The sequence below is a fragment of the Clavelina lepadiformis genome, chromosome 1 (genome assembly GCF_947623445.1).
Source record: "Clavelina lepadiformis chromosome 1, kaClaLepa1.1, whole genome shotgun sequence".
Taxonomy (NCBI): domain Eukaryota; kingdom Metazoa; phylum Chordata; class Ascidiacea; order Aplousobranchia; family Clavelinidae; genus Clavelina; species Clavelina lepadiformis.
In genome coordinates this window covers 2,391,861-2,463,949 of record NC_135240.1, presented here as the reverse complement: position 1 = coordinate 2,463,949, position 72,089 = coordinate 2,391,861, and the positions used below count along the sequence as shown (strand labels likewise).

General features: G+C 37.0%; 4 protein-coding genes, 1 long non-coding RNA gene and 1 pseudogene across 6 annotated transcripts; 3 read left to right on the top strand and 3 right to left on the bottom strand.

Annotated features, from left to right (window-relative positions):
- Positions 1-16,333: 16,333 nt before the first annotated feature.
- On the bottom strand, positions 16,334-25,166 carry LOC143460974 (ATP-dependent RNA helicase DDX4-like; annotated as a pseudogene).
- Positions 25,167-31,579: 6,413 nt separating this feature from the next.
- On the top strand, positions 31,580-35,230 carry LOC143463499 (protocadherin alpha-C2-like). Of its 2 annotated transcripts, none has more exons than XM_076961997.1 (4): positions 31,580-31,824; positions 32,081-32,138; positions 32,294-32,415; positions 34,954-35,230. In XM_076961997.1, the coding sequence occupies exons 2-4, from the start codon at positions 32,114-32,116 to the stop codon at positions 35,146-35,148; spliced, it is 342 nt and encodes a 113-aa protein (XP_076818112.1). In that variant the 5' UTR covers positions 31,580-31,824; positions 32,081-32,113; the 3' UTR covers positions 35,149-35,230. The 2 variants fall into 2 exon arrangements, with proteins under 2 accessions (XP_076818112.1, XP_076818103.1); XM_076961988.1 differs by lacking the exon at positions 34,954-35,230 and adding an exon at positions 34,255-34,821.
- A 2,090-nt stretch (positions 35,231-37,320) lies between these two features.
- Positions 37,321-40,662, top strand: LOC143460890 (uncharacterized). Its single transcript, XM_076958601.1, has 12 exons — positions 37,321-37,384; positions 37,527-37,555; positions 37,703-37,932; positions 38,122-38,288; positions 38,367-38,582; positions 38,696-38,817; positions 39,027-39,062; positions 39,354-39,437; positions 39,502-39,567; positions 39,661-39,749; positions 40,051-40,177; positions 40,557-40,662. The coding sequence occupies exons 1-12, from the start codon at positions 37,321-37,323 to the stop codon at positions 40,563-40,565; spliced, it is 1,239 nt and encodes a 412-aa protein (XP_076814716.1). The 3' UTR covers positions 40,566-40,662.
- Positions 40,663-46,311: 5,649 nt separating this feature from the next.
- LOC143460806 (uncharacterized) lies at positions 46,312-47,969 on the bottom strand. The gene is made up of 4 exons (XR_013117966.1): positions 47,958-47,969; positions 47,764-47,881; positions 47,328-47,409; positions 46,312-46,363 (listed from the first exon to the last, which is right to left on the bottom strand). It is a non-coding gene; the product is annotated as an uncharacterized LOC143460806 (long non-coding RNA).
- Positions 47,970-52,529: 4,560 nt separating this feature from the next.
- On the bottom strand, positions 52,530-53,805 carry LOC143460721 (transcription factor HES-1-B-like). The gene is made up of 4 exons (XM_076958362.1): positions 53,770-53,805; positions 53,471-53,566; positions 53,062-53,288; positions 52,530-52,953 (listed from the first exon to the last, which is right to left on the bottom strand). The coding sequence occupies exons 1-4, from the start codon at positions 53,803-53,805 to the stop codon at positions 52,530-52,532; spliced, it is 783 nt and encodes a 260-aa protein (XP_076814477.1).
- Positions 53,806-56,680: 2,875 nt separating this feature from the next.
- LOC143460636 (semaphorin-6B-like) lies at positions 56,681-64,087 on the top strand. The gene is made up of 18 exons (XM_076958265.1): positions 56,681-56,792; positions 57,476-57,599; positions 58,354-58,420; positions 58,841-59,020; positions 59,130-59,229; positions 59,420-59,560; positions 60,771-60,862; positions 60,922-61,145; positions 61,252-61,404; positions 61,510-61,662; positions 61,773-61,952; positions 62,026-62,133; positions 62,199-62,371; positions 62,451-62,707; positions 62,845-62,939; positions 63,030-63,189; positions 63,261-63,726; positions 63,900-64,087. Exons 1-18 carry the CDS (start codon positions 56,681-56,683, stop codon positions 64,085-64,087), a joined length of 2,973 nt encoding a protein of 990 aa, XP_076814380.1.
- The last annotated feature ends 8,002 nt before the right edge of the window (positions 64,088-72,089 follow it).

Sequence of the window (72,089 nt, the reverse complement as noted above, 5' to 3'; positions counted from 1 at the left end):
ATAGACCAGCCGGATCAAAACAAACCACATTGGAATCTTCTGAAGTAAGACGGCTTCAGAGATAAGTATTTATTTTGATATTATTCAGGTTGTTACCACTAATTCTTACGAGTATTTCCGCGCAAACTGATTCCATAGGTTTAGACTTGCAACTTGACCTGAAGTAATTTGTTGTATAGATCTCAGCGGGTAAAATAACATACCTCAATTTCAATCAAACAAAACGGCAGCAATTGTTTCTGCTGGATACGAACACGTCATTGTGATTAACGTAACCAAACAACTACACTTTGTACTGGTTTTCACGTCTTTACCTTTAAAAATAATTATGATTTCGTGAAAAGTTTAACTCTCCGGGTTAATTGCCAATGGTAATGTATGTCCGGAGTGATTTAGTCTTTCAAGTCATGATATGATGTTGTGATGTTCATCATTGATCAAATGTATTGCTGAATATAACGGAGACCCAGGTTCACTAATTACGTAATAATGCCGAGTTCGAAAAGACCGATAATTAATTTATCGAAATCCGTAAAAACGAAATACGTTGACAGATTCTAATTCGCGCAATTAACTGGCCGATAACGTCGCTTATCGCCGATAACGTCAGTTCGACTCATAAAACGTATGGCGCGCGCAGTGACGGCAACAACAAACAGTTGCTGTACCTGAGGGTTGTCACATAAGAGCCAATGCTGGCGGGCCCGGTGAAAAATAAAACATTTCCAGGGTGAATAACGAAGGAATGAGTTAAGGGTGACCTAAATTATACATCACATTAAGGCGTGTTGTGTAACGTAGCTGTTAAAATTTTTGATTCTTTTTAGATTGTTAGGCTTTTTTTAGTGTATGAAGGGGGTGTACTACGATTTTCAGTAGTTTTAAAACGGCAACCCGGCGATTGTTACGAAGGTCTTATCCAAGACGTCACTATAGAAAAAGTATCAATGGTTCCGGTCCAGTGCGGTTTTAGATAGGGCTTCAAATGGACCTACAGACCCTTTAAGCAAAATTATAGCAATTGCAAGGCGAAATGTTAAACTTGTTCAAACTTTAATTTTGCTTTTAGCCTACCTTGCTGTAATGCTGCCTAGCAAAAAAAACCTGGAAAAAAGAAGTGTTCGGTGTCTAGAAATGTTTAATTTCTTGTTTTTTTATTATATTACTTTTGGTTTGGTAAGACAAAGCCCTGTTGTTGCATTGAGTGTTTTTACAGCACTTTTGGGCAAGTTTTGGAGCGTACAGCTTTAAATCGGAATAACCAGACACTTTAGAACAAGTAACTCTTTATTTTAATGCACAATGCAGGTGATTGGAAACGCAATTGAAAATTTAACATTTAAGAAAGTTCGGCTCGCTCCAAACGCTTGTTGCCTTAGCTGGGTTGGGGCAAAAACCAGTTATGGCTAGGATGCATGAATTTTGGCGGTAAGCGATATGGCGCACACCGGCTTGCTTATATGCTACTGGTGGATCAGTCGCCCATACCGCTTACCGGCAAACTTCACGTAAGTCACGCGTGCCATGACCGTCTTTGTGTCAATCCGCACCATTTAAGTTTGGAGCCAGCCGAAATTAACAACGCAAGAAAACGCTGCTTGCAAAACCACTTTTGCTTTGGCCATGACAACTTTAAAACGTGCATGTTTTGGCCTTAAACGCTACTTCACACGATAATTACGTGAGTCATTTTTATAAGTCTCCGTTACTGCACGCTTCTCGTGTTGTCTAAATCTCCTACTTTTGCAGAACTTTCGTCGCCTTCGAGCTGCCGGAGTGTCTTTCTCCAATCCAGCCTGGACTTGTTCCGCCTGAAGACCAGCTAAGCGTTTCGTTGCTGGAGAACCCACTTCCAAACCAACGCCTTAAGCTGCGCAAGCCCTTGCTATCCCACTGCCAAGGCCATTATTACGGCATATCACAGCCAGGTGAGCACGCCCAGCCATAGTTACTTGAAAATGTCGACCTTTTGTAAAGTCTTTGCCAGTGTAGCGTTAACACTTTCAACCTTATTTGTGTTTCTGTCAAGACGTATTCTTGACAGAATTGTTTTGTTGAAATATTTTGCTATTGCCCGCTTGCAAGTTAGTTTCGCGTGCTCGTCAAGCACAAGTCGCACCCTGCGGCTGTCCCAAGTTACTGGCTTTTCTCTACCGCGACAGACAAAGGACAACCGCTTGCAGTCGCTATGGTCACCTTGCAGGCAGCCTAACATGGCGTCAGCTGCGCCGATAAGTTTTGCGGCCATTTCATCAATGTTATTTCCGTATTTTAATATGCAGACTTTATATTCAGCGAAAAGTCTGCTTTGGCACTCCAATGCAAACTTTTTTTGGGATCGCGCCGCTACGGTTCTGTTCGTGTCTCTTGCCGGAAAAAGCGTGCCCAGTTTTAGTTGTTTCATGCGCCGACCAAGTGAACGAAATGTGTGCAAACCTGCTGTTTTTGGCTATTTTCCATTTGCTTTGAAAAACCTTCGAAGAACTTGGAATCGTTGTCGGTCGTTAAAACGTCGACATCGATCGCGTCCCGCTGCAGGTCCTTTGCCAGTTGTTCACCCAAGGTACGTCCCATATTTCCTGTAACACGTATACGACATTCGTATAAGTAAAGGTACAGTAGCTGTTGATGAAAGCTTGCTGACCGGAAAATGTTGCAGTTATTTGCGATTGAGAAGTAAGTAACTCACATTAAACTTAAATTAAATTGCTAACCTGGCGGAACCCCTATTGGGAATTGGTCATTTGACCTCACATCAGTCGATGCCAATTGCAATAATGCTCTTTTTTGGTGTTACATTTTCCGCCATAACACTTACAACCTGTGTTGCGGGTTGGGTTAGTTGCTTAGAAGCTGCCGCAAGACCCACGTTAAGTCTATATTAAGATGACGTAAAACTGATGTACCATATACAAAGTAGGTTTTACTTACTAAAACGGTACCGTGTGATGGTTAGTTCAATTTCAATAGGAAGAAAAGCACCAGCTCACAGGATGCTAATAAAATGTTTGATAGATTTTAGTGTCATAACAGTTTGTTTTTCTTACCGTGAATCAGCTTCCACCGACACTTTTGCCTTTGAAGGAAGTCCAACGCGCAAGTTCCGCTCCTTCAGACTAATTCGCCTGTCTCTCATGTCGTCTTCGTTGCACTTCGAGACCAAGTCTGAAGTTTTCTTGCAGTACCGTGACAGCCGCTTCAAATTTGGTGAAGGAAGATCAAGGCAGCTTAAAAAAGCTTGCGCGGATCGCCGGCGTAGACCGCTAAGCATGATTCCACAGGCCAACTGAAGGTTTACTTTGCTATTGCTTTGCCACATACTACGATTTTCCTGCCCAGAGACTTTATCAAAAGTGGCGAAACTCTAACTAACAAAGTCACAACAAAAGCATTTAAATTCAACAATCGAACCCTTTCCTCCTTGACTAGAGGTCGTAGAAGATGGTGACCCAAAATGTCACCCGTGTTAGGATGTTTCAGCGAGATCATCTCTGAATCTAGCATTTTGGATATTTCTTTAGTTTAAACGCACTTAAACGTTATAAAAAAAACAGGTTTTGCTACTTTTTGGATTCAAATTTGGTAGGGTCAAAGCTCATTTGGTATACCAAACTGCTTTAATTAATACAACTACAGCAGCAGCAATATTCATAATACCATTTTATTACAGACTTTCTTACCTGATGGCCTTTTCCATTTTAGTTTCGACTCAGCTGAGCTACGTGGAACTGACTCCTTTCTTTCATAAAAGCGGTGACCATTGGAGAACCTATGTCGCTTAGGATGTTTCCGAAATGGCATTTTGACCCTCACTTGTAAGTGTTCACATTGACAGAGGTGTGAAATTCAAATTGTTTTAACTTTCAATTTTTTTTCAATTTATTTTCAATTGTTCAATTCAAATTGAGTCCCTGTATAACGTGATAAAATAAGTCGATTTTTGCGCCATCTAGCGGCAAACGATTTTTTTGCGTTTCGATTGGAGATTCTGATCTTTGGGACAACTATGGCGGCAATCGCACGCATAATGCCTATTTACTGTCTTTAAAGCGAAAAAGAGTTGTACGTGATAGCCAAGTCAACTTGACAATTTGCCTTTGAAGGGGGTGTAGTACGATTTTCAGTAGTTTTAAAACGGCAACCCGGCGATTGTTACGAAGGTCGCATCCAAGACGTCACTATAGAAAAAGTATCAATGGTTCCGGTCCAGTGCGCATGTCACCTTAATCTGTGGAGGTTTGCTGTTGTTATGGCGTGAGCGGAGTGTAGGTTCAGGCTAAAGTTAACGTTTTGTGTTGGTTCAAAGTTAAGGCTTTTTGGCTGATTTTTTGGAGAAATGTAAGGAAAACAGTTGTTAAAAAGTTGAAGCATTTGGTGCGAGAATTCCAGATACGAGAATTTTCTCAAAATACCGCATTAAGTCCTTTTGACCTACATCTCGGCGGATACAAAAACTCAGCAAGATGACCGGGCTTGTTTAGAAGCAAATTCAAATTGAAAAATTGTACTTTGCATTGTTTTAGATAGGGCTTCAGATGGACCTACAGACCCTTAAAGCCCTTAAACGTGGGTCTCCGATATTTTGCCTATTACAGCACCTTTATTTGTGCACTTTTTGTCATCATTACGATGCCACAGGTATATAGACACTTAAACCATCTAAATTTAAATGAATTTGAACAACAGCAAGTTTTCTTTTTATAACAGCAGGGAGATGATAAAAGTGACCCAGCAACAGAACAAAATGACCGGTTCATGAATAAGGATTATGGACAAGCGCAGTCGGAAATCACAAAATCTGGATCTTCTAATACTGGATTAAATAAGAAGAAAAAGTGTCTGTAAGTTCTATTATAATTTCGAACAGCTTTCAAGTATGAATGGAAGATAATTTAAAATACCTTCAGCTTGTCAATGCTGTTTTTGATTTCTATGTGTAAAAGAAAACGAAAGCCAAACATGTCCGAGAATAATGACATAATGGTGTTAGTAATTGTTCTAGATACTGTGGTGTCATGAATGCGAACATATCGCGTCACTGCAAAGTCGTGAACGATAAAAAAATTAATGGGAAATGTGATTTCAAGTGCGAACTTTGCAAAAAGTTCCTGACTTCTTGGAATGGCCTCGTGAGACACCTACGCGGCAAGCTTCACGCTGATCAACCCAAGGCAATGGAGATGGCTGATTCTATGGACCGCCGCCGAAAAAACTTCCCAATCGTAAGTTTTGGTAAATACACACAGTATAAACTGACTGTGCAGTAGAAAAAACTCATGCAATGTTAGAGATCGCAGCGTTAGAAAATAAGAAAACAGTTTAGAAACATATTGGATGAATAATTATGTTAACTGCTGTTTAATATTCTAAAATCTAAAAGATTATATATTCTTTAGTTGCGTTAAAATGTTTATGTATTAGTGTAAAAAAAGCAATGAAGTGTATTCCTTTATATGCATAGGCTTTGTGGTGCAGTATTGTTTGAGATATGGAAACGAACTATGTGTATTTTATAGCGATTACATGACATTGTTTATCGAGGCAGTATGTGTAAATAGGATGTAATCATAACAGCGTGTATTTAATTCGATCACGCTGTTTCGCATTTTCAGGAAGTCCAACTCGAACGTAACGACCTTTCAGTTACTGGCGCAAGTCTTTCAATTGGCCTTTGTTGTACCTGGTCACCGAGTAAGAAACTTTTTGGCATAACCTAGATCATCAGAATATAAATAAATATAAATAAATAGAAATAAATATAAATAAATATAAATAAATATAAATAAATATAAATAAATATAAATAAATATAAATAAATATAAATAAATATAAATAAATATAAATAAATATAAATAAATATAAATAAATATAAATAAATATAAATAAATATAAATAAATATAAATAAATATAAATAAATATAAATAAATATAAATAAATATAAATAAATATAAATAAATATAAATAAATATAAATAAATATAAATAAATATAAATAAATATAAATAAATATAAATAAATATAAATAAATATAAATAAATATAAATAAATATAAATAAATATAAATAAATATAAATAAATATAAATAAATATAAATAAATATAAATAAATATAAATAAATATAAATAAATATAAATAAATATAAATAAATATAAATAAATATAAATAAATATAAATAAATATAAATAAATATAAATAAATATAAATAAATATAAATAAATATAAATAAATATAAATAAATAGAAATAAATAGAAATAAATAGAAATAAATATAAATAAATATAAATAAATATAAATAAATATAAATAAATATAAATAAATATAAATAAATATAAATAAATATAAATAAATATAAATAAATATAAATAAATATAAATAAATATAAATAAATATAAATAAATATAAATAAATATAAATAAATATAAATAAATATAAATAAATATAAATAAATATAAATAAATATAAATAAATATAAATAAATATAAATAAATATAAATAAATATAAATAAATATAAATAAATATAAATAAATATAAATAAATATAAATAAATATAAATAAATATAAATAAATATAAATAAATATAAATAGCGGAAATATTTCGTCGGAGCTAGGTTGGCGTTATTTCATAAACCAGATGCAAATGCAACGCGTGCGAAGTCAGATTAGATAAGCGATGAGATCCGGCTTTGTTAAAAGGCTAAGCTAGGCTACTAACTACAATTTGATGGCACATTTTCCAGAAATATTTTTGCTGGCTTTCTTGTATTTAACGATGTTCAAATATTTGCTTATTTATTTTATTTGCAAAACTGGTAGGACAGTGAATGTTTTCGTGCAATAATGAAGTGTACGTATTTTTCTGATAGAATGGAAGAATGGATGGACAATGAAGGAATTGAAGGCAAGCGACTAGGTGCACCTTCAGGTTTTGCAGCCTTACTTTTATAGCTAACTTATCTGCATGTAGGTTAATGGTAGTTTTGTTAAACTTTTGTATAATATGTTTGTTGTATAATGTTTTTCACATTAATTAATGAAATTGAAGCAGTTAACGTGAAATAATCCATTCTTCGAATGTAAAAAATTAGCATGTCATTTTTCAGAAAACCAATTTTTAAGCCGTAAAATGTTGGCTAAATGTTGTCATTTCTTTACTACATAATACTGTAGATACCGCAATTCATTTTCCATCTTAATATACAGTGTCTAGAATAGACTAAGGTTAAGCAGCATATTATAATATATATTATTATACAATATAATTAAATTATTTTCTCGATTATTTAGAAGAGTTTGACTTCTGGAAAGTAACTTTTTTCATTACAGAAGTTGTTTGAGATTAGGGGTTTTTGTGATATCACTGATTAAGAATATTACGTATGATTTTGGCTGTTTATTGTACCTACCATATTTTCATCGCCTAAAAAAAGGCCAATTTCGCCAGCTAGTACAATGCAAGTAGAGTTTTACGTTTAACGAATTTATCACATGTTTTTGGATAACTATACGCATATGCACAAGTAATGCATTCAGCTTCAAAATCATTACTTCGTTTTCTGAAACAAGGATACTTTTGCCACAGTTCATCAGATAACACAACATATTTCTTTGGCGTTATTGCTTAGCTTTATTTTGGTTTTATGGTTGTCTAAATTAAAAACAATGATAATAAAAATGGTTAGACCTCAATCTGTCGCCGAAATGTCACTTGACTTAGGCCTCATGCCAAAAAGTCTTTGAAACTTTTTGAATTTCGTTTTTATATGTGACAGTCACTGCTTTTTTTACTTTGTAATTAATTTTGCAAACAATTATTGATATTGATTATTTTTATTAAAACATTTACCCATTATATGAGTTTACTCCTATCAATAAAACCTTCAAATATTTAAGTTCTTTTCAGAAAATAGGTTATAAGTTTGTATAATATTAAGTGTTAACGCAATTGATCGTCAAGTAGTTGGAATGCCAGTTGACGTTTTGTTAAAATCAATCAGTGATGGGATTTCACAAGACGTTTTTAATAAAGAAGGACAAGAAAAGAAATTTTCCTGCAAATTTTGTGATAAATCATTCAAATGCAAAAGCAACTTGAAACAACATTTAAGAACTCACACAGGTGAGCGACCTTATCAATGCGATGTGTGCGACAAGTCATTTGGCCAAAGCAGCAGTTTGAAAGATCATGTAAGAACTCATACTGGAGAGCGTAATTATCACTGCAAGTTTTGTAAAAAGTTATTTACTCAAAGCCAACATTTAAAAGCTCATATGAGAATGCACACAGGTGAACGACCATATCAATGCCAGGTGTGCCTCAAGACATTTACCACAAGTGGAAGTTTGCAAGCTCATATGAGAATGCACACTGGTGAGAAACCTTATCAGTGCCAACTTTGTTTCAAGTCATTTACCACAAGCAGTAATTTAAAAGTTCATATGAGAATGCACACTGGTGAGCGACCTTATCAATGCCAGGTGTGCTACAAGTCATTTTCAGATAGCAGTAATTTAATAGCTCATATGAGAATGCACACAGGTGAACGACCATATCAATGCCAGGTGTGCCTCAAGACATTTACCGCAAGTGGAAGTTTGCAAGCTCATATGAGAATGCACACTGGTGAGAAACCTTATCAGTGCCAACTTTGTTTCAAGGCATTTACCACAAGCAGTAATTTAAAACTTCATATGAGAATGCACACTGGTGAGCGAATTTATCAATGCCAGGTGTGCTACAAGTCATTTTCAGATAGCAGTAATTTGAAAACTCATATGAGAATCCACACTGGTGAGCGACCTTATCAGTGCCAAGTTTTCTTGCAAAATGAGGCAGTTAGCAAGATCTGTTATGAAACCTCGTCGATTTGAACCTTGTCCACTCTGATAATCAGGATATACTTGTCTGAATATGGTATATGCATTTAGAGCTGCGATGTCGAGCAGATTGTAAAAGAGAACTAGAGGCTATCGGCGGGTTTGTCGTTTGCAAGTATATGTTTGATTTGAACCATTTGGTCAACCAAGGCATAACCAATCTTTGTCTCGTTATAAAACCTGATGATCTCAGGCCTCTTTTTGGGGTCTTCTTCGTCAATGCTTATATCGTGATGCATGTTGCGGCTCTTCATAGTAGTGACACTTATACGACATATACAACTTATACGAGTGAAAACTTGCACGAAGTAACTATTACCAAATGTATCTCGCAACGTTGCAGGTATCAAATTGCACGAAATAAAAATTACCAAATGTAACTCGCAATGTATACGGCTATCAAATTGCCAAAAAGTATGGTATCTGGAAAATGGTTATGCATTTTGTAGACATTTCCAGATTACCTTGCAAATCACTACTTCAAGTTAGAAATTTAACTGGGCAACTCGCAAAAGGTTATTGTATTGCACAGCGTTTAACTTTTGAAATTTTAATTTTGTGTATAGTAAAGAAACGTATTGCAATAATGTTGATTATGACAGACAAGACACACAGGTTTACCTCCACTATCTGTGAATACAAACTCTTCCTCCCATTCCGTTTTAAAATTTCTATTCTCCTCTTCATACTTTCTCTTTTGGCAATAATTCCTCAACAACATTTCTTGGATAAAATCCTTTTGCAATTATTGATATAACCGTAACCCACACTGGAAACTAGGTCAGCCCTTTGACCTTAATTCTCTCCCTTTGACAAGAAAAATGCAATGACGAAGAAGACCCAAAAAATAGGCCTGAGATCATCAGGTTTTATAACAAGACAAAGATTGGTTTTGACTTGGTTGACCAAATGGTTCAAACATATACTTGCAAACGACAAACCCGCCGATAGCCTCTAGTTCTCTTTTACAATCTGCTCGAATGTCTGCTTCCAGCAAAAGAAGAAAATGTTGTAATGATCCGGATATATTTTGTTACATTTGTGGATGCTTCATGTTGAAGTCTCAACAATGCAATATTACCACGTTTGTAAAAAGGCCATATCTTGCTTACTTTAAAGTCAAGTTAGGGGACCAGGACAAAAGCTGGGCTCCTCATAAAGCGTGCAAAACCTGCGTTGAATGTCTGAGAAGTTGGTCGCAAAGAAAAGGTTCACAAATGAAATTTGGAATACCCATGATTTGGCGAGAGCAACGAAACATGTTGACGATTGTTATTTTTGTCTTGTTAGTGTGAAAGGGTATAACAAAAAGAGTAAACATCGTTTGAAATATCCAAATCTGGATTCGGCATTGCGGCCAGTTCCTCACAGTGATGAAAAGCCACAGCCAGTATTTATATCACTTGCAGAACTATAACTATACTTATATCCTTCCATTTTATGGGAAACAGAAAACTATAACGATCTCTTAAGGGAGCTACTGCTTAGTTTTGAAGATTTGGGATGCAGGATGAGCATCAAAGTTCACTACTTGAAGAGCCATGCAGATGAGTTTCCAGAAAACCTTGGGAAAGTTAGTGAAGAACATGGTGAACGTTTCGACCAGGATATTAAAATTATGGAGGAACGTTATCAAGGTCGGTGGGATTGTCATATGATGGCCGACTATTGCTGGAGTTTGAAAAGAGAAATTCCAGATGCTGCTCATAAAAGAAATTCCCTCAAAAGAGCATTTTTAAGCTTATAAGTGAAGAGTTCATATTTTATGAAAGCTCTTTTGTTGACTGTTTCTGAACTCGCCCTGCCCAAGTCCCTTTGAGTCAATCTTTATTTTGGCACTTTGCTATTTCTGTGTGTGTCTTCAGAATTTCTGCACTCCGTTGTCTATGTGCATATAGTGTGAACTGTAGGCTATAATTCAGATAATACCTTGTCACTGTCCTATCGACAGGTTCGTCAGCATAATGTAGCGTTTGATGTTATTATGGTTCTCTTTTGTATGCCTATTTTTTATTCCAAAACATGAAATTTTAATAAAGACAACGCAAATTTGTGTGAATATAATATAGAATGCTTGTTTGCTAATTAAAGCTAGATTATTGCAGATAAAACAGTGTTTATTGCATCAGAATTCCTTGTTTTGACAACAGAGGGGGGGCAAAAATTAATTTTTTTCAAAAATTAAGGATATTTCATATCTCAAAAACGTGATGTGATAGAAAAAATCTGAGTTCATTTTCGGATTCAGCGCCCCAAAATTAGCTAAAATGAGTTGTCAAAACCCAAACCTGAAATTTTGTGTAGACCAGTGTTATCTATATAATATGCTGCTTACGATGCTTCCCCGCCCCAAGTGGCAGCTATTCATCCAATTACCCATCACAGTGAGTGAATTGACCCAATTAAAATCTCATAACTTATATAAGCAATTATGTACGCACCGAACTGAAGTACAATGTCAGCAAGAGTTGACAAGAGTTGATTTTGTTGAAACTGGCATCAACCTGCTCCAGTTGCGGCATCTAAGCAATGTCGTCCAGTCTGTTCAGCTCGTTAAAACTGACAATCAAGCGTTTCAACTGCGACAACGTGTTGATTCCCTTCAACTTGCCTAGACCATTCCCGTGCAAGTTGAGCACCTGGAAGTGAGAGAGAGATTGTATTTGGTTCCGACCGATTCAACATTCTTGCTACAACTTGACAAGCCATGAAAACTTTCTCCGCTCACTGTAATTTGAGAGATGGATATTGCACGGCCCAATTTCAAGAGGAGGTCTTCAGACAGTGAGACGAGTCGAGACCGCGGACGAACCTGTAGCGGAACTTCCGTTGCTTTTTATCTTCTTATCTTCTTTTTATCCTCCTCATTGACATACAGCACACTCGGATCACTTGACGTTACCAAAGTGATGACTGCATTTGAGCCTGGCACCTTGGCGTTTAGCCGTCACACTGCCCGACGCGCAGCTGAAGCGGAGACGTTGACTTCTGCAAATGACAGTGACGTAACGCAATTTCTACCAATATGACGTCATCAGCTTACCTTTGCCAAGTATTCTAAATTAATGATGTATTCTGGGAGCACAAGGTCACGGTCAAAGACGAACCATTCACACTGGCGAGTGCTGCATTCACAGTCTTCAACTGTGGGTAACAAAGTTTGGTTAAATCAAACACTGTTTGTGCCCACCATCCCACATAGATGCCACTAACCATCGGAGTTTTGTGGCAGATATTGGGCTGCTTACTTTTAGTGGACTGTGACGCGGAGTCAACTCATTCTTTCCTTGGTCGGTACACGCTGTCGATGTTGTGATATTTCTCAGTGCTAATCCTTAAACAACATGTCACATCTTGACAAATATGTTAGAGTAAGAAGTTAAGAACACGATTTAACAAAGAAAAAACTTTACCTGGCTGTGCCTTGAGCAGGGGCGCTTTTACCCAAATACACCTTTGATACTATCACCTGACCTGCAAAAATGACTTCTCTTATTAGTTTCTCTACTCATATTTAACTTTTATAAGCAAAGCTTTGTATTACTGTCCTGACTAAGACTGCAAAGTATGGTTCAAGTTAAATAAAACGCACCGCATCGAAATGGACACGGTTCGGCATAGGGCTTGTCCTTCGTTAGAAACTGCGTGTGATCTATTCGTGGTTTTTCACAAATAAATAAACTATTCGATAACGGAACCCCTTCTTCGCCAGTCTGGAACGTAAGAAATAATAATATCATAACAACAGGTTATTTTGTAAGTTAAACACAGTAAAGTTGGGTATAGGTTTACAATTGCATTAAAAAATGAAAATGAAATCAAATAAACCACTGTCAATGAATGTGGCTTAAAAAGTACCCTAGCTGTGCATGCTTATTAGAAAAACGAAATTTACAAAATCTTCAAGAAAAAAATATGCTAGTCCTTAAGATTGAATTTAAAAGTCTTTAGTCGATTGAGATGCCAACTTTGATCAAGATGAAACTTTAAACTCTTACTTATAAATGGCCAGGAATAATCTTCTTATAGACGGGGAATTACCATATGGTGCTTTTAAGAAAACTTCCCGCGGCTCGTCACGGCTGAGTGACCTAGCTTGGCAAACAATTTCTGGATCGCTGCATACGACATGGAATTGATGATCTGCGACGTAACAATTTAAACATGATCAAAAGTTTTGCAGTCGTTTTTGAAAAAGCCCGAGTCTATTGCCCAGTGTTATAAGACAGAGCACTAAAATCACTACTTCCTTAGCTTATATATATCAGCGTGTACCAAGTGAACGATTAAAAGAAAAGCTTATTATCGTCGTCCTCTGCTGTATTTCTATTTCGCAAAAGTAATTTTTTTTACTTAACACTAGAACGGCCGGAAAACAAGTTTACCTCTAACGGCCGATGGTGTCGAAAACGACACCATCCTTAAAAATGTACTTTTTGATTTAATTTAGCGAAAAACTCAAAACTAAATACTTCCGTAATGAATTTAGGATGTATTTTGCTTGTTCAGTAGAAACAAAAACTAACATATCTACCGCAATTCGACCTTTGATGACGTTGCACACATTTGTAAGAAACGAAAAAAAAACAATATTTATCAGTTGAAACATAAACAATCATTATTCTGATGGTAGGTATCTTAACAAAACGCTAACTATTGCAGAAAAAGCTCATATGTTTCCCACACACAATGTGATAAGTCTTTAGAGTTTACAGCAGGACCCATGTTGATCTATTTACGTCGTGCAGTTTTTGCATTGTGTAAGTTTCCAGTCGCCGTTACCACACAATCCGCAAGTTGGCCTGTTGCAGTGACTTAAACTGTAACTATATAATTTTACGACTTTCTTCCGCACATTTCCTTCGCTTTCCAGATGTTCTTCTCTGCGCTGGGTTCACTTCTCTTTGGACCACCTGCTTCCGCTTCACCGCGTAAGCATCCGTCAACCCCTCCGTAAGCTGGAGTATGAAGCTTCGTCGGCCGATTTTGCTACCGAAACATTTTCTGTGCAGAATCCAGGAATTTAGCTCTACTATGTACAGTAGTTTTGTCCTAACAGCCAAAGGTCATCGTCTACTTGATGCATGAGTTGTGTATTTTCTCGCCGTTTGGTCGAAAACGTCCACGCCTACCTTGTTTTGTTTTGGCCTACACTACAGTTTATAGCCTAGCTCTGCTAATAGCGTATGGCATACAATCCATACGTTGCACAAAAACTGTCGTGTGAATTTTACAGTTCGCCTTCGCTGCAAAGCAAAGCGAGTTTGTATTGTGCAAATGTACATGGACAAAGTACGTTTAGGATATCATAAACTCTCCGTAAAAGCTGTATCTAAATTAGATAAACAATCACTTGAAAAGATAAAACTGGGCTAATCTCAAGTATATGTTAGTTGCAAGTGCAATCGTGCGAAGTAAAAAAATGTTGTAGTTTACTGGACCTCTAAAACCATCTTGGTGTCGATTTCGACACCTCGGCCGTTGAAGGTATAACAGGTTGTAAAAAATAAATCGAAAATCAAATTTCGGTAAATATTACTTATACATACTCTTTCAAGAAAGTTAGGAAGCTACTGAAAATTTTATATCGTTGCAACTGCTTTTACTAAAAAAAAATATACATCAAAATTCAAAAAGTGTCGATTTCGACACCTCGGCCGTTCTAGTGTTAAAGTATTTTACAATATTCCAATATTTTTAGGAAGTTCCCGGCCAGAAAAAAAAACAATGGAGTGCATTACAAATTACAACTTGTATATCAGAACGGTGAGATATTTGATTATTTGTTCATTTTTGCATTAGTTTGCGGCCGCAATTAGTAAACAAAAAAACGCTTTACAAGGTCCCAGAAGAAACGAAAGTCCGCTTTCGAGCAAGTGCGATCCATGTCTTGATTGGATGCCACCTAAAATTACTGATGTCGCCCACCTATCGATCGCGAGACCTCCTATGACTCTTTTCTCAAGATTACTCGACACAAGTCTTCACACTTGCTCTCTGCACACCGTACGCTGCCAATACGTGATAACACTTTCTTGACAGTCTCTGAATTTCCGAGAAATATAAACAGTGATGTTCGTACGTACAAATTTTGATCAATTTCGCTGCTAATAGCTTGTTAATCTCTGGCATGAACAGAATATGCAGTTAAGCAGCATGGTAATGTAAGTTTTATTTCACTCTGTAAACGTTTTTGGCGGCCATGCTTTATTCAAATCTTTAGCTGCTCTTCTCTGCAACCGCTTGTCCTCCGCTCCTGGAATTATTATCTTTTGGTTTGCATTTAAAATTAAAATATTATTTGTAATATAAATGCTATGGAGAAATGCCCACGTAGAACTAATTAATAATTATGTATGTATGCGCTTATATACAGTGGTGGCTGGAGGAGTCAAGTCGCTCGAGGAGCTTATATACAGTGAAGCAAAAGCGAGGTATGGCGTGACTTGATTTTGTGGCCCCAAAATTACGGGAGATGTAATGATGTAATCTTTCCAAGGGGTTCTGGGGGTATGGCGCCCCGAAAAAAATTGACTTTACGCGCATTCTAACATGCACACTTTTATTTCAAAAAACAATTTACCCCGTGCGTTTCTTCCCAGTTTTTCGCTTTCTGAACGGCTTGTCTTGTCTTACTGTTTGACTCCGAGATAATTGTTTTTGACTCCGTTGCGTTTACTGCCTCAATAATGTTTCTTCAAATCAACACCAACTTCATAAAGTCTATTTGTTATATTGTCCGAATAAGTCGTCACATCGAAACCAATTAATCACCATTCCACATTTGAATAGAACTCAATACTCAATAGAACTCACTTGAACTCAATACTGAATAAGCCAAAACGTAAAACAGATCCAAAACTAAAAACTGAGAGAAGTACTAGCAAGTCCTGAAGGGACAAGCCCTTGCAGAGCCTCGCCAGCCCGAGCAGCCAGGACGATTTGAACCAAGCTTAACCTTTTATATCATACACGTCTGCCAATCAGCTAACGCCATGTTATTATTACACTGCTACCATAAAACCACGTATTGCATACATTCTACGTCATCTAAACATTTCATCAAGTACACTCAAACTTTACGCCGTGAAAACAATGCTACTTGAAATACTTGTATCTGCGTCCAATATGTCGGTTTAGAATTTCTTGTTTGAATAACTGCTTAACGACGATAAACACGTCTGTTTAAACATTTAATTAATTCCAGCTGAAGAAAATACAAAGAATCATGCAAATGCCAATTTGTATAATATTATTGCATTTATTAAATTATCACGAACGCTGTATGGCATTGCAAAAACGAGTAGTTAAAAGAAAAATCAAAGTTACGCATAAGTGTAAAATACTCGCAAACGCCACAAAGCAAGACACAAAACAAAAAAGGAAAACGGGTATAGAATCAGGACAAATTATTTTAAACGTAAATTCTCAGACGTTTCCGAACAAAATTTACGTTGTTTAATCCCAGTCATCCTCATCGTCTCCAAATCCAGAAGGTTCTGCATATATTATAGAATTAATATATTACAGACAAGTGTATATGTTACTGGAGATTGTATCTATTAAAAAGTGCCATATTTCTTCACTTAGATGAAAAATTTACCATTGTTTTGTGCCGCTGAACGTCCATCAAATCCTGCAATAACACATCAATTTACAACTGTCTTATATTTCTCCAAGTTTAATTGTAATTGACGCAGCAGAAGTCACACTTACCGCCGCCATCGTTGTAATCATAGTCACCCGTTGAACGTGAGCCGAAGTCATCATTGCCGCCACCAAAGCCCTAGCAAACATTGAAGTTCAAGATAAATTGAAAACGCAAATAAACAGCAAAAATAATTACAAACGGATAGAAAGTGACAACCAACTTTACCTGGTTTTGTTTTGCTCGGCGTCCTCCGCGACGAGCATCACGTCCACCGAATTCACCTCTATCTGCACCAAAACTAGAGCCAACTGCCGATTCCGCACAACTCTCCAGCCAGGGCGGCACGTCTTGCACTGCCTGTGTTTGAGAAACTGGTTATTGCACGCGCCTACCAAACAACTAGTTACTTTAATACATGATGTGAGATTATCATTTCATCAATAGGCACTAACCTCTGACAAAACCTTTACAAGTGATCTTGCTAACTGGGCATCCTTAGTGTTGTCATAGAAAGAAGTAGCTTGACCCAAGTTGCCACAACGGCCAGTCCGCCCAATACGATGCACATATTCATCTATTTCTTTGGGTAAGTCGTAGTTAACAACGTGCTCAACCTATAAAATTCAATAGAACGTAGCTATTGACAGAAAATTGCGCAACAGACCGCTTAATTTTTCAGTGATAAGAATGCAACATAAACATTAATCACCTTAGGAATATCCAGTCCTCTTGCTGCCACGGATGTTGCAATGAGAATAGGGTGAGTGCCATCTTCGAAGTCACATAGTGCTTCCTCGCGCTCCCTCTGTAGTTGATCACTAAGACATGAAAAAAAAACCGTTTGAGCGATTAACAAACATACTTTTGCAAGCACAATTATAACTTACTGTAATTCAAGTAAAAAACGTGATGAAAGCCAAGATATGCTGACTATGAACCTAAACGTTTTTTATGAACGCCACAATTTTCAAGTCTTGCAAAAGCTTCACAACAGAGTTAAGCTAAACGCTTACGTTATCATTTCCAGCTGGAAAGTTATATTGCTGTAGTGCACAAGCCAAGTTACACCACAATCTTTTCGGCTTTTATTTAATGAAAACCTGTACTTTTGCAACTGCAACCTGCAAACCAACAGAACAGTTTTTTCCGTAAATAACAAGAATGAAATATTTATCATCAGCTGCGTTAACTACATTTTAGCATTTCGACTTTTCGAGTGGTTCTTCGAGTTTGCTTCACTTACACTGTTGTTGTTGCGTCGGAGTCAAACATAATAAACGTTTACAAGCTTGTAAAATTAGAAAATGTTGAACTCTAAACATCATGTCTGACCTACTATAGTATATGGTTTCAAATAAATCGGGCAAAAGAAAACGCATTCCAGAGCGGTATTTTGTTTAGTTTGGAATTGAAACTGGCAGAAATTTTCTACACTATGTCTGAAAACTATAGCTCCAGCCTCTAAAAAATTGCTAACTTGTAGCATAAAATACATACTACTGCTGTATTAGCTTACTATAATAACATAGTACAAAATACCCATGAATGCTGGTGGCAGGGCAAGAATCCTGAGACAAAGAGCAAGCAAGAAAGTCAGCACTGCGCCTTGTTTCTACGAAAACCAGGGTTCTGGATCGAGTCTTATTTACATTTGCAACTAGTTCCAATAGTTTTGATCTCTTGTCACACTGATCAACCTGACACGAATAACAAAAAAATATATAAAGAAATAAAGCAGCCTATTCCACTATAAATTGATGCTGACGCTGAAATTAAACACTTTGAGACGAAAAATGGATTGAGTTTTCCAAAATTTCTTTAAAACTCATATTGATGTCGTACTAGCCTGTATTATGGTCTGTGTGATATCAGAGCATGCACCTGGCACCACCAACACGACCAACTGTAAGAAAAAGAAAATCTTCTCTCAAGAAGACATGGGCAAGTCTACAAAAATAAGGCGAAAATAACCTTTTAATTTATCTAATCTTATATTGTGGGAGCTAAGAGTCTGCTACATGAATAGCTCACATATATACGACAAGTGCAAAGTGACAATTACGTTTGAATTTCATCAGGAAATGTAGCGCTGAACATGAGCGTGTGTCTTTCCGTCTTTAAAGGCATGCCAAAAGAATCAGCCAATTTTCGGATTTCAGTTTCGAAGCCCATGTCAAGCATTCTGTCAGCTTCATCCAAAATCAAATACTGAACTTTGTCTAAGCCAACCTGCCAAAAGAGAACACTTTTTAATACCAGTTATTCTAAAAGAAAATGTTGCCTCTCAAAATTTCTAAACTTCAGCAAACATTTCATACCTTTCCCTTGTTTATGAAATCCATCAGGCGACCAGGAGTAGCAATCAGAACATTGCAACCTCTTTGCAATTCCCTCAACTGGTAACCAACACTTGTTCCTCCATAAGCAACTACCGGCCGACATATTGAACCTCTTGCAAATTTACGAGCTTCAAGATATATCTAGACAAGTTTAAACATGTTTAGAAAAATGATTTCAGTGCAATAAACTTATTGTTCCTTCAAAATGACTCCATCATACAGTAGTATTAACAGTCAGCATATACCTGATACACCAGTTCTCTTGTTGGCCCAACCACAATGGCTTCTGGAAGTTGTTTCTCCAAAAACGAAGTGTACTCCAGGCCATTTCGGATTATACTTGCCAAGACAGGAAGTAGAAATGCAACCTTTGAAGATAATGACTAATTCAAAATGAGTTGTTATCCAAGTCATGCATGCCACGTATTATTGTATTTACTCTCATAACTTAGGCTAACTACTAAGTTACAAGGTGTAAGCTTTTGCAAAACATACCGTCTTCCCAGAACCAGTTTGGGCACAAGCCATCAAATCTCTACCACTATTAATAATTGGAATGCTGTATTTCTGAACAGGAGTGGGTTTCTCGTATTTTGCTTTTGCAACATTGGACTGAAAAAAAGGAAAATACAAATTGCATAGTAGATATGCATTTAACGATTTACAACAACTTTTCTTCACATCTGCAGTTAATCTAACAACACGCACCCGAACATATTCTGGTAGATCAGCAGCATCAAATGAATCGATGCATCTTGGAGGATTTACTCCTGTTACTTTAACAGGTATCGAATCGTATTTGCCAAAGTTAATGCCTTTCTGCATGCTACCATATATTGCATCATCAACTTCAGGTGGAGGGGGAGGAATGTAGAGTGCAGGACGATCGTTGTTCTCACCACCATCTTTAAAAAAACCAACACAGAAAAATGATTTTTAAGTTCAAAAGACTGTATACGGTATTACAGTTTTTTCTGTTTGTTTAACTATTAGTAATTTTCCATGTGTCATAACTCATAACATACTGCAACATATTTTCATTGAACTCTTTGATGAAATAGATGAAACAAATCAAGCAATTTCTAAATAATATCATACTTAGTGGATGTGTGCAATGTGTTAGACAAATATAGCAAAATAGATTTCAAAGCTAGAATGGCTTAGTAAAGAAGAAAAAATAAAGCGGCATGAGAAGATTAAAGATCATTCACATCTCAATATATGAGGAAATTGTCTATCTCAGGGGTGGCAAACTCAATCGCACCAGGGGCCAAAACTCCAAACTTATTTAACGCCGCGGGCCGTGAGGATAAAACTTGATTGAACGTTTCGTAACACGAGTATATGAATTGGAACAGTAAGCGAAACACCAAATTATTTTTTTTGACGGTTTTTGGCTGGGAATAAATCGATTTATTCTATCGTATGATGAGGCAACTGTTGTGCTGCTGTATTGTGTGATTTTTTATAATCTTGTTTCGTGCTTGAAAACAGTAAGTTACACTGCAAAATGATGCCGTGGGCAGGAAATAGTTCAATGTATAAAATAGCATTGCGTGCATAATGACATTATAGCATATATATATAGCATTATAAAATAGTAAGTAGGCTTACTTCACAAAGAAGTTTGCATCCGATATCAGTAGTTATGGCAACAAGATAATGTGGCAAAATTATATTTTGTACAATTTTTTCTAGATTTCACCTGTGTTTTTCTACGCTTTATTTTTTTTATTGTAAAATACAAACAGGATATAGTTTGGCAATCGGAAGGTTAAATTTATATTTTTCTACACGAGCTTTCGCAAGCATAAGCTCGCTTCTTCAGGTGTATCGCAAAATTTTATATCTATTTATCTTATTTAATAATAATATATGGATACCGTACTACTAATACGGATACCGTACTACTACTACTACGAATATTTAATAATAATGTACGGATACCGTACTACTACTACTACTACGGATATTTAATAATATTGTACGGATACCGTAATTATGCACAGTACGAGCCGTAGGAAACACAAGCCCAATATAATTATAAACGAAATATAATATTATACTATAAAATAAAAAAAATTATTCTTTTGGAAAACAATCTATTTGCGAAGATGGTTTTATACAATGGGAATTTGGACCAGTACTCCACTACTACTACTACTACTACCAAATTTAACACCGTTAATGTTCAACCACATTTAAACTAACCTTTACCTTGAGGTTTGCTATCACCAAAACCTTCAATTCAAAGATGTGTGTTACTTTGGACTTTCAAACAAAAACTTTTCAAGGGACAAGTGCTAAAAGAAGCTAACTTAAACTCATACAGTGGTTGTCAATAACAATACCAGACTAAGAACTTTTTCAATGATATTTAGTGGTGAAGCCACTATCGCCAAAATTAGTAGCCATAATTGGTTACTTGGTGCTATTACGAATGCTTCACCAGTAAATGCACCGGCACTTGAGATGTTTTTTGTTAAAAATAAATGTCACCAGAAACTAATCACCTACGCTCAGAGTTGTATTCAATAAAAAAGATCAAACGGTGTATGTCAGTCTGCCGCTACTACTACATTTGACTGAAACACCAGCCATTAGGCATGTTGACTTCATAGTGACATCATAAATAAATGTTGTCATCTCCGTTATAATTAGTACCAAATATGAAATACTATTTTGGCTACTACTCCTTAGGCAGTACAGTATAATTGAAAAAATCCTTCTCCGGGTTACTTACTAGCAAATATTCTTTGATGTAAGTTCAACTTGATTTTAGCACTTGCCCACACTTGGTAATTTGAAATAGACAGAAAAACACCAATAAAACCAAAAATAGAAATACCTCCAGAATTCGAATCAAAACCACCACTGCCACTGAAACCGCTAGAGATCCCAAAACCACCACTTTTTGGTGCCCAAGCATCATCATCATCATTGGAAGCACCAGAACCATTTTTTGATCCAAGGTTATCAATTGTGTTGTGGTTGTCAAACCGAGAATGAGTCCCAAGTCCATTTGTGGCCCGAAACCCTAAAGAATAAAGTTTCATTCAGGAAAAGCACCAGATGCACATAAATGTTTTTGCTTTTGTAGATTTAGAATTCACCTGATGAAGACGATGAACAGCCAAGTCGGCCTCTTCCACGTCCTGCATTTGGTTTTCCATCACCTACATGACAAGCACGGCAGAAAGTAAGCAAAACAAAGCAACTGGTGCAGGAAAGATAATTTCTTAACATCCTATGAGAACTAGCATGTTTTGGACATGAACATAAGTCCTTCATCAGACAAAAAACATATGTTAACGTTAAAATCAAAGCTGTGTAAATATTTATAACGATTCCATACTTAAGTAGTTGCAAGGAAAAAGGAAGCAAAATTTTGAGGTTATAGATAAGGCGATACAGTAAACGATAACACAAGGGAACACAATTTTTGTTGACTTCGGTCTAACAATTGTTTTTGACTAACTTTTGGGCGCTGATTCCAAAAATGACATTATTTTTTCTCTATCAAGTCAAGTATTTTAGCTTGCCACCCACCACTTTGTCTCATAACCAACAAAAAAGTACAACATTTAAGACATTTGCGTTCATTGTATAAATCATTTTAAGAACTACAAGCAACTGAAAGTATCTTAATGGTTTTCAAATAAACATTTGTAAAGCTCTATTCTGTTCCTTAAAGCGGATATTGCTTCTGCAGGACAAATAAAGTGCGAGTTTTAGGACAAAAAGTTACGCTTGTAGCTTTTCCTTGCATGTTCAAGCTGTATGCATTCTCGCTTAATACTCCAGCAATAGTCAGGCAGCATATGTAAGTCCCATCTTCCCTCCATCACCTTCAGATCTTGGTGGAATCTTTCTCCTTGCACATCGCTGACCGCACAAAGGTTTTCCGGGAAATTAGCAAAATGGCTATGCAAAAACTGCATCTTGATGCTCATGTTGCAGCCGAGTTCTCTGTAGCTTTCCACTAGCTTCAGAACAATATCAATATAATTCTCTGCCCGTGCATTCCCATGAATTCCCTCGACAAGGTTTTTATATGATAACCACGCATTTTCTTCCAATTCTGAGTCTCTGACATTAAACCAACGAAACGTTCATATTTGTTGAGTTGCCAAATTTGTGGACCATCAAATACATCAGCTTTAATTTTTTGTATTTACAGGCATTTGTATGTTATATAGCAAAATAGAATTCAAAGCTAGAATGGCTTAGTAAAGAAGAAAAAATAAAGCGGCATGAGAAGATTAAAGATCATTCACATCTCAATATACGAGGAAATTGTCTATCTCAGGGGTGGCAAACTCAATCGCACCAGGGGCCAAAACTCCAAACTTATTTAACGCCGCGGGCCGTGAGGATAAAACTTGATTGAACGTTTCGTAACACAAGTATATGAATTGGAACAGTAAGCGAAACACCAAATTTTTTTTGACGGTTTTTGGCTGGGAATAAATCGATTTATTCTATCGTATGATGAGGCAACTGTTGTGCTGCTGTATTGTGTGATTTGTTATAATCTTGTTTCGTGCTTGAAAACAGTAAGTTACACTGCAAAATGATGCCGTGGGCAGGAAATAGTTCAATGTATAAAATAGCATTGCGTGCATAATGACATTATAGCATATATATATAGCATTATAAAATAGTAAGTAGGCTTACTTCACAAAGAAGTTTGCATCCGATATCAGTAGTTATGGCAACAAGATAATGTGGCAAAATTATATTTTGTACAATTTTTTCTAGATTTCACCTGTGTTTTTCTACGCTTTATTTTTTTTATTGTAAAATACAAACAGGATATAGTTTGGCACTCGGAAAGTTAAATTTATATTTTTCTACACGAGCTTTCGCAAGCATAAGCTCGCTTCTTCAGGTGTACCGCAAAATTTTATATCTATTTATCTTATTTAATAATGTATGGATACCGTACTACTAATACGGATACCGTACTACTACTACTACGAATATTTAATAATAATGTACGGATACCGTACTACTACTACTACGGATATTTAATAATATTGTACGGATACCGTAATTATGTACAGTACGAGCCGTAGGAAACACAAGCCCAATATAATTATAAACGAAATATAATATTATACTATAAAATAAAAAAAATTATTCTTTTGGAAAACAATCTATTTGCGAAGATGGTTTTATACAATGGGAATTTGGACCAGTACTCCACTACTACTACTACTACTACCAAATTTAACACCGTTAATGTTCAACCACATTTAAACTAACCTTTACCTTGAGGTTTGCTATCACCAAAACCTTCAATTCAAAGATGTGTGTTACTTTGGACTTTCAAACAAAAACTTTTCAAGGGACAAGTGCTAAAAGAAGCTAACTTAAACTCATACAGTGGTTGTCAATAACAATACCAGACTAAGAACTTTTTCAATGATATTTAGTGGTGAAGCCACTATCGCCAAAATTAGTAGCCATAATTGGTTACTTGGTGCTATTACGAATGCTTCACCAGTAAATGCACCGGCACTTGAGATGTTTTTTGTTAAAAATAAATGTCACCAGAAACTAATCACCTACGCTCAGAGTTGTATTCAATAAAAAAGATCAAACGGTGTATGTCAGTCTGCCGCTACTACTACATTTGACTGAAACACCAGCCATTAGGCATGTTGACTTCATAGTGACATCATAAATAAATGTTGTCATCTCCGTTATAATTAGTACCAAATATGAAATACTATTTTGGCTACTACTCCTTAGGCAGTACAGTATAATTGAAAAAATCCTTCTCCGGGTTACTTACTAGCAAATATTCTTTGATGTAAGTTCAACTTGATTTTAGCACTTGCCCACACTTGGTAATTTGAAATAGACAGAAAAACACCAATAAAACCAAAAATAGAAATACCTCCAGAATTCGAATCAAAACCACCACTGCCACTGAAACCGCTAGAGATCCCAAAACCACCACTTTTTGGTGCCCAAGCATCATCATCATCATTGGAAGCACCAGAACCATTTTTTGATCCAAGGTTATCAATTGTGTTGTGGTTGTCAAACCGAGAATGAGTCCCAAGTCCATTTGTGGCCCGAAACCCTAAAGAATAAAGTTTCATTCAGGAAAAGCACCAGATGCACATAAATGTTTTTGCTTTTGTAGATTTAGAATTCACCTGATGAAGACGATGAACAGCCAAGTCGGCCTCTTCCACGTCCTGCATTTGGTTTTCCATCACCTACATGACAAGCACGGCAGAAAGTAAGCAAAACAAAGCAACTGGTGCAGGAAAGATAATTTCTTAACATCCTATGAGAACTAGCATGTTTTGGACATGAACATAAGTCCTTCATCAGACAAAAAACATATGTTAACGTTAAAATCAAAGCTGTGTAAATATTTATAACGATTCCATACTTAAGTAGTTGCAAGGAAAAAGGAAGCAAAATTTTGAGGTTATAGATAAGGCGATACAGTAAACGATAACACAAGGGAACACAATTTTTGTTGACTTCGGTCTAACAATTGTTTTTGACTAACTTTTGGGCGCTGATTCCAAAAATGACATTATTTTTTCTCTATCAAGTCAAGTATTTTAGCTTGCCACCCACCACTTTGTCTCATAACCAACAAAAAAGTACAACATTTAAGACATTTGCGTTCATTGTATAAATCATTTTAAGAACTACAAGCAACTGAAAGTATCTTAATGGTTTTCAAATAAACATTTGTAAAGCTCTATTCTGTTCCTTAAAGCGGATATTGCTTCTGCAGGACAAATAAAGTGCGAGTTTTAGGACAAAAAGTTACGCTTGTAGCTTTTCCTTGCATGTTCAAGCTGTATGCATTCTCGCTTAATACTCCAGCAATAGTCAGGCAGCATATGTAAGTCCCATCTTCCCTCCATCACCTTCAGATCTTGGTGGAATCTTTCTCCTTGCACATCGCTGACCGCACAAAGGTTTTCCGGGAAATTAGCAAAATGGCTATGCAAAAACTGCATCTTGATGCTCATGTTGCAGCCGAGTTCTCTGTAGCTTTCCACTAGCTTCAGAACAATATCAATATAATTCTCTGCCCGTGCATTCCCATGAATTCCCTCGACAAGGTTTTTATATGATAACCACGCATTTTCTTCCAATTCTGAGTCTCTGACATTAAACCAACGAAACGTTCATATTTGTTGAGTTGCCAAATTTGTGGACCATCAAATACATCAGCTTTAATTTTTTGTATTTACAGGCATTTGTATGTTATATAGCAAAATAGAATTCAAAGCTAGAATGGCTTAGTAAAGAAGAAAAAATAAAGCGGCATGAGAAGATTAAAGATCATTCACATCTCAATATACGAGGAAATTGTCTATCTCAGGGGTGGCAAACTCAATCGCACCAGGGGCCAAAACTCCAAACTTATTTAACGCCGCGGGCCGTGAGGATAAAACTTGATTGAACGTTTCGTAACACAAGTATATGAATTGGAACAGTAAGCGAAACACCAAATTTTTTTTTGACGGTTTTTGGCTGGGAATAAATCGATTTATTCTATCGTATGATGAGGCAACTGTTGTGCTGCTGTATTGTGTGATTTGTTATAATCTTGTTTCGTGCTTGAAAACAGTAAGTTACACTGCAAAATGATGCCGTGGGCAGGAAATAGTTCAATGTATAAAATAGCATTGCGTGCATAATGACATTATAGCATATATATATAGCATTATAAAATAGTAAGTAGGCTTACTTCACAAAGAAGTTTGCATCCGATATCAGTAGTTATGGCAACAAGATAATGTGGCAAAATTATATTTTGTACAATTTTTTCTAGATTTCACCTGTGTTTTTCTACGCTTTATTTTTTTTATTGTAAAATACAAACAGGATATAGTTTGGCACTCGGAAAGTTAAATTTATATTTTTCTACACGAGCTTTCGCAAGCATAAGCTCGCTTCTTCAGGTGTACCGCAAAATTTTATATCTATTTATCTTATTTAATAATGTATGGATACCGTACTACTAATACGGATACCGTACTACTACTACTACGAATATTTAATAATAATGTACGGATACCGTACTACTACTACTACGGATATTTAATAATATTGTACGGATACCGTAATTATGTACAGTACGAGCCGTAGGAAACACAAGCCCAATATAATTATAAACGAAATATAATATTATACTACATTTGCGTTCATTGTATAAATCATTTTAAGAACTACAAGCAACTGAAAGTATCTTAATGGTTTTCAAATAAACATTTGTAAAGCTCTATTCTGTTCCTTAAAGCGGATATTGCTTCTGCAGGACAAATAAAGTGCGAGTTTTAGGACAAAAAGTTACGCTTGTAGCTTTTCCTTGCATGTTCAAGCTGTATGCATTCTCGCTTAATACTCCAGCAATAGTCAGCCAGCATATGTAAGTCCCATCTTCCCTGATATCTTTCCTCCATCACCTTCAGATCTTGGTGGAATCTTTCTCCTTGCACATCGCTGACCGCACAAAGGTTTTCCGGGGAATTAGCAAAATGGCTATGCAAAAACTGCATCTTGATGCTCATGTTGAATCTGAGTTCCCTGTAGCTATCCAATAGCTTCAGAACAATTTCAATATAATTCTCTGCCCGTGCATTCCCATGAAATCCCTTGACAAGGTTTTTATATGATAGCCACGCATTTTCTTCCAATTCTGAGTCTGTGACATTAAACCAATGAAACGTTCATATTTGTTGAGTTGCCGAATTTGTGGACCATCAAATACATCAGCTTTAATTTTTTGTATTGACAGGCCAAGAAAAGCCCAAACGAGGTAATTAAAACAGTTGCTTTCAGTTGTCAATGCTTTAACGAATTGCTTTATTAGGCCGAGCTTTATATGTAGAGGTGGGAAAACATTGTTTTCTCTGTCAACAAGTGGCTCATTTAGAATATTGGGATCACCAGGTTTAAGGTCAGATCTCGGAGGCCAGTTCCTCACCACCCAGTGCTGATCTCGAGCTCTGCTGTCCCACATACACAAATAGCAGGGGTACTTTGTGTATCCGTGTTGCTGACCAAGAAGAAAACATAACATTTTAAGGTCAACACAAATGATTCAATTGTGCTTGTGATATTGCAACAATTCAAGACTCTTTTTATGTTTCCGTATTCTTCACGAAGACTAACTGAATGTGCAATTGGTACTGCACCGTATAAATTGCTATTATAGAGAAAGACGCACTTTAAGATCCTATTTGAGCTGTCAATGAACAATCGCCATTTAATTGAGTTGTAGATCGGAATTCCCAACTCCTCCAGTAAACCGTGTATATTATGGCAATACACAAAGCTACTTTCACTTCGAAAGTATGGTAAAAACGCACTTTCTCTCGAACGAAAGTATGATACCTTCGCTCCTTTTCAAAAAAAACAATCCACGCTTTTATCAAACTACAACTTCAAAGCGAGGCAACACGTGTTTTGAGTGCAGTTGACAAGCTTTTTAAACGTGTGGTGTAACCGAGTCGTCATTTTTTTAAAGGCATTTGACAGTTACTAATGCAAAATTGCACAATAGTGTGAAATGTTATGAACCTGGAACCACCACTCATCCCTCTGCAAGGATAGGAACAGATATTATTTTATTGCTTGTCTGTTTTCCTGGAAAGTACGAGTACATACATGGTTGAAAGTGGAAAGCAACTTACTTCAATTTTACCATTCTTATCTAGTTTCGTTGGATGATTGCATCCTCCAACTAAAAACGGGGGAAAAGCATCGACCTAAATCGATGCCTTTGCCTTTTTCGCTTAATAATTTAGTTGATTCTTCTTGTATATAACTTACAATATGATTAGCCTGTGCATTCATGTTACAAATGGAAAAACAATACCCATGGCTAAAGTCGTGAAAATTTCCATATTTTGGATGTATGCTGTAGAGCATAAACTTGACGTGATAGAAGAAAACTGGCGGCATTTTTTGAATTCAGCACACCGGAATTAGCCTAAATCAAGTGCAAAATCAAAGTCAACAAATTTTTTGTTCAAAATTGTTACCCAGTGTAATAGGTGCAAAGGCACTGTTCAAACAGGTTGCGGTGATAGCAGATGTTGCAAAATGCAAAAAATAGAATTGACTGATCGGATAAAAGTAGGAATAGTGAAATACAAATAATCACAGGTATGCGATGAGATAGGCAGATTAGTCACAAACTTTTAATAAAAACGATGAACCATTTTCATAGGCTTATTTGGGGTTTGATTCAATTTTTTAATAAAAAGTGCTTCGTGAATCTTGCATATATAAATAATATAATTATTAATCTGCTTTGCATTTGCATAAAAATTTAAAGTTTTCATGGTGTTTTAAGTCAATGCGTGTTGAGCAATTCTTAATGTGACTTTTGACGATCGATTTGCCTGCTCAATCTTAGCGCGTATCGTATCGTGTGAAGTGGCATGCAGCCTTACGCATGTAAGTACATCTCATGTCATGTGGGCATATATTGGTACACCACCTTAAACTGAAGGTGACAGGGTACATAAGCTTTGTTATTGAAGTAGTTTCCAAACTTATACGAGGAGTATACGTCACGTATTTCAATGTTGTATTTGCACTTTATAAGTGTGTATAATTTGTTTTTTGAAGTCGTGGAAGATTTTCCTTTCAAGGTATTTTGAGAATAACTCCCTGTGTTTCATTTGTGTCCTCATTCATTTGTGTTCTCATTTTCTTTTGCTTTGGGGCTGGTTTTTGATGCTATGAAAGATTGAACGGTGTTGCCAAACATTTTGTTAGGATAGCTATTGTTAATAAAACTTTACACAATTTGGTAACTTTTATGTTAAAGAGAGTTTTATTAGAGCATACAGTTCATGAGCAGTTTAAGAGAAATACAATTAAACTTTTCCATGGTGATGCAATTGCACGATAGTTTAGCATTAATCCGGTGTGAGATTTTTTGTAAAAAAAACTTGGAACTACATGAAGAGGCCATGAAACATATTTCGTTATCTAGGAATGCTAGACTGGTGTTTGCATTTTCCATGATGAATTTTAGGTTAAGATGTATTTAATTCAGGTCAGGTTTCTCTAAATAAAATAGTTTGATTTTGAGCTAAGAAATTAAACGTAGATATATATTTTTGTGGCATATATATATATTCACTAATGTTACTTAAGCAGTAAGAAATTTAAAGATTAAAGTAAGAAAACTAGCAAAACTAACCTGAAGAAAAACTTCTTTTCCCTTGGTTGGAGAAAACCTGATAAATTCAATGAAACTGAGATTAAACATTGTCACAAGGTCAGTGTGTGTTACTGTGATAATCAAGAATCAAGATAACAATCAACTTACATTTCAGGTGGTTGTGGTCGCACCAGAGCCCCAGTCATCATCGTCAAACATAATTAATGACTTTATTTACAGATGATTAAATTTTTAAAACAGAATTTCACAAGAACAACAGTCACTGAAATGTAACTTAATAGTTATAATTATGATTTTCCATCAATAAACATTGTGAAACCCATTGGCGCATAAATACTTGTTGGTTTGTTTAATTGAAAGATCAATTCAATTTGATTTGTACCAATTTTATATGCCAAAAAAATAGATCCCACTCATACACAGACATAGGCCCTATGATCTTACCATAACACTTTAAAAAGTTAAAATTCTTATTTGCCTAATGATAGAGTGCATTTGACTTCACCATACTATAGAACAGGGGTGGGCAAATTTGTTCAATAAAAGAGTCACCTGCGGAAAACTACAAACGCCAACAAACCGCAAGCAAGTTCAACAGCCTCCATAACGCAATGCTTTGCTTTGCCGATTTCCGCAAACAAGTATTCGGGACCGGGTAAAACCTGGACACGACGCAATCCGCGGATCGTCCATGGACGGTTGAAAATGGACGATTTTTGCGTAATCGTTCATGGACGCTTTCACGCAAAACCCACGTTTTCCCTTAGTCGTCCATGGACGGTTGTTGAAATAGGCTTAAATCAGTTCTTTTTTTACAAAGCGTCCATGGGTGGTTTTTAGGATAAGTTTAAAGCAGTGTTTTCGAGATCGTCCATCCATTGTCCACCTGACATTTTAGCCCATCAGCATTCAGCAATTTTACCTTTTACCTAGGGTCCTAGGCCATGCAATTCATAATGCAAGATCAAAGAATTTTCTCATTAATATTAATAATAACGTTTGACTGCTGACATCGAAATACCGTAACCAAAAATACTTACATGCGATGTTAAAAACAGACAAGTCACGACTAGGCATACCACATTAAAACCATTAGGCAGTTTACCATTAGCGCTTAAGAATAATTATTTAGTCTACTGTACATAGTTTATAAAAAAATAAACGGAAACACTGCTGTCATTTTGGAAGCTATGATTCTGCTAGGATTCTGCCAGAATGACGGTGGTGATATTTATCGCGATAACAACAACTATTAGGTCAGTAAGTCAGTAACTCTGACTATATCGTGTAATGAGTTTTAGTTATCCAACATTGTTTCCAATGCATCGGTAGGACGTAGTTAGCAATAAAAAGGCGTTGCAAACTGCATGTAGGCAGGTTTCTGGGTACTTGGACCACAATAAGGCATGATGGGCAACGTATTTTGAATAAAATTGGCGTCTTATTAGTCAATGATGAAAATGTTGGACTTTGAAGAATCACATTTTTTCCAGTGTAGGCTAGTAGGCTATGTATAGAGATGAAAAATGCTAATCCTAACTTCATTACCAATATTGAAAGCGTTCATTGAAAGCGTTCATTGCAGAAGTAGGCTAGTTCACAGTTCACACATCTGCCAACTGACTGACGTCTTCAGAAAATTGCAAATACATTTATAAAATAGCTCACAGATCTACGAATTCAGTAAAATAAACACATATTTACACACTGAAGGTTGGAGAGATCTTCTTTAGCCTACATTGGAAACTAATCACTCAAAATATTCGACCTCGTAAGTTGATCAACTCTGATATTTCCAGTTGACAATGCATTTGTTTTGAGCTACTACCCACTGGTGACGTTAAATGTGGGTTTTGTATTTTTCGTCTTTGCTTATTTTATAGTTTTCTATGGTTTATATTATTTAATCAAGGATGAGTTTATTACCACTTTCACTTTGATTTAAAACAGTATTTCTTAACGTTTTTGATCTGCTTTCCCATTAAAGCCAACCAAAAAACTTTTATATCCTCTCATTGGTTTTCTAGTTTTCCATCAGTTTTAGAACTGCACCTACGCTTATGCTTGTGTCTGGCAAGAGCTCAAGTAAGCCTCACTTCTGTGCGTAATTAAAGTAGTTTATTTGTTTGATGCATTCATACATGTGAGTCTCTGCTGTTGTTAGAGTGAAATTACATGCAGCTTGGCAATGCATGTGTTTTGCTTTGTTAGACAGCAAAAGTAAAAGAATTGTATATTAGATTCAGGAATAACAGTAGAAGATTTGCCAGTTGATGGAGCAACAATAAAAGAAGAGTTTCCTTCCTTAACCTTCAGAGAAAGACAAGAACTGAAACAATTCTTGTCAGATGTATTGAAAAAAGTAAGTTTGCAATGAACATGTGTTGTATACTGAAAAAATTTTTCTACTTTGGCATTATATCCATAGGTAAGTTGTATCGCTGTACTATGGTTCAACACTGAACAAATAACATCCATACCCACGTTCAGTTTATTCTTGTATTTTTTGTTATCAATCATCATCAATAATTTAATTATCATTGCGAAGGTTACGTTAAGAACTTGCTCATATCGATAACGGTATGGTGTGATAATATTTATCCTTGGACTGACGGAAGTCTGACTCAAATTTTGTAGTCACAATAAAAATCAGTCGGTTTATTTCATGCCTGCCTAAACATGATTTCTAGATGTTGCCATTGCTAATTGTTTTCTCTGTGGTTGTTCGCAGTTGGAAAATGTATGTAGCTTGTTTGCATTACCAGTTTTGAGATGTCGCACAAAAAGATCAATATTCACGCGCTTCGTTCAATCTTCATAGTCGCACAGTTTCACTAAAATGGGAATCCAATATTTTCCACGGGGGTGCTAGTGAAAGTTAAACATATTCCCTGTAAACATTCTTTATTTTGGGTCTGTGAAACTACGGTTGTGCTAAATAGAAAATTTAAATACTGTTACTATGGTCTACCATCGACCTACCAATACTGACTATATTTTGTTTGTAGCCGAAACACAAGTTTTTTGTACAAATTGTTAATTTACATGGACTATGAAAGCCCCAAATTTGTTTCAATGCCATCAGGTTATACAGTTTAAAAAATTGTTGCAGTGTCATATAATAAAAAATAAGGTAATTTATTCCATTAAATAATAACATCAGCTTACGTGTTGATTAAAATTTAAAATATCAAAATATTAGTTGTGTAGAAAATCAACACTGTTGTGTGTTAAATAAGTAAAATTGCCCATCTTTGGACAAAGCTGTCTCATGCTGTTGAATTCTTCAGCTGAAAGCAGTTGCTTCACTTTTCTGACATCATCTCCAGCTCCTGAGGGTGAAAGCACACATAGTTACGTTGAAAGTGAAGTGTCAGATGTTTCCAGTGACATTTTTCCACCCAGAAGCAGTGCAATACTGCTGGAAACTAAACTCAAGACAAACGAAAAGACCGTCAGTTCCAAAACATTCACATCGGTGAAAGCACAACCACAGCAGAACATATGGAATATGCAACCGTATCCAGTCGGCTTAGGGACTCACTTCCCCTTTACAGATATCGAAAAATATTTTCTAAAAACTGTGAAAAAAGAGGACTTGAAACATTCTCAGTTTGTATATATAGTTAAAAAAATAGAAGAAAACACTACAATCAGACTACAAAAAAACCAACCAAGAGTGACCAAGGTATAAATGGCAAGAAACTTGATCACAGAATACCCGGTCCTAACTTGCAATGGAGATCAGCCCTGGGCAGAAATAACGGCTGCCGTGCGCAAACAAATTCACAACCAATTTTCAAAAGCAACGTTAGTTTTGGGAATTCATAATACCAAACCCAAATCGCCAAAAAAAAGAAAGTTGTCCAAGAATGTGCCGCAGGTAGATGCAACTCAACAGAAAAAGTGGGAGGATGAGAGAAATGATAGGATGTCAGAAATAAAGCATCTTTGTTGTAATAACAGTGTAGAAGAAGTGCTTAAAAAATACCCTGAGTATGGGCAACATCCAGAAAAGGTAATTCAATTTATTATTTTTGTGTCACTGAAAGTTTTACGTTTGACGTACCATGCTATTACATACACTGAGACAATACACATTTATTGTCTGGATATGGTAAATTCATTTGTAGTAACGATTACTAAGGTTTTTTGTGTAGTTTGCTTTGAAAAGTAAAGCTGTGCTTCTTTTTACTTGCAGTGCATTGAGGAATATGCAGCAGCAACTAAAAGAACAACAGATACTCTGTGGGCGGATTCAAAAAAGAATTGGGAAGCTTTCTCTTCTAAATGCACTGTAGGAGGTGGAGACCCACACAGTTTCGAGTACATGAAAAATGTTGTAGCCAAGTTGGATGTTGAGGAAAGTTACATTTTTTTATTTACCCCTTTCGGACTTTTGGAAAGTTTAAAAAAATCTCATGACCAACCGTTTTTACTTTGTTTGGGAAATAAAGACGACCTGGAAATGCAATGTAGCATTTGCATTGACAGGAAACCTTTTGTTGAGATAAGAAAGGCAAATGCATTCCAAGGCATGGTGTATTTGCTAGCAACATATTATCTGTTAAATTTAGCTTATCCAGTGCAAGCCAAGCTTGCTTATCAAGCATTGGAGCGCCATGTTTTATGTGTGGGAAAAACTCCTTGCAATAGAAAATATAAGTCGCTGTTTCAGTGATAATGTGTTTCACTATGTATCCATGAAAATGTGTTCAACAATGTACTATTTCTTTGATGTATCTACAAATAAGGATTGTTGATGAAAATGACAATAACCCAGTTTTCGAGCAGGCTGTATGTCTTTTCAATAAAGTTCCACCTATCATAGCTATCTTGTGTGATACAGGCTATATTACTTAATTTTGCAAGCCAACAACCTTTGATATACTTTCAACAGGAATATTCGGTTATGACACCAGAAGACACTAAACCAGGTGAACAAATCATTCGGGTCCAAGCGCATGACATTGATGCTGGGCTTGCCGGAACAGTACGTTATTACCTGTCCAGTCTGAATAAGAAAACGACTTTTGATTTGTTAAACGTTAACGAATTGACTGGAGAAGTTTCCCTTGCCTCGCGTTTGGACTGAGAATCTTTGACAAGGTTAGCATTTTTGATAGTCATAATGTTTTCTGATAATATTGGCGAAACTTAATATTTGTTGTCAATCTTCATAGTGAAGAGTGTAAACACCAATGGTAAGAATAGCTTTCGAATTTGATAGTTTGGAGTATTTGTGGGAGGATAGCTTCCACACTCAAGGCCGGTAATAGTTTGAAATTTAAAAATAACATGTCCGCTTAAGTGATACGCTTCATGAGATGGTGTCAGTCAGTTTGTTATACATGTTTTCAAAATTTGACAACGTTGTCGTTGCAGATTGCAATAGGGGAAGTGATTATTTACTTCGTAACTTAAGTGACTTAGTGAGTGACTTACTTAAGTGACTTAAGTGAGTGACTTACTTAAGTGACTTCGAACCCAGGTCATGAAAATTTGAAAAGACGCCACTATTCTAAGGTCACGTTCCATAGGAGCCAACCCACTGCCAATACAACCCACAACTTACAGGTCACATCTTCTACAGGCCGCTATTTCAACCCACAATGAAAAGACAGGCGTCACAAATGAAGCCTGGGTCGAGATTATAGAGGTCATGGGTTCTGTAGATTGAAGCCTGGGTCGAGATTAGAAAGGGTCATGGCTCGTATATAATGAAGCCTGGGTCGAGATTATAGAGGTCATGGGTTCTGTAGATTGAAGCCTGGGTCGAGTTTGGAAGGGTCATGGCTCGTATAAATTGAAGCCTGGGTAGAGATTGGAAAGGTCATGGCTCGTATATAATGAAGCCTGGGTCGAGGTTACAGAGGTCATGGGTTCTGTAGATTGAAGCCTGGGTCGAGTTTGGAAGGGGCATGGCTCGTTTAAATTGAAGCCTGGGTCGATATAAGAAAATGGTGAATTCGAATAGAATTGAGACCTGGAGTCTGAAGTTAAATATGTTGAACCAGAAAGCAGGAGGGTTAGTCGAGCTCTTTTGCTGTTTTTTTTTAGGACTGGCAGACTGCTGACGCTGTATTATTATTGTTAAAGAAATTACTGTGTCAGTGTGTAGGCATTGAATATTGAAATTTCACTATTGAAATATTTTAAGCCATGGGTTTTGATTGCATTGAAAGTTAGGCTAGCCCTGTATGAGGCGAAATTTTTTATTAGGCAATCTGAAACGAATATTATAGGTTGTAGCTTATAGTAGGATACCGGTACATACTGGTATGTGGTCCCAAAGTCGCATACTGACATAATGTTTTCATTGACTACCGTAACCTGGTAGCCGGGTATTATTTGGGTGATAGGTTAGCTACTTTATTAGTAGTTATAGGCCATACTGAAAAAATGACTGATTTACGGAATCAGCCTTTCTTGTACGAATGATGAATGTTTTTTATATACTGATCAAAATTTTAATATAAACAAATATTTATAATAAAATACAAAACTATTAAACAATCCGATTTTAAATAGATGGAGTCAAAAGAGAATTTCTCTTCGGTGTTTTGGGGCCGAAAAGATGAAATTTTTGAAAAAATAGAAAGCTTTTCAGGAAAAAGTTGTATTTTATGCAATCCAGAAATATCTGAAAATTGTAATTCTTCTAATGAGAATATTTCAGATCATTTTATAAAAAAGCATTTCAACCACGCCGTGGAATTTGAAGTAAAAGGTAGAAAGGGTAAGTGTGCAAGTATTACTAATTTTCAAATTATCTTGATAATGTATTGTTAGGCAGTGTTAGATTATAAAATGTTATGTTTGTAGTTTTTAAGGTTTTTCTCTTCCTTGCCGCAAGCAAGAATGCCTGAACAGAAAAAGTGAAACTGAGGCGCGACGAAGTCATTTTCATTGCCCTTTTTGTCTTCATGTGTTTGGTCGGAGTAGGCCTCTAAAACACCACCTCGTTACAAAAAATGGTAAGTTAATTGCTTTGCACTCACTTAGTATCGAGTCTATGTATAAACATATTTTTGTTTATGAAGATTTATGAATACTAATTATGACCTGGTAGCTTTTTGCATTTAGTCATTTTTAAATTTCATGGATGTACTGTAATTCTGACTCTGGAAATGATTGTATGTAATATGTCAATATAACCAATGCTGATATTTTTCTATTTTACTGCACTTATACCTTGTGCAGTATATATAGCTGCCTGGTCAGTACTGATAGTTTTTATGTGGTCATGCTGTAAAGAGCTATTTTTATGCCAGGGGAATGTGGATCAATAAAATCGTCCAGCGACATACAACTGCCATCTACATCAACAGGTATATATATGTTTTGGGCTAATTATGTTGTATTATAAACATAATTTTTCAGTTTGTAACTGCCGAACAGATAGATTATAGTAATAGCTGGGTCAAGGGTGGGCAGCTATTTTCTGCTTAAGGTCATCTGATAAATATTTAGCGACTGCTTTGCAAAGTCAGGCCCAAAAAGTAAATAAACACATTTTAAGTTTTGGTTAAAGCATTAGTTGTGAAGCACTACGAAGCCAGTAAATTATGCAGAATGCATGCATACTGAAATTATCAGCATCTTCAGATGTAGTATGTTACAACATGAATTAAATTCATGTTGTTCAGAAAACTTCAGAAAACCTGAAGTTACAAAAAGAAGGCACCTTGCCACTTGCCAGTGTGGAATTGTCAAATAATAACGGCTTGAAGTTTTACAGCCTATCAGACCGTTTCCATGCAAGAGCAAAGAAGAAATCACCTGAAGAAAGTTTCCGAAACTTGAAGAATTGCTCGAATCTGAAAGAAATCAATACCAGTATTGCTGAGCAAACCAATTTTGATATGAGTAAAGACAGGTACAAAAATGTTCAGGTGCAGGCATACCATTAATTCTACTGTAGTGAGTTAAAAAAGTTTTACAATAACTTTAACAGAAGTAACATTAAATTTCTCTTCTAATGTTACCTCCATCTGTAGCGACCATCGGGCCTGGCTGTTATAAAAGGATAGGTTTGAAGTATCTTTATTCATTTCTTATGCGATAGATATTCGTTCTGTGAAATGGACCCCGTCAATTTTCTCTTTATGTCTCGATTGTCTTTACATTTAAAAAATGAAAGTTCAAATAATCGCTTTACTAAGAGACTTAAACGCCATGCTAGGGGAGATGTGAAAATTAACTCCGAAGGCTTTGCCATTCCAATTGTGAAAGGTACTGTATGTATTCATTGCTATGGCATGATAAACTTAAACTAATCCTGCGACTACATTTGAAAACAAAGCTTGTTAGATCGCAGGTTACTTTCTCGAAGTATTCCGTCAGATTCAGCACGGCATACTGCAGAAAAGATTCAACAAAAAGTTGAAGTGTTTGATAGTTCTTTATCGATTAATAAATCGGTTGAGAAAAATGAAAGTACAGAAATTGCTGATGAGCTCTTGGCAAGTAGTTCATCATTTGAAAAAGAACCATCACCTAGAAAATTAATTCCGAGGAAATTTCTGGGTAAATTTTACATACAAATGAGACTAAGTAATGCTTAAATTTCAATATATTTTGCTTGTTTGTTTTCAGTGATGTAGAAACTGAATGTTCAATGCTTTTATAATCTTTCCTAGATATTGAAGAGCTTTGGGGTTCTCATCATGATGGTGACAGAGTGGAATCAGTTTTTGGAAATGTTGTTTTAAAGAAAAAAAGTTTATGTCTTCTTCAAGGAAGCAATTGGCTCGATGATGTTGTGAGCATGAGCAGCCCTTGTTCTTATAGTCATTATACGCATAGGGCTATACTACAATGTTAACCTGAACAGTACTTAGGCATTTTTGAGAAACCCAACCCTACCCATGATATATGCAAGCTGAAATTTTCTGCTGATCTAATAATTTTTCTTTATGGAATAAGTTGTATGTAAACAGGCTAAGTGTAGGTATATCTCTTTATCTTTAGGTCATTGATGCGGCACTAGAAGCCCTATGTATTGAGGTATGCTTTGGTATTTTCATTTATATATATAACTGTTTATACTTCACATTAGGAAATATTCCTGTTCACAGCTTACAAATAAAGTAAAATTGAGCAAAAACAATATACTTTGAACTTGATTTTAGCAGCACAACTGACATGTTTTTTTTGAATTAGTGTAGTTAATGTGCTGTACTGTAAAACATATACTGTATAAGGTATTCTACCGCCATACAGTTGTTATTGGTTTACTTTGAAATTGTATGTATTTCACGTTTGAATTCACATGTGGTTTGAAAACTTCTTTCAAAGAATGAGGATTGGAATACTGTTTCATCACAATATGGTTCTTTATGGTTTCACAAAGGAAGATTTACCCGCAGAAATAGTGACTGGGTATGTTAAAGCCATGATTTGCTCCTTTTTACTTTGACATGTTGTTTATGAAGTTTGTTTTTAGGTAATTGCACGTTTCATGAAACCAGTTATAACTATCATAAATACTGGAGCACACTGGGTGTTTTTGGTGAGATTCAAATTCAATGTTTTAAGATTATTCGTAACACTAGCTATCTGCCTGACGACTATCACCATGCAGTTACCATTACATTATTTGCAGGCAATTGATGTTGCTAACGCTGAGGTTTTCATATATGATCCACTTGGGAGGGAAAATACCATCGCTCCAACCATTACAACGAATTTAACGTAAGCTGAAGCTCTGATTAAAACATTGGCTTGTAATCTGTCATGGAACGGTGCATGAAATTCGTCAGTGATTGATAAAGAAGTTTTATTATTATTAAGAATTATGCAGGTGGTATACCATGGACATATAGGATTTTAATGTAGCCGACAGTGAGTCAGTAAGGACATTTGTGCTTTCACAAATAAATTTCAATGTTTGTAATATTATCACGCCTATCACTCGGGCTCACATGAGCTTACATTTCGGGTTCTGTACTTTACAAGTATTTATACTGTACTGATATATTTCAAATCTAAATAGATCCTTCCCAAAGTTTTACAACTTGAAAGTGCATAAACTGAATGCATCTTATGAAGATGCAAAAGTGGTAATACACAGCCACAATATACAACAAGATACCCACAGTTGTGGGCCCCTCTCTATCATGGTAAGTGTTCAATCATACAAGATAAACCCCCTAACTCATATCTTGTTACATTTGACTATAAGTTATTGCAGTGACAAATAATTAACATAAAACAAGGCGAGTTAACAAAGGAATTTTCATTATAGTAGGTATCGGACATGTGACTGCACTGTTGCTAGCACAGAGTTCTAACAGTGCAGTCACTTGGTAGTTAATAATTGTAAAAGAAGAGCATGGCTTTTACTAGTTGAGTGCTAATGTGCACCTTACAATTCAGAGCATACTTAGACTCTGGACATATGTGGGAGATTATACATTTTTGTGGATTATATGTGACAAAATATTATAAACTTGAAATTGCCTATCCACTGAAAGCTACTTCTACGTTATGTTTATGTAGGCTGCCTAGCAATACATGAAAAATGAATTTCAAGAATTTAGAGAGGCTTCCACAGATTGTAATGCAATACGCATTGCAATTGGAAATATGCTGCTTAGACATTGTGGTAAGTCCATGCTTAATTTATTTGGGGTCCCATTAATTCAATGAAAAATAATATTATTTCACTTCATGTTTTGTTTTTAGATGAAGAGAGCCTTGACGAATTTTGTGTTCATTGTTCGAAAACAACATCACGGAGCACTGCATGGGTAAATAGTTTTCGCCTGAAGTTGTTCAATGTAATGTCATACCATTAAGGCTTCTATTACAGCAATATCGAACTGCTTTGACTATTTCTCTTTCAGTATGCATGTGATCAATGCTGCCGCTGGATACAAGAATCCTGCTCCGCTGAACCGGCAGAAAACGAACAGTTCTTATGCAAACATTGCACAATTTAATTCATGTACTGTAATAAAATTCTTTCCAGTTCTTAACCTGTTTGTGGTACAAATATAAGTCAGGCAAGCGTTCACTGTAAATGATTTATTGAATTGAAGCATATCAGCGGAAAGGAAGGTGTTGAAGAAAGTACTTTTAAACAATTTCCTCACTGCAAATACATTCATCTGTAAATGTGTTTTCTTTAACTCATGCAGTCAGGAGAATGATTTCACAATCCTAGGAGCAACGTGAAATGGTCTGCATCAAAAATCCTAACATGCAGTAATAATGTATGGTCAAACTACTCCATTTTTATGTTCTTCAATAGCTTACTAAGCAAATCACTATATACCTGTAAAGTACAACAAAAGACAATAGGGTAATCAACATGTGAGGAGAAAAAAAGTAATTGGTAGCAGGCATTTGATCAGAAACACCACAAATAAGTAGTTCAACAATAATTTTATCATGTACTTGCATAGTGTATTTGTGGTTTTGCATAACTCAACATTCCTGTGGCACTCAATTTAACTTCGTGTGCAATTTGTGGGGCTTAATTTCCGTAATATAGGTAATGTATGATAATTTACTGCACAACGCAAACTTAGTGATACAGGATTTAATTAAAAAACATGATCTATTTCATTTCAAACCAGCCTTTTAGGCATGACCTCTTTATTGTCGATCAAACCTTTAGTAAAAAAAGCTGTGAACTTTCCAGTCATAGGCTACATAGCCTAACCCATGACTTCTGTAATGTCGACCCAGGCTTCATTTTATATGAGCCATGACCCTTCCAATCTCGAACCAGGCTTCAATCTACAGAACCCATGAACTCTGTAATCTCGACCCAGGCAGCCAGGCTTCGATTCATACGAGCCATGACCCTCCAATCTAGACTCAGGCTTCAATTTATACCAGCCATGACTTCTGTAATGTCGACCCAGGCTTCATTTTATACGAGCCAAGACCCTTCCAAACTCGACCCAGGCTTCAATCTACAGAACCCATGACTTCTATAATCTCGACCCAGGCTTCATTTTATACGAACCAAGACCCTTCCAAACTCGACCCAGGCTTCAATCTACAGAACCCATGACCTCTATAATCTCGACCCAGGCTTCATTATATACGAGCCATGACCCTTCCAAACTAGACCCAGGCTTCAATCTACAGAACCCATGACCACTGTAACTTCGACCCAGGCTTCGATTTATACGAGCCATGACTGCTGTAATCTCGACCCAGGCTTAATTTTATACGAGCCATGAGCTCTGTAATCTCGACCCAGGCTTCTGAATTTCAAGCCTGGCTTGCAAGTCATAAATGGATCACTTCCCCGCCTCGCAGATTGGTTGCCTTCATCGAAGCTCGTGATCTTGGTAAGGAGCAAAGGACTGGGAGCACCCAACTGGTCATAAACGTGGTTGACGTCAACGATAATAAACCAATCATAAACGTGAACTTTATTTCGTCATCTTTTAATGACAATACAGGTAATACTTTGCCAAGTTTTAAACGAAAGAATACTTTTCACTCCAATATGATTACTATATGTGAACGAGGTTGCGAGGCCAAATAAGCAACTGATTTATAGCAAATCATTTCATTTTATAGTCTATATTTCGGAACTGGCAAACAAAAGCTATCGCTATGTTTAGGTAAGTGTCAAAGATAAAGACTTTGAATTGAACGGCGAAACCGTACTCAGTATTCGAACCTCTCTGCCTGAAACGGACCAGCAAGATGGATTAACCCAGAACGTTGCAAATACCTTTGCACTCAACGCAAACAGTGTTTTGATTCTAAACCAAAGTCTTGACATCACGAAACATGACAGATACGATATAGTCATCACAGCGTGAGACAAGGGGCCTAAATTATGTTATTTGTGGTATTTTTTTAACTCTGTCAGTTATATTAGTTTTATGTTGGAGCTGCTAATTTTAGCAATGTTGTTTGGGTTGCACCTGATAAATTGATAATATCGTATGCAGGTGTTCGAACAGCACCATAAACGTTGTGATACTTGATGAAAACAACAATTCCCCCAAATTCGATCAGCCAACAGAGAATATAACTATATCGGAAAACACCACTGTTGGAAGCACAATCATGACAGTGCAAGCAACTGACGACGACACAATCGTGCCTTCAGCATTACAAAAAAAGGTATGACATCATGTCCTTACATTTTTACTTTTATTTAGATTAGATTTTATAGTGATTTTCCTAAATTTTTTGTTGTTACTGCAATGATGCAGGAAGACAAAATCGTTACATCGACGAAATGCGTTATTACCTATTCCTTACTGAATGGAGATGGAACATTCGCTATTGGTCCCAAAACTGGCATCATCACGAAGGTTCGACCATTAGACAGGGAACACTTGTCCGAGTGGAAGGTCGGTTGCACTGTCGCCATTTTATTACAGTACTATGAGCACCTCAAAACCTTGTGATTCTATCATTGCAAAGCACTTAGCTTTATTATTGAGCTGAAGTTATATGTTTATTTCTCGTCAGGTTGTAGTAGAAGCAAGCGACGCCGGGAAGCCGAAATCGCTAAAAGGAAGATGTGTGATTGACATTCTTATCAGTGACGTCAACGATAACGCGCCAATCTTTGTGAATCCGGTCAATGAATGAGCAACATTCCACTCCACCATTTTGAAAGACACAGTTATCACAAGAGTGCATGTGCGCTGGGGGTCTGCTAGTTTTGCTTTGTAAACTGTTAATGTTCTAAATACAATACGAAATAGTCAGCTATCAACCCTGTTTTCATGTGGTTCGTATCAAATTTTTATACAAATTCGATAATTTGTAGCCGATAAGTACGACACATTACCGCCGGGAATAGATGGTTATTATTATTCATTTGACAACAAGTGCATATGTGTCCTATGCTTTTTTACTTAAATAACTAATAGCATCCTTTCAGGTATGATGATTATAATTATGATAAATTAACCAACTTTTGGAGAGGTCTCTAAAAATGTTCATCAAAACTGTGAGCTGCTTTCCTGAGCAAGTGGAGCGGAATGTGTATGACCTCTTCTGGAAACAATTTCGTCACTCGGAAAAAGTCCATGTCAATATCATGTTGCAAGAATCGCGTTTCCAAGTCGGTCTTTTGTATGAATTGCGCGACTTGACAGCTAAATACGATAATAATGTTATGTGCGACGTCTTGAGCACTAACTTGTCGAAAATATGATCAAGCCATTCAAACTGAACTTCACACCACCATTGTATCATAATACAGAAACAATATATCATGCAACAGTATTGCATTTTTGGCATATTTGTGCAAACAAACCTCGTATAAAACACCATATGTTGTCATGATTGTAAGTGCTATTAAATTTGTATGGAAGAATGCATACCTGGAAAAAATATTGCTTTTTGTATCTACGTACATTATAAAGCGTTTTATCAAGGGGCCGTTATTTCAAAGAATTGTTACATGACTGCAAATTCGTGAACTTAAAAATGTGTCTTGGGTTTACAGATTTTTTTCTCTCTATGAACAGGTTTCAAACGTTCAACTTATGCCTGCCTGGTGAAGTTGCGTTGGTCTCTATCGAAACATGTTTCTGCTTAAGTTAAACTGCTTTTTCAGTGTATCTTATATACTTGTTGGTCTTCCCAGAATCCCAGTTGATTCTCTTTGGACTTTAAATCTGCCCCTTAATATTTTGTACGCTGTTTGTGTTTTCTGCTGTCTTTACCTTTTTTGAAAAGATGTGTGTGCATCATCATTATCAAGAACTCAAGAATGGGTAGTGTTATTCTTTTAAAGAGATAGTCAAACTGACGAATTAGACAAATTCTACGTATTTCAAAGAAAGTAGGTCACGAAACTCATCGTTAAAGATAGGCGGTTAAGTTCGGAGAACACAAGGCAAAAAGTTAATTACTTTAAAAAAAATAAAATCGTCTGTCACGATTACGTAAAATGGGACCTATGGTAACCTGAAGATTCACAATCGAACTCGCAAAACCGACGTTTTCCCGTAATCGTCCATGGACGGTTGTTGAAATAGGCTTAAATCAGTTGTTTTGTAAGAAAGCGTCCATGGGTTGTTTTTAGGATAAGTTTAAAGCAGTGTTTTCGAGATCGTCCATGGACGATTTTTGCGTAAGCGTCCAAGGACGCTTTTACGCAAATCTGACGTTTTCCCTTAATCGTCCATGGACGGTTGTTGAAATAGGCTTAAATGAGTTCTTTTGCAACAAAGCGTCCATGGGTGGTTTTTAGGATAAGTTTAAAGCAATGGTTGCGAGATCGTCCATGGACGGTTAAAAACGGACGATTTTTGCGTAAGCGTCCATGGACGATTTTAGGATAAGCTGAAATAGCGGATATGATGAAACTGTCCATGGACAGTTATGGGTTTCGAGATCGTCCATGGACAGTTGAGAATGGACGATTTTTGCGTAAGCGTCCGTGGACGATTGCAGGATAAGCTTAAATAGCGGATATGAGGAAAGTGTCCATGGACGATTTTATGATAAGCTTAAATAGTGCATATGATGAAAGTATCCATGGAAAGTTATGGCATAGGCTGTAATGTTCTGCTTTGAGTGACTCAGGCTTTGAGGCCTTTAACAGCATATTTTAATACGAAAGTCAAAAGTGAGCACACGTGTATGGCGCATAATCTCGAATGCATGCGTACTGGCATGTTAGCACATTGGCAAGCAAGCTGAGGCATTATGGGTAGCGACTAGCCACAACTGGCGCTATTTACAGTCAGCAACAATCTAACAATAAGCTTCTTAATACATCTGTTACATAGCCTGAAATAGTGGATTTGATAAAGTGTCCATGGACTGTTTTGGGAGGGGCTTAAAAAGCATCCATGGACGATTTTTGTTATAAGATGAGTTGACAGGAGAGAAGTGACCATCATCGTCCATCCAGTAAAAACTCACTCAGTATTTGAATGTGAACGTGGGGGAGGAATAAAATTAATTGGGGATATAATGACTTTTCTTTCATAATGTTGCAGAGGGGATTTCTCACCCAAGAACAGCAAACTTTCCAATCTGGGTCTGAATAAAGTCCAATTCCAAAAACTTTTTAAATTATGTGATTGAAGACTTTAATCAAGTTGTTTTCATCATCACTCAAGCTTAATGTGTTAAATTGTACATATTTTACTATAACTGTGACCAGCGTAACACCTAATCTCGATTTTATTTCTTCATATATTGCTTAAAATTGATTTTATTCACTTTTGCGTCAAACACAAAAAATTCTATTAATCTTTTTATTCTTTTTTGCAGGTGCTGCAAAACTATTCCTGCTACATATGCTGTATTACTGGTACACAATTCTGATGAACCCATCGACAACAAAGACTGCATTCAATCTGAAAAAACAACATAGACAATTAAATCTTGTGAAGTGATCTCTTATGCAAAGAGGTGAACAGACAGTTTTTCGTGTAAAAGGTGCTGCAGCAAATGCAATATTTGCCGCGGTAAAGGTTACTTGTTCGCAATTTTGCTTGACACTTCTAGATTAAAAAAGATCAACAGATGCTACAACTTCTATTAAGGAGTAATTAACATTTGTTTTTTAAACATATACTTGTTAAAATTTTAACTAATCACACGAAAAGTATTGAGTACCGGGACTGACTGTAATTCCTTGAAAAAAGTATTTTGGAACCACGAGTGCAAAATTAAAACACCTAGAATTTTAAAAGTGATTTTAAATTTTCTAGTTGTGTTTGAGTTAAGTAATTTTTATGTATGTATGGTTTTTTGGTTGTAGAATAGGAATTATACAAAAATAAAACTATGCACTGCTGGACCTGTGTGCTCGTAGACATTTATCTGAATGTAGAAACATAGAGTAACATCTGAAACAAATGAGCAAACTTTGTGCATGGCTTGTGTTTGATACTCAGTTGCAATGCATTAACGACGCTAGGTCTGTTTATTTAAACTGGAAAAAGTTTGAAATTTGGGCAATATGAAGTAAAAACCAATAAAAAATATGTCACAAAACAATTGCACAAAGGCTAGCTTTCTTAACAGGGGATTGAATGATTTGGAATCAGAGCCAGGTTTAAGTCATGCGAATAACCGGCGATAGAGATCATCATGGTCGTGTTGAAGTATCAATCTAAAAGTAAATAGTTCAAAATTTGGCCTAGACCACAGTAAAACTGAATACAAACTTCCCCAAAATCTGTTATCTGCCGCTGCCCAGTTCGAAATAGTTTCACTACACGGATAAGATACTTGCAATTTATAATACCAACTAAACTGTATGCAATGATGGTTAAATCTGCCAAGTTAATGTATTATATGATGAGCAAGGTTTACCCATTCTGTCTTTTGCTGGTCAACTTCAGATGGGCCTTGATTGTGGCATATATATTGCAAAAGCTCAGCAATACATCATAGTCTGCAAAATGAAACAAATCTATCTGCATTTTTACATTAAAATCATTTGTTGTGAAAACAGAAACAAAATAACAGAAGTATACAGTTTTTACTAATATTTGGTTAACAAACTCAAGACCAACAATGTGCCAGTTACAAATACAACAATGAACAAAATAGTTAATCTGTTTAAAGTCAGGTTAAGAATGTTGGTCGTTTTCATATAAATCTATTTTACCTTAACTTTGTACATAAGTATGGTTTAGTGCTCTTCTGGAAATAAATATGTGGTATAATTCAACGACCTTGAACAACAACCTGGTCATAACATGCTACAAATACTGCAGTTCTAATTCAAACCCAAACAGCCTCTGACCGGTGGAATCAAGCAGTAAATTGCCAAAGTCCATGCGATACTTTTTGCAGGACTCGCTGTCAGTATCGAAATCGATCTGTTTCTCGCAAGAACTTTCATTAAGGATTCTTTGAGCGTCCTGCAATATGCCACTTATTGATAGAAAAGCTATTTTTTACAATTTATTAAAATCCAATTTGATTTTAGGAATATACAAGATTACACATTGTGATGTCAAATAGTTTGAATTAGTGATAATAATATATACTAATAATTAAATAGTGATTATATACTTAATCTTCACAAATTTGAATTCATCCTTTCTAAAAATACCTTTAAAGCAAGTAGGCCACAATTCAAAATGTCTTGTTGCCTAACTTGCTTTTCATGTTTTCTATGCTGAAACATCCAAAGTCATCGATGACATAGCTGAGTATGTGTTTGGAACAGAGAGAGAGGAGTGCTTGGTGAACAAACGTCTAATTAAAACCTAAAAAACTGAGTTATATAAACGGTTGTTAACTTAGTGTTACGTTTTGCTGTTCTCACTCTTAGAATTACAGACACATCGTTTTATTTAAAAGCAGTCAGGTCAAGTCTTCGTTCACACAGCTCATACTCGCAGTCGGCCGCAAGGGAGAAACGTAACAGTGCTGTAACAGGCTGCAGTTGGACCACGCTGTCCCAGATGATTACTTATTATGCAATTATTACTATTCTTATTATTATCCCAGTCGATTACTACCGGTATATATGGCCATATAGAAGTGTGCCACTTCATTGACTGTAATCTTTCATTGCTTGTCTTGTAGCCTATTCGTTGTTAGTCGTTGCCAGATACTCAAACTTTTGGTTGTTAACAGTCGCTTAAAACTTTTTTTTGTGTTTGTATTTTTCAGTACTCATCATTAGGAATAGCTGAAATATTCGAAAACGTTCGATTTTTTTTTAATTAAAGGGTATTCTACGTATCATGAATGAAACATGAACAGTTTGTGATTGTTGCTAATTACGTCGCTATATGGTTTTCAAAGAGCACCTCTCTACCGAAGTTGAATTTATGATTAATCAATTACATGTTTAACAGTAATTATAATTTGATATTTTTAGCACGGAGTAATTGTAATGTAATTGAAACATGTAAGGGAGTAATTGTAATTGAACTGAAATAATGTAATTGATCCAACTCTGGTCTCAGAAAAAAAATCTGATTCTGAGTTTTACAACGTTCATTGTTTTAACTAAATCAGATTTCAGGACCTACTATTTTTCATGATTAATTTTATTCTGTAAAAAAATGTAAAATGTGACTGTATCCACCATAATTGCGTTAAGATTGCATGACTCATATAAACGTGGTCTTAAGATTTGTCATTCCATTGATTTTATTTAGAAATTAAGTTATAAAGTTCAAATAATTGATTATATTCTGCAGATATGACATTGACATGACAAAATGCATTTTCTGTGGCTTGTGCCAAGATCGAGGCATGCCCAGTTGATGCATCGTTGAAGGTCCAAACTTTGAATACTCGATTGAAACACATGAAGAATTGCTTTATAACAAGGAAAAACTTTTAGAAAATGGTGATCGTGTGGAAACAGAAATAGCGGGAAATATTGAAGCTATAGAGAAAAGGGTTTAAATGGATTTGTAAAGCTAGCATCGGACTAAAATGAAGATGATGATATCAGCACGCTTTTTTTCTTTCTTTGGCGCACGTTTATTTTTCTAGTGTATTACTAAATTTAAAAGCAAAAACAAAAAAGTTTGCGGTTAAGAAATGAACACGAAAATGAATAGGAGCAAAACAATTAGGGCAATTTTTGTAATAAAAACGAAACAACAAGTGTTATTCAAGAAATTCGCAAACATATAATACAAGTAAGCTGGATAAAATAACGGAAGAATAAAGCCATAAATGCACAACAACGGTGTAAAATTTCATACATCTCGCACATCGAACAAAAAACATACAGCCCAAGTGATTTTCTTAGTGCAAAAATTCAGTCGGAAAATAAAACATCGTGGGCCTGAATTTTTTCTTAGAAGTTGTTCTTCTCACCCGGTGCTACAGTGCACCCGGTGCTCTCTTCATTTTGGTAAATTCCAATGGTTTTGACAAGTTTCATACGTTGTATGAATCTGTAATATTCTGGGTGTTAATGTAATAATGAATAAAGATTATTTTATTACTTAATAAAGACATTACACCAAAATACCGATCGATAAAACTGTATTAAACAAGAACACATCGTATATAAAAATTCACCTACATATTTTTTAAGGAAAGATGGGTTAAGTCTACGGCTAAAGTTTTATTTCACTAGCATTAAACACAGCAGCTTAAATTGTAGGAAAAGTCTTTGAAAAGATTTTAATGATGATATAAACTTATAAAGGAACAGGAGACAATTAGATATTTTAATTATTTTCTCAAAACAGTGCAACGTTGTATGGTGGTAAAGATGTTGCTAGTCGCTAGAGGGCGGCCAAGATTCGCATCTGGAGTTTAAACAGTTTGACTTTTGATAGACTGAAACCAACACTAACTTACCAGATTTTAACCATGTAAGGCCATATTTGCGTTTCAGCATTTTGTCACCTGTAGCGATAAAAAGCAGATTATTATAGTGAAGTAGGTCGAAGTTTATAACCGGTTAACAAATACACGAACTATACAAAACACTTCACTTATGTACGTAGCAGAAATTCACCTGAACGAATGTGCTTTGTTTTTAGGCCGATTGCGTATCGATTTTGTACACAAACGCCGAGCACAATGAATAATACAACTGCGATGACCGCTATCAAGAATGGGAAGACGAACCTGCAATAAACATAGATGTATTTAAAATAAGTTACCGGCACTTCATCCAACCTAATTCTAAAGCTATTTAACTTAAATGATTTAAGAAAATGGAAGATAACAAATGTAGTGAATTCTTCAAGAACAAACTTGTGAAGTGTCTCGCATACGTGTATAAAGTTTGCGCCTCTGTACACTTTATGGACATTTCAAGGGTTGCCGAAGTAAATTCCAAACTAAAACTTGTGAAGTTACTAAGCTTGCAGCTTATAAAATTAGACAGTGACAACTCTCAAGCCATGCAATTTCACCGATGTTATATAGCTGCATTAAACCTGTATTACTTAAGTTTTGTTGGATGTGCAGTGTTACTGTATTTCCAAACAAAACCACGGTTTAATGCCGCATGTTGATATGAGACAATGGCCAGCTTGTTTTGAAAACAAATGCCAAAAACACCAACTCTATTAGGACAGCATTGTTGTGCTCGCTCAGTTATTTCAAAACAAACGGGCAAATATCTTATAGCTAGTAAACATATATTATATGTGCAGTTGTTACACGTAAGCATACCATTAAATACTTTACATGTTATAAGGGAGCTTATAAATTAAATTGCAATTGTACCAATTAAAAGCTGGGATGAAAACTGCCTTCCTGCTTTCCTGACTTCCCGTTAAATGTGACATTGCACACGTTAAAAGTAAAATGGTAAGTTGAAAAACAACTGCGGACTATAGCTGTACGTTGAATAGTCTTGGCCAACCCATGCAAACTTATACAACAGTGATTCGCACACACACATACTGAATTGTGAGCGGCATTCCCAAAGTCAAATACTGGGCTTATCTTGTTGAGATGGCTTTGGTGGATCAAGCAAAAGTTTTTGCTTTTCCGGTTCGGGTGTAGAGGTATCAATGGACCTACTAGCAGTAGATTCTGACGGGTGCTCTGTAGATTCTGACGTTGTTTGGGTAACAGGCTCTGACGTAGTAGACTCTGTTAGCGGAGTGGAACTATTTGGAGTCTACTTACTCTGGGATGAGTTCGGAACTAAAGTTGGCGACCTTCTTCTAGTATTAACGGCTTCTACTGCGCTGCGTTCGGCTACTGTCATGGCTACAAAGTTGGTACATCATGATTACAATTACACAGCTGTTAAATTTTCGACAATCAAATTCAAAAAAAAATCGATTTTCAAAGCGTCACTTACCAGTACTGAAAGATGAACTTTCTGCATCCGACCTCACGCCATCTGCGGACACAGCATATACTTCAACCTTGTACGTACGCCCGACTGCAAGACTCCCAATACTTAAAGGCAAAATTTCGCCGGTAGATAAGGTTTCTAAAACGTAAGAGTGCAGCAGTGTGTCGGTATCCGTTTCGTCATAATGTTGGTGTTTACTTCGATAATTCCGTCGTGTACACCAGGTGTCGTTAGAGGAACGGCACTCACAAATGTGTTTCGAATTCCAATTTATTGTTTTAAAAGAAATGAAAATCTTGACAAGGAATACATGAACCGAATGTAAAAGTAATGAAATAACACAAAGAAAAATAAACCGCAAACTCTTAGTAGCGCATGGTCTACAATCTACATACGAGTAGGCAAAAGCAGTGAAAATAGTTACAAACACAGCGCGAAATTAGTGAAATTACTAGAAAAAGTCAACGGTCATAATTGACAGAAATCCCCGACTCTACGGTTTTTACATCGTGTATTAGTGGACGAGAACGGATCATTCTCGGGTCAGAATTTGGTCAAAAATGTTCCAAATTTAAGCAAGCAGCCGCCCAACATAATGTTAGTTGGTTACAACTTAGTCGGACGAGCTTCGTCAAAATCACTGCAGCAAATTTTCACAAGGAGAGAGGGCAGTTAGACTGGCAAGGCAAGAGCAAAGAAGTAGAAAAATATCAATAACTTCCACGGAATTGGTCCTTTAACTGATTCAGTTCCAACGAAGCCGTTAATTACCAAGGCCTCCACACCGGTTCCGAGTCGCTGTCGCTAACCGCTGAACAAGAACGCAACATTGATGATGACATCATCAAAATATCCTGGACTCTTGGGACAAGAGATGAAGCTGGGCTGGTCGGGGACACGCAACATATCGTGTAGGACTTTTTGGGCAGCGATGCGGATTTGCGTTGTTCTGTTTCCGTGGATACGTGGGCTGTTCTGTTTCCGTGGATACGTGGGGGTACGGTGGACGACGTTGATAGCGAGATGAGGGTAAAGTTTCCTTGGACGTTGTGCTTATTTACACTCCCGCATCCGGACCTTTGTGGAGTCGCGGAAGGAGACAAGGAGAAATGAGTTGGGAATGGAATGAGTAAGGAAGACGAGGAGGGAATGAGTGGCGGCGGTACATTGCTTCCGAGGTGGTTCATAAGCCTGGAATCAAATATTAGAGAATGTTTAAAAATGTGCCACAGCCGGTAAAGACCCAACATAAAAATAATTTACAAGGTCTTGTGAAAACATTTGTCTTGATAAACTCACCTCGTTTTAACGTCGGGCTGAATTCCTGCGTTTGTGTTCTCAAGAGTGTGAGAAACCTCGTTTTTACATTCCACAAATCCGCTTCTGTATTTACTCGTGACTCTTGGATCAATCGCCTTCGCTGCGTTCAATGTCTGTCCCTGAAATTCTTTCAAATAGCGAACAGTCATTTCTAGAATATCAGCCTTTTCCAATTTTGAATGCCTTTGTCTTTGCTGAAGAAACAACTATATAAATAAAAAAAAAATGAGATTAACTGTTTTGCAGACTTTGAATTATGTTTCTTAATTTGTAATGACCATTTTTTTCATTTGCAGAAGGCCTACGTTTGTCTTTTACACTTGGCACTGCCACAGTATGAAACACTGTAACGATTTTGTTTAAATACGAGGAGAAAAAAATTACTTACCTGTATTCCTAAAATGTTGAGGAGAATACTTATCAGTTCATTCAGACTGTTTTTAATCCTCTTGCGTCGGCTTTTATCCTTAAGCAGTTTTGAAGTCTGTAACAATAATTTCATTGTAAGTTTATCGTTGACTGTATATAAGTATTACGAAACGCTTCAAGCGGACGCCGTAATCTGGCGATGGTTGCACCCTAAACATCGGGAAAATTGTACTTACTCTTCAGTCATTTTTCATTACGGATCCCGAGGAAACCATTTGTACGTTGGTGGTATCCTCGTACACTCTAGTATCCACTAACTGTTTGCACAAAGACGGCAAATAGCAGGTCTTTCATTTCATACTAATTTTAATTAATGTTTTGTACTGATTTCACCTGATTTCACATTAACTGAAAAATTTACTTTGGCCCTTTCGTAGCGAAGTATGAAGTATTAATCTAATTCTCCTCGCACTTATTACCAGGGTTCATAACTAGGTGTTGTAATCTCAAACCTTAAAAAGAGTTAGATTCTCACTATATTACACAAAATGAAGTAAATTTCTATCATTATTACAGTCGAAACCTATGAAATGCGTCTAAGTGGTTCTCAACCGGGGGTCCGCGGACCCCCAAGGGTCCGCGAAACGTTTTCAGGGGGTCCGTGAGAACTTCGAAATTTGCAACATAAAGTAAGAGTTTTTAAAAAGTTTTTGCTGTTGATCATTGCTGTTTGAAATAGGCTTGAACTTTTGCTTAATTGCCTATTGTGATGGGACAATACAAAAGCTTATTGAGATTTATCACCCGCAGGGAAGGCCTATTGTGATGCAATAGATTGCGGATTATACGAGAAGACAGCTGCATACAGTGATTTTGATGTATATTCGATAAATTGTATATATTGTGTATTCCCATTAAGTGTATGAAATAAATAAAAATATCCGCATAGTTTGATGTTATTTTGATTGAATAGCGCAGTTGTGCACCAAGACTATTAAGTAAAACTAAGCAAAGAAACATTTAAGTCACAGCGGTAAAATCTTTATTCCCCAGAGAGAATTATAAATTCCAAATTGGCCGAGACCTATTAGGCGTAACTTTTTTCCCATACTGAATGTGATCAATCAAAGGTTGTTTATGAAGAGAACAAGTTTTTAAAATATAATATAACTTCAGATAGCAAATAGCACAGCCGAAACATTTACCGACTTTGCTGCAGTTCTTCGTTGTTTCAGTTCGGTCAGTCCTCAAATCGCTACCGTTAAAATTGAACTAAAATTCAATAGTAAAATTGATAACTTTCTGAATCGTTGCTTTTTGTGTCACCCGCTGTGGTTTTGAATCATTGTTCAATGTTTACTAATTTCTTTAGTCACTGGAGTTGCTTTTATAAAACATTGCAGCCAAAGTTTTCAGTTTTCACTGTTTGAAGACAGAAAACCTTTAAGTTCTGTGGTAGCTAGAGTTCTGTGTTAGATATTTTCAGTGGTAGTTAGAGGTTAACACGTTGATTAGTTTTTATCTATTTTACAAATAACCGCATCTGCTGATCAAGAAACGTATAATAACGTAGGTTACTTTCATAACGCTATTTCATAGGTCGCTAAATAAATAAATTTAATAAGTAAATTTGTCAGTTAATGTGCTCAGGTGCTCAAAAGACCTGGTAGCCTATTTGCCGTCTTTGTGAAAACAGTAAGTGGGTGCTAGAGTGTTTAACCGAGTACTTACATATGTTTCCGGTTATATGTGCTAAATAATCTAATATTCATTTCAAAGGGTAAAAATTGTGATGATGCGTAAGGAACGAAATAAAAATAATCAAGAAATTTCGATTAAAAATAAAGAAAATTATACTTTTAGCATCAAAACCGTAAAACTAGTGAAAGGCATAACAGAAAAATGAGTGAAACACGACGATAAGGAATATAATGATCTCGATAAAAAGTTACCATGGACGAACAGTTATAACCTTTCCAATTTGAATTTTGAAAACGGCAATTTAAAAATGCAACTGGTGTCCAGGACTTTGTAATCAAATCTAATAATGCGCTTTGAAGCATTTTTATATATATTTGTCATGAAATGACTTCGCAATGCTTCTTACACAAGGAATGCTTAACTCAGGGATGTCCAACCTTTTATTATAGTGGGCCGCATTGTCACTTGAAATAATTCAATGGGCCGCAGAACCTATTAAATTTCAAGAAAAATGGGTACATGAAGTACATACTTTTGGAGTGAAAATGACTAGCGGGCCGCAGGTTGGACATCCCTGCCTTAATTTATAGTAACACGTTGTAATCGTCCCATTCACCCAATACAGTGCTTCTGACACAGGAATATTTACCTGGTAGTACCTCGTTATAGGCCTAATTGGTAAAGTCTCACCGGGTTCGACATCGACAAAATTCCGCGGCGCAACGAAATTTTGCTCGTTCAATGTCGGCCATATTTATTAACAACCTCGCGCACTTTACGTACAATGTATAGATGTATTACCGGTCTGGCATCCTTTGAGAAGCCACCTTGATGGTTAAATTTAAATTGATTTAAAATAAATTTAATTGAAATTTCATTGCATTGTTCCATAAGGCGACATGTGCTTGTTATATTTAATCTTATGCGTTTTGTAACATTGAGTCAGAACAAAGCTTTCGTGCATATCGCAGCTATTTATAAATAAAATTTTTAACTTTCTTTATAATTGTCTGTTCTATTAAGCTTCATATCAAGCAATTGTTTAGATTTTATTTCCTTAAATATCTTGTGAAGTTATTGTTATGAGTCATTTCCTTTCCATTTCCTCATTGTAAGCTATTTTATTTAATTGATTAAACAATTCACATTTTCATGAATTGTGACGTAGTGGTATCTCTTTCATTGCCTGTTTAATAACAACCGATGTCGGACTGAGAATAATTGTGGAAGCGCTTGTTTTATTGCAAACGATTCCTAACTCGATTAAACGCTCAGTGTAGGTTGTGTTCCCAGTCAGTGGAGTCCAGTTATCTATATTCTATACGATGGGATTAACGTATATCTTTCAATTCAAATTAATATCAACGAGCTGCTTTGAAATTCTTTTGTAGCTTGTTTAGGATTCGTATTACGAGTATTGTGTGTTGATTTGATATCTGACGTTTAATTGCGACCAGTGATCCACCAATGGAGGACTAAACCGTATTTTCACTGGAGTTCATCATAAAGCCTCATTAATTTTGATACAATGCGTGTTTCTACTGCACTGATCGTTGTGAATATCATCTTATGTCTGATCCAGTCATCCATGGGAAGAATCCCTACAGATAAAGAACCAATCAACGTTTATAAGTTGGAAGGTTGGTACCGTCATATATACGTCATAATGTAGGTAGATTGCTTGCCAGGGTTCCAACAATATGTGTTTGTTTAAATAAATCGGAGTGACGTCACTTTTCACTTCATATGACACCAATCTCCCATATTATGATGTTATCCATAATTTAAGGCGTAATCAAGGATTATTAGGATTACAATAAACCCTTCGCCCCTCTGTCTATCAAATAAACTCTGCTTTAAGTGTTTATGACAAAATAGATACATGTTATGACGTCAAAGGAAACAACTTGTTCGAGTTCAGTGCAGATTTCAGGTCTCCCACAAGTAGAAGTGTTAGAACGTAGTTGAAGTCATGTTGAAATTTTCCTTAAAATCGAGTTTGTTTCATTTCGCTTTTACCGCCTCATTAATTCGAGTCAATCGCTCAGCTTTGTAGAATTGTTTCAACAAATTGCGCTTTCGCGCGATCGTTTATTGTTTGGGATTGGTTTTTTCAGGAGAAAATTCTCCAAATTTGACGATTAGTTTTCGATTCTGTGCAAGTTTGCTTGAAGTGGACGTGATTTATATTTTATGGCGACTTGGCATAAAGGCGATCAAACTTTCTGCAAGAAGCTCTTTTAGGAGACTGGTGTAATAACAGTATTTAGATAAATCAGCAGTTTGACCACAATCTGATGAATATGAAAACGTATTTTTCCAGATTCTACGTGGCTTCAAGTGTTTCGTGGTAGCAAAAAAACAGGCCAGTCCACCAAAACCCTCCCATTGTTGAAGAACTTTCAAGGCATGACCAACATTGGTGGATATCACTACATTTACGCCAGGTCAGTGGCATTTGTACTTTGTGACTTTGAAGGTTTTGGAGTTCTCAGCTCATATTGAAAATACCTGCGAGGTGTGAAGACTCAATTCGTTGAATCACTTTCCACGAGGTTCGATATAAGCGGGGGGAAGACAAATACTTTCGTTTGTTCTAACGAAGCTCTTTACCTCTGCTATATTTCATATTAATGCTTAGTACTTTTACGATTTCTTGCCAACATAAGGAGCTTGTGTTTAACGTTTAACCGAGGTACATGTTCTCCGAGACATCTTTGCGTTTGTTTTCAACATAAACCTGCACTGGGTCTTCAAACATCAGCTATCACTACAACTTAATGCGTTTGCAGTGTTCAATAGGTTTATGACGCATTGTTGTCTTTGTCGGTCATAATACAAGTTTTTTACACATACGAAAGTGTCTATTGTGGGGTAATAATGCTACACAAAGTGGTCTCTTCGTATGAAGCACTCCGAAATGATGAAGTTGGTTCTTTTTTCTACAGATACTTTCCTCCGCTATGTTCGCGCGCCTACAAGATTCGTTTAAGTTTAACCAAACATCTATTTGTTCTGGCAATTATTACGTTGAAAAAATAATTGTTATTCAATCCCGGCATTATACCATACAGGGCACTGCATAAGCACAGCAACAGATCGACCATTTCAAAGTAGCGCTGGCAGCTGAATTGCGTCACAACTCATTCGTTGTCATGCTTGAATGGTTTTGTGTTTATTTCAATTTTATTTTCTGCGCAGGGATAATATTTTTGTCCTGGATTTGAAGAATCAGTCAAGCGGAACCGGCGAAGTCACTTACAAGCAGGTGACGCATTTGACTTTAATCAGCTAAGCATGATTCGCGTTGTAATGATTTCGGTGATACTGGAATGTGGATTGCCCACACTATTCACACCCACCTGAATTTATGATTTCAGAAGAACTAAGACAAAATAAACATCATTTTTGAGCAAACAATGCACATATTTAGCATCATGCGCCAAACACGTTTATAATGTTTTTCTGGAAAAACTTAATTTCAAACTTCATGATTCTCTTTCAAACTTCTTTAGTGACGTAATAACAACTTCAGAATCTCAAGTTGTCACGTGATGAAAATGTCTTGGATATAACGTAGCGAGCTTCGAGGCGCATATTTTCTTGTCAATAATAAGCTCGTTGTAAAGATGACGTGGGTAAGCCATTCCACAGCATCGCAGATTATAACACTCGCAATACGTTGCAGGCAATGACGTGGAAGTCTGATGAAGCAAGCATCCAGTTGTGCCAGAGAAAGGGTCAGACCAACAAAAAATGCCAAAATTTCATCAAAATTTTCAAGCTGGTCCACGACGGGGAATCTCCCAACCGAAGAGTGATTGTCTGCTCGACCAAATCTTTCAGTCCTACTTGTAGATATTATGAGGTAACACTATTGGATTATTGTGATGTCACAATATTTTGGATATGCAGCAAGTTTTTCAACAACCGGATGGGTTTTACTGTAAACTTAAAAATGATTCTCGAACTTTCAGCTGACAGAGGGCGGGAATTTGTCTTATTTGAATCAGGAATTTGGAGGAAAGCTGAGCTGTCCCTATGACCCGGATTATGACGTAGCAAGCCTAGTGTCGGGTTTGTTCGATATCTAGAATTTATTTGAAGATGAACCATTTTATTTATGATTTGCGAATCCAATTAAAACTAGACATTTCGCGCGACTTTGTTGTGAAAATAATGAAAATAACGCGATCAGCTCAGACTAAGAATTGAGCGAAATCTCAAGCTGTTTCGAGGAATAATCTTCTTTGCATATTCTACGCAGGCGACAACCTGTACACGGCGACCCAGGCAGGCTTCCGCGGGGACGATCCCCTCATATTCCGCTCATCTGTCGTCCGAAATGTTCACAGCAGAAGGGACGCCAGTTTGCGGACAGCTAGCGGTGAAGCGACCTTCTTAAACGGTGAGTTTGCAGTTTGCACTGTAAATATTGTGGTGGGCAAGGCACTGCGCCTTGGCTTAACTCGCTGAATGACACCCTTGTAGGTAGAAACTATCTTTACTTATTTAACATCTGAACCGTGCTCGTGTGCAATGATCCGTAACCGTGATCACTGAAGCGTGACGTCATTACACCTAACGCCAAGTATTCCAGCCGGAGAGCGTCGAGTCAAACCCAGTTATTTTCAGCCTCAACCCTGTGCTCGCTGGAGCGTGCAGAATGCAGATAGTAGTCTCCTATGTTTGACTCAGTTTCTTCGTTTGTCTTGCGATTATGACGAGAAAATGCCTATTGTTGAGTTTCGCTTCGCATCTAATCTCAGTCGTCTTATTCCAACAAGATCCTTATTCTGACGAGGTAGATTTGTATTTATTCCGCCATACATGGATTAAGTCGGGCGTGATTTTGATTCCTGTTGACTTTTTACAAGTCATTTTCTGACCAGCCCCAAACGTCCTGTCACTATAATCCCGCTTCCAATTGTTGCGTAAAGAACACGCGACACTCATTCGTTGTCATAATAACTTCAGAGCTCAGGTTTATTTTGGCGACAGATTTAGACGATTCAGCAAAAATCGAATAAAGGCGAACGTCAAGATTTCTTCAAACTGATTATCGCGAACTTTCCTGGATTCCGGGAGTAAAACCGCTTTTCATTCTTCTGTTCGCTAACACCGAGATTGTGATCTCATATTAACTTGTCACACCAAGTCTTCTTGGTTGAACTTCGTCGACATGAAAACTGTTGTCTCAAATGCGTCTCTCAAACGTCTCAAATGCAACGTCGACATGAAAACTTTCGTCTCAAATGCACCAAGTTAGGCAATGGCGCCCATTGCCGGATGCCCCGGATGGTCAACCTGCGTTTGCACAAGATTTGCATTTCCTTATTTGGTACTTGTCGTTTTTTTAGCCTTCACGCAACAATAAGCATTTTGCTGAAGTAAACCCGATCTCTATGTGACGTAATGACATGTAATAGAATCTATTATCATGTAAGAAACAAGGGACTATGTCCAAAACTTGTCACGCCAAGTCTTCTTGGTAGAACTTCGTCGAAATGAAAAATATTATCGTCTAAGATTTATTAAAATTTTAATGCTTGGTGTTCGTTAATAAATAGAAACTAATTGCCAGTTAATGACCATAAATAATGGCTGTTATTTTCCAGGTCCCCATTTCATTAAATTCTTCGACGGCGGCATGTCTTTGAACAAAGTTTATTCGTTTTTTACCGAGATCTCCGTCGAGGATAAATCAGAGGTACATTAAATTACTTCATATAATAGGCAGTAATTTAAATTAATGTTTCCCCTATACAGCAAGTTTACACGCGCATCGGTCAAGTTTGCAAAAACGACGGTGGATGGCGCAATTTGAGGAATCAGTTCTCGTCATTCTTAAAAGCGAGACTGAACTGCTCGTTGCCAGGAAAACCACCGTTCTACTTCAACGAGCTTAGTGACGTCACTGAGCTGGTGTCGTTGGACAAGTGGTACAAGGTCGGGAAGACAAAAATGGTTTTCGCTCTCATGAACACGCCCAGGTAGGTTAGCATGGGGCTGAATATTCACAAACCTCGACCTAGTATGAAGGCACCCAGCAGCATAACCTAAGCTTAACCACATCACATTGAATTCTCCTCCTCACAGCAACAGCATCCATGCATCGGCCATTTGCGCATTCTCTCTGCCAGACATTGAAGCTTCCATGAACGGCGCATTTTATGAGAAATTCGCCGATGCAAAGACCAGTGCACAATACTGGGCTCAGCAGGACCATCCCCCCAATCCTCACGTGGCCAGGTAAATCATACTTTATGACGTATCATTACGTCTTTTTTGACGTAATATTTGATCATCGTGCTATGCACAAGGGTTAGTAATTATGACGTATTTTTTCATTCCCAGCTGTGCAAGCGATCCAAGCAAATTATCCGTCTGCAGTCTAAACTTCATGCACATGCATCCCATAATGTACCAGAGCGTCAACGCGTGGGATCTCCATGGCAACGTGACGCAACCACACAACGCGATTCCTCTTTATTCGAGAACAAACTCCGGGTAAGTGACGATAATAGACGAACAATAGCGCCACCAACAGGTCCCGTAGACTCGTAGAGCTTCTGTTTATTTGAGGATTCTTCAGAGTTGAAAGAATTTCAAATTTCCAGAAACTTCCTGACCGCGTTTGTGGTGGACACGACAGCGGGCACAACCCCCATCTACACCGTCTTCATCGCGGGCACTGATGATGGAAGAATTCTGAAGGTTCTCCTCGGAGCGGGGACGAAGTCGGTCCTGATCGAGGAGAGGTTGGTCTACAGCGAGGACAGATGCGGACCTGGGAACAAGTGCGTCAATATTGTTTCTATGTCAACCGATTGGATTAGAGGTTTGTGATGTCACGATTGTTGTTTGTTACAGGAGGGCTCTTTCGATAAATCTCGACAAACCAACCGGGTCCATGTTGGTCGCATTCGAGAATTGCGTCATTCGCGCCCCGCTCTGTGCCCTCAACACCTCATGTGGCAGGTGAGCAAGGAAATAGCTCGCGCGTAGACCGCGGCAGATTGTAACCCGGTCGATTGTTGTTCCAGGAGTTGCATCAAATCCCGGGACCCTTACTGCGGATGGGACGGGAAAAATTGCGTGGTCGTCGACAGCCAGTATCACGTCAACAGTACGAGTGGTGCGCAACCACGCCAGGACGTGTTGGAAGGGAATGTAGCCGGGATGGAGGAGTGCAACGTCCACGCCACAGACCTGGGAGGTTTGTTACGTCAATTATAGTTTAACCAATCATCGCACGGCTGAAATTGAAAAGTGAAAATTGTCTTTTTGTCGTGCAGCGCCCTCTATTGGTGCCACACTCCCTTCCTTTGAAAATGAGGAAGTGGAACCAGCCGTAAATGATACGTCATACAATATCACTGTCGCTCCGGTTATGTTGCATGACGTGTCTGGGGCGACTACGTCAGAGTTCACGATTGGGATCGTTTTTCTATTGGTCTCTTTTGTTGTCGGTGTCGTCTTCTGTGTGTGCTTGTGCGCCCTCCACAGGGGATATTGCTGCGGGAAGTTGTCCAAGAAGGATGACGTCATCCTGGTGAGCATTTGCGTCATCAACTCAACGTAGTGTTGGGTCTCATCGTTATAAGCTCATGTGATCATGGCCACCTACTCGTGATCTCTCATTTCATATAATCTGACGTGATCGTGATGTGATTGTTATCTCTTCTTCAGACGACCTTGCCCAACGGAAATGACGTCAGAAGATCTTCGAACCAATCTAACGGCGAAAACGCATCAAAGTCGCGGCAACGAAGCAGCCATGCAAGGTAGCTTTAATACGTCATAATATTTGCTTTGCTTGATTGCACGTCTTTGCACTCCATGTGATGTGACATCATAATGTGTTCTGGTGATAGGAATCGAACTTCAACCCACAAAGAATCCCGTAGAACGCGACGAATCAAGGAAACGAGCGCGCTGAGTGGTGCAGAAATGGGAACATTCCACTCAAATGATCTGTTCCTCTCCTCCAAACATCCCTTATATTATGACGTCACAGACCGAAGAAGCAAGCAGGTAGGTGACGCAAGAGAAGTTTAGCGATTTTATTTGTGTCGTAATAACTTTAAAACTTCAATGATTTCCAGCTGAGATCAAGCAGCTGTATGGGGGGGAGATGCAAAGCGCACATCTGGAAACCTTCAACAAGTTCCAGCCCCGAAAACACTGATGACCTTCAACATTTTCCTCAGGTTGACTATTATGTAGTCATCGACAACCAAAGAGCTAAAACAGTGGTTGATTCACTTTTGGGGGCTCAGTCGCTGTTCCAGCAACACTCCCTCCAAGTTGCCGACACCATGCCAGGGCGGTACGATCAGCAGCAGCACCCCCTCTACGTCTCGATGCCCCCACCGGTACAAAATCCATCAACCCCCATACCAGCAGGTTGGCCAAACCCCCCACAACCCAACCCAACACCCAGCAAAGCGTTCGAAGGTCAGCGCGTACTCATGGACACCCATGACAGAAGGAAGATGATCAATTGGCAGCCCCAGTACCAGGTCCCACAGAACGAGGTTTTCGAGGAATCAGCCCAACAGAAAATGATGGGTGAGTTACACTATGAGATGAAACTAAATCTTAACTGTAGCTAAATTTTTTATTGGAGATTGTTCACAAACAACTAAGCTAAAATGTTTTTACTTGCGACTATCCCGCTTACCGCTCGATTTACCTTTATGACGCAACAAAAAAACTGAATTGAAAATTTCCACTCATAACAGGACTACCCAACGGCCACGCGGGCCGCAAGTGGTGGATGAGCGAATCGGAGAAGAATAGTCTCCCTGTGATGTCACGCCCCACCCGTTACCACCCCTTTCTACATACAATTCACGAAGAACAAGAACCTGCGTCACACGGGACCTATGAGGGACCCAAAGATGATTCGAAACAAACCATATTGAAATAATTCGAATGTAACACGTATTATACTTTTTTGTACATTCTGCGTTTTAATTAAACAGTTAAATAAAAAAAAACTTTCAAGTAATCAAACGACGTCATTGTGATGTTTTTTCTGCTTTGAGACTATATATTCGACCTTCTCCTCGTAGTCTAGTCGGAACAATGTGGTAGGTGCAGTGTATAGTTTGGATTGAGGATGTAACATTCAGAAGATAAAAAGGCAGGCAAAAATTGGTGTCTTGGTGGAATTTAAACTGTAGTTTGGTTTATTAGTAATGCTGCTGAAAAGCGGTTAGAGATTTGATACAAATCCAAATGTTATATGCATCAATTGTAGTTCGATTAGATCTTAGCGCCCTCTTGGACAACTCACTGATTATTATTAAATGCCAAATAGTTTGTGTTTTGCAGAGTTAATGCTGCGTCATTTTACGTAGGGCAGTTTTTTTCTGTTTCAGGATTATAAATCAATATCCAAGAAAATTATAGCGGTAGCCTATAAGCAGGGTTGCCATACCGTCCTTATTTCTAAGATTTGTCCTTATTTTAAAGGTCCGTGTCTTAGAAAATATGTTTGTCCTTTTTTCTAAGAAATGTCCTTATTTTCACTTGCGTCCTTATTTTTTGGGCAGAGGTTCGTATTTTGGGCATTTTGTCACCTTTACGATACCATTTTGTACCAAAGAGATACCAAAAAACATGCAGATAGTGTCTTGTTTTTAGTTTTTTTCGTTAGGAATATTGGTTGCTTTCTCCTGTTGTGCATTTTTTAAGGTGATATTCGTCTTTCGATTCCTAGTCGTCCTTATTTTTGAGTTGAGATCGATGGCAACCTTGCCTATAGGCTAGTTCAAACAATTTGGCATGAAAAAGATATCCACTATATTTTGAATGAGGCAAAAATTCCATATGAAATGTGCCCTGTAAGAAATAAATGCACACAAGTCGTGCATGTATTTTAGACGGGGTGGTCAAAAAGCCCCTCATGTGTAAGTGTATTTTCAGTGTCTCTGGCACTCGTGTAAAATAGAGCTAAGGTGTGTAATTTTGCACATGTATAGTAAAATAGTTTCTAGTTTGACTAATAACAACATTTAATACCACCACCTGTTCCAGAAATGCCAAACACTCAAGAAATAAGGTATTATTCTTGATATTGCTGTTATTATAAATTTTATGTAATGTTTTAAAACAGATATGGGCTACGTATGAGAGTTACCAATCTTCATATTAATATTCAAGGTGAAAAAATGAAAGTATTTTATCCTTTCTAAGTTTAGAAGTGATAAGCTATGCTATCAATTTGTTGTTTTGGCTGTGCAAATACTTCTTTTACAACACCGATCCTAGTGTCAAGGTAGATAACTTTGATATGCAATGTTTATAGCAGGACTGGTCAACTCGCGGCTCGCGAGCTGCATGCGGCTCTTTGCCTGTTATTATGCGGATCTTTCGTTCATATTGAAATTGAACCTCCGAAAGAGACCACATTTTACCCATTTTAGGGAGATAAACAGAAAAGTAATCTTTACTGGCTAATGTTCAATTGATATTTGCTAAATAATGACTGGTTACATCAGATTCCGACCCAGAATAAAGATTGAAACAATATTTCATGCACTATTATGACGTAATAAGAACATCCTAAATGATAATGTGTATGATGTAGCTTTTTGCGGTTAAAACGTTATAGCATGAGGCTCTTAGTCTCTGACTGGTTGGCCACCGCTGGTTTATAGTGCTGTACTAACTGCAATCTTTGTTTTGTGGTGCCAATATCAGACCGGTTCCAGTTGAAGTCGCGCATCCAGATCCTTGTATTTCCTCCTTTTGATAGGAGGCCCTTGGGCACAGAGCGCCTCAATCTTGTTTTTGTTTATGTTCTGCAATTTCCTCAAAGCTTCTATAAATTTCCAAATGGCTGGGTGTTGCATTGATAACATCCTGTTTATTAGATTGTGGTGACTTTCAACTTTGTTGTTGGTTCTGGCTTCGCCATTTAACACCCGAACATCAAACAGACTCGTCTAGACCGGAAAATGCATGTAACAATAGGAAATCTATGAATAAAGGTGAAAAACCCGTAAGGTCACCCTACACCCTACAAGGGGCCAAAAAACTCTACGAGTGGCAACCTTGACTGCAATACACATACTGGATAGTGACTAGATAGTGAGTAGTATAGTGTTGCCACCCCAGGACTCCCACCTCCATGCGCCGCCAATGCGCCGCCAACTCTTACCGCCACCCCTCCAACTGTGAAGTAGGTCACTCCAAGATTAGGTCATTCAAGTAATTAGGTCAAGTCATGACCGCGTGTAAAAAGAGATAAGAAAAGTGACGTCATATTTTTCGTTCCACACGTAAAGAAAAAAGATGTTAGAAAAGTACAAGTGTAAAAGTGACGTCATAGTTTTTATTCCATAGCGCCAACGTGCGGTAAACATGTTCTAGGTTTCTAGAGGAAGGGTGTAAAAAAAACAGAAAAAAACATCTTGGGTTTGTGGATATTCGATATCAGTTACATCATAGTTTCAGTGTAAAGTATACAGAACGATGAACCGTATGCATTACCGCCTGGAATCATATGGAGAAAAAAGCCTAGAGTAAGAACGCGTTAATCGTATTTGCATACGCTAACATGACCTGGTTATGAATTCCAGCTTGGGTTGAAATAAGCCAGACTTTAGAAACAAAGCACGAATTACCTATGTTATTCGAGTCCAGATTTAAGAGAAGAATAAATAAAAACTAGCACCCAGCTGCGCGTTTGTGTGACCAGATTACGGATTTCCTATGTTTACGAAGCAATTGGCGAGCAATACGAACTCATTTTCATATCGGTAATACGGTTCAAGAGCGTTACACGTTTCGCATCCCTGACCAAAGCATGATCGATCAAGGTCTCGAATCATTATGGCCATAATTTCGTGAAAATATTTTCCAGAGACAACGATAGGCGTTCAAAATCCGTGTCGCATTTGGATTTATTTTACGACATGAAGGAAATGAAGAAGACGACGACTCACCAGTAATATATCGTTACTTTCATCCGGACAATCACTCCGATTATTTGTATTTAGGCCCTGAAACCATCCGCGATCGAACCGAATTCGATCAATTCCTTATCGATATTCAACGGAAGAATATCAGACAATGGTCGGATAGATTAAAATCCGAAAGCGCTTGGGTCGTGGAATCTGTCTGTAATGTTGAATTTTACATCAATCCACTTCGGTATATACCGATTGGTATACCAGAAGCACTACCTGAATTTATTATTTCAGATAAAGGTCGATTTGTATGAGGTGACAATAAAGAAAAAACGTGTGATTTGGAATCTTCCCATCCAGATACATATGATGAAATATAGCCTACAGTAACGCCTAAACAAAACAATTTAGTGTTCAACCACTTCATACAGGAAAAAATTTTTAAAACAACTTTAAGTTGTCAACGTTTTATTCCATTATCCAACTTTTAACCTAAGAATAGAGTTTGAGATATAAATTTATACTAAACTATAGCTCGTGTAATTGGGTAATGCGAGAAAGTCTTAAGTATATAGCCCCGAAAAACATAGCTTTAGGCTATTCGCTTTTCAAAGGAATACGATCATCAGTAAAAATACAAAATATTGGAATACATCGATCGACGGATGAAATAAAACTAAGACCGCGTTTCGTTAGGTATAGAAAAACTATAAAATTTTCTTAATTTGTTGAATTATTCAAACAATTTAAACTTATTCCGCTGATCATATTAATACATATCAACTTTCTTTAGAAAAGAACGCGTTCAAACCGAAAGAAATGATTCCAACACCACAAAATTGGAAAATAAATATGCGGTTAAAAGCAAGTGTAAACTGTTTTTGATTGATTCTTCGTATAAGCCAACTTAACTTATAAGTTACGTTTTAACAAAATTCATTAAAATAAACATATTTTTCCTAAACACTGTTTGGTACGATGCATTTTATAATCTTTATGTTCTGTGTTTAACAATTTAAACGTTTAAACGTTAAATAAAATGTGGCATGTTTTTTGCACTTCTGTGACTTTTAACTTATGCAGCACGTGAATGATTTTACAATCCTATAGGAGTAACGTGAAATGGTCTGCATCAAAAATCCGAACATGCAGTAATAATGTACGGTCAAACCACGTCATTTTTATGTCCTTCAATTGCGGTTAAATACGGTAATAACTACAATTTGCAAAAATGCTGCGGGCCGGATGATTTTGCTTGGCGGGCCGGATCCGGCCCGCGGGCCGTACGTTGCCGACCCCTGTAACCCATACTCCTTAAAATACGTTGCGCTCTATAGCCCGGTGCGCCTTATGTATGAACAAAAAACTAATCAAAGCAATTTATTGACAGTGCGACTTATAATCGGGTGCGCCTTATGGTCCGTAAAATACGTTAATAACTACAATTTGTAAAAATGCTGCGGGCCGGATGATTTTGCTTGGCGGGCCGGATCCGGCCCGCGGGCCGTACGTTGCCGACCCCTGTAACCCATACTCCTTAAAATACGTTGCGCTCTATAGCCCGGTGCGCCTTATGTATGAACAAACTTATGTACGTTGCCGACCCCTGCTGTAGACTTTAGTGGCATTTCAGTGGTATACTATTAACCTTCCAATTACCTAGGATGTATTATGGCAACACGGCAACACATTTTCTGTAAATTATGCCTCCCCTCCCACCCTAGTCACGTTTTAATTTTACACAAACCCTGAACGGCATTTACGTCCAAGTTAACACAAACCTCTAATTAAGTAACATTGCATTCGGGTTCGCCATTGTTGGTATTCGTGTTCGTCCGAATCTTCCATAAAGGCGATATTCGGCGAATCTATTCGGGTTTGGGTTCGTATCGGCCCATCCCTAGTGTTAAGTGTTTTGCCTAGTTCGTGCAACTGTGTTATGCTAATGCTCTGAGTAGGCCGTTTAATAAATCTTGCGCATGAATACCAGACTTTTTTTACCGAAGGTGTCGTATGTTTTCGTTGCCCTTCATTCGCCCATTCCTTCCAAGCGAAAATTGCTTATCTTATCTAATGGTCATATATTCAGCTACCGCATGTAGATGAAACCCTAGCACATGAACTTCCATGTAACTTGGTTATCTGCTCAAGTCAAAGCTTATTACAGGATACACAAGGGTCAGCTTTGTCCGCGGTCAGAACCTTTGCTTTAACATGTTTATGCGCGTATCAAGTTAAGGAAGCAGTTGCTTATTTTCTGTTGATATGCTGTCAAGATTGTATCGCCGCATGTTTATCGCTTGGAACTAATTTACCGCAAATTCATTGATGTTTCCAAAATCGGCCTTTGCTGTAAAAACGGCATGATTGACTGATCAAAAATGTTTTCTCAATCTCCAGTACCGCATCCGGGTTTGGTCAAACTCCTTTTCAGTGAGCAAAAAATTATGCCAGTTAATGGCGAAATAAACAAAACACAAAGCCTGGTGTTCATGCAGCAATTATTTATTTCTCCCTTGCCGCACAGATTGCATCTTTGTAGGCCATGTTTGCGTTGCGCATTAAATTTAATCATACTGCGCTATGTTGCGCGCTGTGTTTACTGCTCTGGTTGGGGATACAAGGTCGTTTTAAATGAAGTTCGTGCTATTACGAAATTGCTTTGCATTTGCCTATGTCTGCAGTCATCTAAATCAATTCCCATTTGTGAATTAGCTTTATCGGGAATGGTTTTAGGAAACTGCCAGAAACTGATTTTGTAGCTTCTATCTATGGTTTCACTTTTTTCAATCCATTAAGATTAAAAAGATACATCGGAACAACGTTCAGTGTTATAAGGCATAGATTTGTTGAAGCCGTGCTATATTGGGAAGCCAGACCGCAATTGATCGTGTACTGTACACTCTATGCATTGTATACCATATGGTGTAGAGTTCTGTAGACTTTTTATGAAGATTTATCTGAACACGCGAAATCAAAGGCACTATGTACTTTGACTAATGACTCTTCTGGTCTCTTTGGCACATTGCCGCCATTGAAAGCGGTCAAGTAGAAATTTGGCTTCAAAACATTTTTTGAAAATGTATTTTTCTACTGGAAGCTTGAACCCATGAGAATTATGGAATAGAATAAATTCAGCCATTTAAACATGACTCATTTCTTCAACTAAACTTTAATTCACGCGGCTTAAGAAGATAATACCTTACTTTAATAAACACCGTTACCGGAAGTTTATAAGAACCGTATTTAAAGTAACTTTCTTGAGCATCTGGGCTTTTATTGCGCTAGGTAAATCGTATAGACTAGAGTTATTGCCATTCGTTGTATATAGCATTTTAGCGGCTTACTTATTTCTTCCGTTTTCGTCTTGATGCGATTACTCGTTGACGTATAGCGTTGTTAATTATTGTATAACGGAGACCGCTTGGACCTGTCAGATTTCCGAGATTAAAATTTTGATTTAACTTTGTTGGGCAGCTGTGGCTTGTTTATTTTGCGTTATCTATTTTCTTTTTGTCTTGCATTGGTTTGTTAACTTGTATGAAAAACTTTTGTTGTTTGACGCACACCCTATAAAGGACCTAAGAAGGCCACCAACGGCGTACAGTTATTGGAACGTGGTTTCTGAAAATTGCCTTAAATTTTTGCGGTTCTTCGTCATAATTGTCATAATAATAGTAACATGATAACCTGGGAGTGATTTCCCACACAAAACCCATCTTACAGTCAACTTATGTCCAACGAATGCCAGTTGCTCCTTTTAGTAAGTTCCCAGGTTGTTTGCTGAACCTGTGCTGATAAGAAATCTTTATTGCTAATGCCCGCTTCCAAAATTACACTGATTGTATATATCTACACGTCAGTTTGAACTAAATGTAACTCCCTTTGTTTTCCTCACTGCACATGTTCTGAAATGCTACGTTTTTCTTGTCAAACATTTTTCCTGTCAACAAACTCTGCGGATTAAATCAAGAGAAACCCAGTCTGGTCTAGATTCCCTAGGCGAGTATACTGAGCTATTGGGCTAGGTTTGCATTATTGCATTTGGTTCACTCGAAGCTAAATACGGGAATAATCCGTAACAAAACAATATTCGAAAAGATTTAGTCATTTCAGACCAGCTTTTAGCGGCAAAAATTTATTTATCCAGCTGGCAGGAGCTAAATACCGAGATATTCAAATCCAATTTTGTGGAAACGCATTCAGTCATTTTTTTCCTGTATATTATGTGTGACAAAAACGATAAACACTTATCTCACGTTTTTGTAAGCAAGCAATTACAGTAATTAAGAAACGGCGGCAAATTGCGAGTTTAAACATGTAAAACCCATCTCTTTATCAGTGAATGCAGGCCTTGGCAATTTGGAGCAATTAAGTCTTCAGGTGTTCCGCCCGAAGTACGCAAGTTTTGTGGGGACCGACTTGCTTATACATGTAATTTCATCAATTCATGACCAATACATCATTTTATTTATTTTGCCAGACACAAAAACAACGCTTGTGTTTCTGAAAACGCTATACAAAAAGATCGTAGAAGACTTACCGACCTGCTTAACGTCAAACATTGTAAGGAGTCTTAGCGATTGGAAGTCGCAAAAGATCTTTGCGCTTTGGTAATCCGAACCACCAAAAGTCACCATGTGGCATTTACTAGAGAAAATCTCTGAACAGGTAACATAAACCCAATTAACTAAATGCAATGGCGTAACACACGTTGTATTACAGTAGTTAGTTTGATCCCTAAACTTACGATTGGTGGTTGTAATTTGTTCAGCTGACTGTTTAGATCTTTAGATCATATAAATTTCAAGATTTCGCCTGGATAATTGTCTGCTCTGTTAACGACATGTATTTAGATGTTTTTGGCGAAGTAGTGAAGCAGGTTAGGCCATTATGGCTTGCAGCCACAAATTTAAGATTTGGCTTCTTGGAATCTTAATTACAAATCATATTTACTTATTAATGGCAGAAGTACGCGCAAAGCGGTCTCCGTAACTGATGAAAATAAGTTAA

Bases quoted from the DNA above. Each gene is read 5' to 3' on its own strand.
- LOC143463499 (XM_076961988.1), top strand. From the start codon at position 32,114: ATGCTTGTGTCTGGCAAGAGCTCAA. The intron at 32,139-32,293 runs GTAAGCCTCACT...ATTGTATATTAG, and splicing joins TGTGTCTGGCAAGAGCTCAA to ATTCAGGAATAACAGTAGAA. The intron at 32,416-34,254 runs GTAAGTTTGCAA...TTTTACTTGCAG, and splicing joins TGTCAGATGTATTGAAAAAA to TGCATTGAGGAATATGCAGC.
- LOC143460890 (XM_076958601.1), top strand. From the start codon at position 37,321: ATGCCAGGGGAATGTGGATCAATAAAATCGTCCAGCGACATACAACTG. The intron at 38,289-38,366 runs GTACTGTATGTA...AAAGCTTGTTAG, and splicing joins TGCCATTCCAATTGTGAAAG to ATCGCAGGTTACTTTCTCGA. The intron at 38,818-39,026 runs GTGAGCATGAGC...CTTTATCTTTAG, and splicing joins GCAATTGGCTCGATGATGTT to GTCATTGATGCGGCACTAGA.
- LOC143460636 (XM_076958265.1), top strand. From the start codon at position 56,681: ATGCGTGTTTCTACTGCACTGATCGTTGTGAATATCATCTTATGTCTG. The intron at 56,793-57,475 runs GTTGGTACCGTC...GTATTTTTCCAG, and splicing joins CAACGTTTATAAGTTGGAAG to ATTCTACGTGGCTTCAAGTG. The intron at 61,953-62,025 runs GTGCGTCAATAT...TGTTTGTTACAG, and splicing joins AGATGCGGACCTGGGAACAA to GAGGGCTCTTTCGATAAATC.
- LOC143460721 (XM_076958362.1), bottom strand. From the start codon at position 53,805: ATGAAAGACCTGCTATTTGCCGTCTTTGTGCAAACA. The intron at 53,567-53,769 runs GTTAGTGGATAC...TTATTGTTACAG, and splicing joins TTGCCGTCTTTGTGCAAACA to ACTTCAAAACTGCTTAAGGA. The intron at 53,289-53,470 runs GTAAGTAATTTT...TTATTTATATAG, and splicing joins TCAACATTTTAGGAATACAG to TTGTTTCTTCAGCAAAGACA.